Raw genomic sequence first — 60,007 nt, forward strand, 5'->3', positions numbered from 1 at the left:
CTATCTATCTATCTATCTATCTATCTATCTATCTATCTATCTATCTATCTATCTATCTATCTATCTATCTATCTATCTATCTATCTATCACAGTGCAAAAGTAACTCAACTGCACCATCTAGTGAAAACACACACAGTTTGTGCACTACAGAGTATTTACTGTGCTTTTAACGTTACATTAAAAAAAAAAAACCTGCACAGGTCACAGAGAACAAATGAATACATCTGAAACACATTTTAAGATTTTATAACAGTTACCATGCTGAAGTATCAGATGTATTACAAATTAAACCTTGGACGAGAAATTGAAGGGACAGCTCAGCTTCAAACACACATTTTGTTCCTGCTTACTTCAGTGTAATGTGTAGCTTGTAGACTGTGGTCATGATGTCATCCAGAGATACTGAGTGGAGCTGCTCCTGATGTGAACCACAGAAGAGTTACGACACAGTATGACAGCATTCAGGTTGTTTGAAATATCTCAAACAAAAGCTCTCACAGACTAACTTAAATAAATATCAACTGATGGCGGATCATTACATCGAAGACAAGTTTCCTCTCAACATGTTACTCACAGCGTTTTAGAAAAAGGAGAGAACATTGTGAGAAACCTGTGATGTAATGGAAAAGTACGATTTTTTAGGCCTTTATCACTTCTTTCACTCAAAAACATGTTTTGATGCAACAGCTCACGTCAGTCTTTTTGAGTTAGGACAATTTCTAACTCTTTCCCTCTACAATCAAAACTATTTTAATTCATGTTTGGAAGCATAAACACAAAGTCTTAAAGTGGATGAGTGAGTTGGAGAAATTCTGAACTCAAGGTGTACAACAATTAAGTTATGAAGCCTTTTTTTATTTAGTTACCTCAGCTTGAATTTAGCTTTAAATAAATGTTTGATTTTCACAGGTTTGTGCAGTTACCAACATTATTATGTCAACACAACCCAATAAAATTATGTCTGAAATTTGAAAGGTTTATCTAAATCAATTTGAATTTTTATTTTGCAAGCATGGATTTAATTAAGTGGTGGGAACACGTCCCTTTAATTTCGGAGCGTATGCAGTAAATAGAAACCAAAAGTATTGTCCAGTTTAAAGCAATGGATATGTTGTGAAAAAATATGGGATTTTCCTCATAAAATTATTCTTCTTTGCACATTTTCCATGATTGTTAATAAAACAACAGAGACTTCTGTTTGTATCAGAATATTTTTAGACCATTCCTCTCTGGATGTACCTGTACCGGGCCTGTATCTGCTGGTTATAAAAACAAAAAACCTGACGGCATTTCTCTAAGGTTGCCAAGTTTGGCACATTCACCAAAGACGCCTTTGTTTCTGTACTACTATGACTAACGTGTGTAGCTTTGTTGTGTTTCGGTTCTGTTGCATCAGATCTAGTAGAGTTACAGGAGGGGTTTTTCAAACCATACTCTCACTGCTGACAAGGAGACCTATTTTATTTCAAAATGATTATCCCTACTGATTTTTATTCACAGAGCCAAGGGAAGCACATTTTGGCCTCACAGTTTGCCAACTGTTACTGAATAAATCTGTTGATTGTTTACTCAAGAGAAGGTTTGAAAAACTAGCCCAGAGCCTCAGTGATTAATAACTGGACTTAAACATGTGCTGCTAATTGTTGTCTAATGAAAATGCACATAAACTAAATTAAAGACAATACAATCTGAAGATGGACAGCTCAGGAAAACAGGTGACTGATTAGAATCAGTAGAACAAAAGGTTTTTTGTCCTGCAGAAAAACATATTGTCTGGAATATTGCAGTTTTAATCATTTATAAGATGTATTATACATCATTTAATGCTGTTTGTGGGTGAAGGCTGCCCTCTTGAGGTAAATATTCTGCTGAGTAGTCAAACATTTCACCAGCCATCAGGTCGATTTACAGCAGCTGTAGTTGTGGTTGCATCCAGAGGAGGGCATCAGTGGGTCTGAATCACCACAAAGTCCCCTCAGTGTACATTCAGCCCAATGCAGTGATGTAATACAGTAAATAACTGGGAAATGCATGAAAAAAATCATTTCTTTAATTCCTTGAAGTACTTATGAATTAATGAAACAAAGTTTATGGTGGGCAGGAAAAACTTAGGTGCCTCTTAGTACACTTTGTCTCTCAAAAAACCTAAGAACCGCCTGCTCCCTGCACTGTCCATGCAGAAAAACCTAAACTGGTTGACATAATAGAATCTTTATTATTAGAGTTACCAGTATATATCTCACAGAATAAAAATGTGAAGGTTTAGGAAGCCAAATTTGTTTATTTATTCATTTGTGATATCAGTGACTGTGAAAGCTGAGATGTCTTCTCTAATTTTGTTGTGATGCAGCTCTACAGTAAGATCCTGCTGCCAAAAAGTGAGGAAAGCAACTAAATACTTAGAGGATTTCTTAAACCACAGACAGCTGACTGACAGCACTGTGTGCAAATCAGACACTGATTCAGAGGCTGCTGGTTGTCCAGGAGCAGCTCGATTAGACTGTCTCATGAATATTTTGTGGTCAATAAACAGACGCTTCAAAGACTTCCATCAGCATTTATGACTTTTCTGGCGCACAAGAGCACAGCAGAGAGTTCCCCCTAAAGCAGCATTAAGTTGTTACTTCATGGAGTTGATTTTCTTAAACATTTATGTGGTTGAGCTGCAGCTTCAAATCAGCATCAAATAAAGTCACGAAGAAGTAAATTCACTGTGATTTCAGACGACAGCGACGACCGATGTGTCGCAGGCCTCTGTTTGTCTCAGAGGGGGTTGTTGGAGTTTCCTTGTAACCGGAATTAGCTGTGAAGTGCGACCTTGAGGTGTGAACACGGAATACGAAAGGTCCGGCTTGATTCAAGAAAAAGTCTCTCATACTTTGCACCTCGTTTGCAAGTGAATATCTTAACAAATAAATCGGGATTTACGCGTGAAGCGTGGTTGGAGACTGCTGAGTTCCCACAATAACAGTTTCAAAATCCACATTCATGTTAGGGTATTATTGGTTTGATTTGAAAAGATTAAACTTTACATAATGAGAATATACAACGAGTAGCATCATTTTCTATAATTTTTCCGTCATAATATGACCTGTTAATGGCCCCCAAAAAAGTGAGTTTGTGGAACAAGATCTATAGGATAAAACATTTCTGTGCGCCATTACGCACAGGCCTTTTTACTTAGTGCATTTGTGAACGTGTTGCCTCGGTTTATTGCGGGTTCGTGCAGCTTGTGCAGCTGAAAGGCCCTTGGTGTTAATTTATTCATGGGGGGGAGAGAGAACTCATGTTCAGGATAGGCCCACTGTCAGGTGATGACGCGCTACAGGACAGGCGCGAGGGGACAGCTGGGCCGGCAGAGATGGTCACTCTCATTTGGATGCAAATCTCCAAGAGTTGAGGAGTTGGCTGACGTCAGGCAGGCCTTAGTATACCTTTAGTCTCTTGTCAACAGAGCCACATCATGTGAGAGGGGAGACAGACTGGAACTACGTCGTATTTCACTTTGGGAACGCATTTGGACTATAAAAAGCAGAAGGATTGTTTTTAACAGTTTCAGGGCAGCAATGTCGCCTTAAGATAGGCAACATCACCCCTTTGCTGTTTGAACCACATTTAGCTTCTTTTTACAAATCATGTATGTTGGATACCTACTGGATAAAGAAAGCGGCATGTATCACCAAGGGCCAGTAAGAAGATCAAGCATCAATCTGCCTCCACAGAACTTTGTTTCTACACCACAGTACCCCGACTTTACTGGATACCATCATGTGCCAAACATGGATACGCACGGACAGTCTTCGGGGAGTTGGGGACCCTCTTATGGCGCTCCACGAGAGGATTGGGGTGCATATAGTCTGGGACCCCCTAACGCTATTCCCACACCCATGAACAACTCCTCTCCTGGACAGGTTCCTTACTGTTCGACTGAGTACAGTCATATGCATCCTCCGGGATCTGCGGTGCTACAGCCGCCACCGGACAACGTTACTGTCGCACAACTTTCTCCTGAGAGAGAAAGACGTAATTCATACCAGTGGATGAGTAAAACTGCTCAGTCATCGTCCACAGGTGAGATCCTCATCTTTAAAACTGTGCCAATATTATGTAATTCGATAGGTCGAAGGACGAGACAAGATCTTGCCCCCCCAAAAAAGCTAGATTTCTGCGCGCATGTTGGATTTAGGATTTTACGCACACATGGGTATTCCCATCCCATTAAAAAACAAAACAAAACAAAACAAAAATGCTCCGATTGAATTTGCTTAACCGAAACTCTTTACAATGATTTCTGGAAAAAAATAAAATTTAGAAAGTGCACAAAAATTCGACATAAGAGGAAAGAAGAGAAGGAAAGTCTGGTCCTGTGACACTTGCATTATACGGGTGACTTACATTTGGACTAATATAAACACAAAATGTTATAAGACTGAATATATGAATTATCTGTAACTAATTTGACTTCCATGAAATAATAATATTAACAAATTACAGCAGACTCGGAAATAATCAGTCACATGTGTCCATAAATTGTTTCCATACCTCATCATTCTAATAACTAATGTACACTGAGGGCCACTGTAGTCTCTGCTGTGGTTGGACTTTTTTTTTTTAATAAAAGGTGTGAGGAATCGGCGCCAGGCCCAGTTGTGATGTTAATGTCATTATTCTTGGAGATGTGAGGTCGACTTCCCTGTGACATTGTTGTGTTTCGAGTGTTATCCGTCATATCCAGGCAGCGGCCTTTGCTTTCAACACCTCTTCACTTTGATATGCGCCAACCTCCCTTCCTCTCCAAGAGTTATATTGCCGGAATGAGTGACGTTTTTCACAGCTAATATCTCAAACGTGGAGCACTGCGTACTGTAAGACTTTAGTGGCGTGTATTTCAAATCGAATATCGTAATATTTTGGCTTAAAATGATTTTACAATTTATCTCACCATTTAACGTTACAGCGTATTCATGAAAAGACTTTAGCTCATTCTCATTTTTATATGACTTCTTAGTATCACACATTTGTTTTCAAGTGTCCAAACATAAAACTTTGACATGGACTTTTATAACAGGCCTATACATTTGCAACATCCAGCTATTTTAAAACAATGCGCGCGCTGTCTGTAGGTATTTTACGCACAGTAGCCTGCATTGAATACAGTTCTGTCCTTGTCTCCACTGTTGTTTCTTTTTAACTGGTCAGTGGAGGATTTGGCTCGTGGCTGTTTGAAATTCATTGTACTACAACTGTCATCAAAGCGAGATCAAAAAGCTCAATTTGCGTTTCTGTGGAAAAGGCCACCAGATGTGGATTTGAGATGCGGTTTGTAAAGATGTTGGCTGCAGATAGGCCGGTCCTGGCATGCAGCTGCTCTGTGGAAACCTTCCAGTTCAACCACTTGGATGCAAACATGTGATCCTTAGAAGTACAAGTGAAATCCTTATGTCTCGTTGGTTTATTTCTCACCTCCACAGGTAAAACGAGAACGAAGGAGAAATACAGGGTAGTGTACACAGATCACCAGAGACTGGAGCTGGAGAAGGAGTTTCATTTCAACAGATACATCACCATCAGGAGGAAGTCTGAGCTGGCTGTCAACCTCGGTCTGTCTGAAAGACAGGTATGTCTACCCCAGGAATAAATGCTTTTTTATTTTCTGCCATTTCAGTCTTCAATCAGAAAGCGTTACATCCATTTAGAATACATGAATATAGCCTAAAACACAGATGTACATTTGTGCATTATCTGATACCATATAAATAATAAATAGCTCTTAATGGGACTATATGTGTGTGTATAATATAGTTTTGTCTTCATATTTAACCTACAAAATAATGTCAGTATTGTCATGACTGTAAAATGTGGCTGTATTTACATTGGTACAACTGAAATGTATAATCTTATCCAGGGATTTATTGTACTGTTTAAAATATGTATTGTTTGTAGTTTTTTCTTTTTATAAATGGATGGTGCTATTTACATGTGCAGATTTTGAAAGTATTTATTAGCAGTCAACTTGCTGATATTTTAGAAACACAAATGGTATGGTTGTTTAGTTTTCTTACATTTTTAAATATATAAATTAGGACATAAATCAAAAACATGTACTTACATGTGTTTATTAGACTTTACATCCTATACTCATTTGTTTCCAGTTGTTTAATGAATTTTTAAAGTGTTGTTAAGGCCCATGGAAAAATCTGAAACTACGGTAGGGCACTGCTGTCACATGTCAGACATGAAGTATTTCATGTTTCCTTATCAGGCCTTTTTATTTATAGACTTATGTTTTATTGAAAATAATGGAAGTTATTCTTGTCTTCCTGTACTAGGGTCTGCTTATCAGGCAAGCTAGTTTACTGATAAAGCACCTTGTCATACATAGAAGTCGTTCCAAGTGCTTTTCAAGCAAAGGTACTAAATAGACGATCATTTAATCAGTTGAATAAAAATAAAATAGTGCAGACAAGCTGAATAAAGTGCACACAGATATAGAAAAAAAACGTCAAACGTAAGGGTTATATAATATGGATATGTAAAAAGGAGGTAAATGTTGGTTTAACTGCGTTGTTCTGCGCCTTTTTTCAGGTGAAAATCTGGTTCCAGAACCGCCGAGCAAAGGAGCGGAAGATGATCAAGAAGAAGATGGGTCAGTCCGACGGCAGCGGCGGCTCGGTGCACAGCGACCCGGGCTCGGTGAGTCCTCTGCCGGTGCCGGGCTCGCTCAGCCCCACAGACATCCACGGCTCTCTGTACCCTCCTCAGGGGATGAACACGCTGCCGTCCATCAGGAACATACAGCAGGTGACTGTGACTCAGTAGGAGTTCAGCTGTGGACCATCTCTCATAATAACTGAGCACTCCGACACCTGACAGGCAGCCAGAGGATCTGAACTCACGTCCTGAAGCACAAAGCTGCGGATCAACGTTTGATTTATAGCGACGAAATGCTGGAGGCTCTTCAAATATTGCTTTTTTTTAATAGAATAGTTCTAATAACGTGGGGTTTACGAAAGAGAAAAAAAAATCGACGTGTTTCAAACTTAAAAAGCTTTAAATTGTTTGTGAGTTAATAAGATATAAATATCCTGTGTTTGTTTTTGTTTTTATTTTTTGTATGTGATGAAGTGTATGTGTTTGTGAATAAAATGAGATTTCAGGGACATCCAGTGAGGCTTCACACTGGATCTTAAGTAGCTCAGAGTCACTGGACAAATCAGGTTTTTTAGCACAACTTTGTGCAAAGAGCAGGTGTTAATTAAAACCAACAGGAAGGTCGTTTGATGGCAACTTTTAAAATGTAAATAAAATGCTTTTTTTTTTTTGCATTTGCATTGCATTTTATTTTTGCAGGGTGGGGGCATGTTTGGATAAGGTGTTGCAGCATATTTTATATTTCTTACAAGACACTGAACAGCCAGTCAGGCTGTGATCTGCTGCAAGTCACAAATTCAGTTTTCAGAAATGATCCTTCAAAGATAAATGTTGTTTTTATGCACGATAGATTTGAAATAAATACTCCTTTAAAATTCTCAAAAAATGTCCTTTACGCTTATGCTTTTACCTTGACAGTATATAAAGGTCTGGACCTGCCTTCCTAAGCTGACATAAACATGTGTCACTTCAATTTACCTACTTTTAACTTTGATTTACAAAAGGTCTGACAAAAATGGCTTTTTTCCAAAGTAACCACAAAATAACTGAGTTCCCTTTCAGCAGGAGTGGCAAGTTTTAGTGTGCATGCAAGGCTCTGTTTCTTGTCATTTACTGTATCTCTGAACTTGCTCCACTATTCGGGACTTAGATACCAACAAGTATAACAATAGTAGTATACTTTACTTTTTTACTTTTGATTTTGTCACAAGATGCACAAGTCCTTCTTTGTCTTTACTCTTTACTACTGGTAGAAAAATGGTGGTTGAGTTACAGCAGAAAAAGCACAATGCTAGACGAGTAGTAAACCTTTTTTTTTTTTGCAGTTTTGCAGAAATTCAAATATCAGTTTAGGGAACAAAATGTAATTTCAAATTGATAGAAATCCCAAAAGTAAAGTACCTTCACTAAAGCAGAGCATTAAGTGAGATTTGTCCAAAACAGTACTTTACTTCAGCTACAGCTCAAATAGTGTTTTTACAGTGTAATGGTGGAGCTTGTCCCAGTGTTTAGTGTAAACACCCAAAACATGGGCCCACTTTGTTTTAGGGCCTGGAAAATTCAACAGCAACTGACTCTTTGATCTGAAGGTCTGTAGGTGCAGAATAAGAGGTTAAAAGTTTTGAGATTCACAGCAGAACCAGAACATGTACAGACTGAAAAGTAATCATGAGAATCTGAAATTGAAATCTGTAAAGAATCACCAGCCAGAGGTCATTTGTTGTACAAGCATCACCACATAAATATGGGCTGAAATATATGCTTACATGTTTGGGCTTAACAAGAAAAAAATAGCAGTTTGCATCTATCGTTTTCCCTTTAGACAACTTCTAATGACACTATATTCAACCAACAAACTACTTGAAGTTATGAGAATTGCTCAGTTTTAGTTACACCTTACTTTATAGCATAACCTTTAAAAAAAAATAAGTTTTTAAAGTTAGTTACTCAGAAAAATTATGTTGTTCCAAGCAGTATTTCTACATTATTTAAAAGGAGTTTGTAAGTGTTATGTAATTATGAACACAGGTTTTTAAGTTGGTAAAATTAAAAACAAAGCTGTTCCAGTGTTTAGTAGGTAGCAGACATGAAAGATGAAGAAAATATAAATCATCAAACCAATTTTATAGTTATTTCAACTTCACTTTTCAAATGAAATGCAAAAATCTGAGTTTAACTTAAATATATGAGTTGGATACAATTACCTTATGTAAAGTATTTATTATTGCCTTTTTGTATTTACCTTTCAGTTTTTGCACTATACAGGAATGTAAAATAAAATAACATAAAATAAATGATTTAATAGATACATTTGAGTTGAACTTATGTACAATATTACATTGATGCAATTACCAACATTGTTATGTCAACACAAGCCTTCAAATTAATGTTGGCAATTTAAAAGGTTTATCTAAACCAGTAAAGTGAACATTTTTTATTCTTGCAACCATGTATTTACCTAAGTAGTGGGAATAGGTCTTTTTAGAGTGTGTGAGGGTTAACATTTCAATATTTCTTGTTGACATGTTGATTAAAGTTCTACATCTCCATCAGGCGCACTGTGATTTTACACTTTCAGAGACAAATGTTCAACCGTGACATGCTGATTGTGGCTAGACTCTCACTGACTTTGACCTGTGATCCAGTGATCCATGTCTGAGCTGAACGGGTCCATAGATTTCCGCAGATTCTTCCGGTGTCTCGGTGATGTTCCAGAGAGCTGCTCCCCTCCAGCTGAGAGCAGACGCTCCGGCTCTGCGTGCACGCACTCGCTCATGCGTCCGTGCGCGGCCCCGCGGGAAGACGTTATGAGCGTCTTACTACCCAACATGGCGGACTTTGATACCATTTATGAGTTAGAAGACGAAGAGGATGAGCACGTAGTGAGTGAGGAACACCTGCCCAGATACTGTCCGGAGCCCGTGGTGATGCGAGGGGCCGGACACATCACCGTGTAAGCGGAGCCGCGTCTGTCGCTGCTGTCTGTTCGGGCGTCGCTTTGTTGTGCTTAGCCTGTGTAGCTGAAGCTAGCCTGCGAGCTAACTCAAATCACAACAACTAACAGTTAGCCATATGTTTAGTCCGGGGGGTAGTTGGTTTGCACACAAGCCACACTTTACCACGACGTAAACTAATGTTAACTGTTTTATACCTTCATGGCAACTGTAGATGTGATAAAGTAGCCACCGACATTGACGTGGCCAAGTTTACATGTGATATACCGTCAGTAGCTGGAAGTCTGATCACCGAGCAGACTGATGCATCAGCATCCACCATGTGTTTAGAACAGGCTCTCTTACATTTTCTTATAAACGTCATCAGCTTAATCTCAATCTAACACTTGATTATCGTAAGTTTTATCATTGTTTACACGTGATCGTCAGGACATTAGCTGACACAGATATCTCGGTATATATACATACGTTTCCTTGTAATGATTAGATCTAGTTGGTGTCCTGCTCCTCTCATGTTCACAAAATAGTCTTTTAAAACCAGAAATTAGCCCAAATCCTGTATCATATTCCTCTATTTACTCCAACTCAACATTCAATTTCTTTCTACCTGTGGTCTAACAAAGCATTCAGTAAAGACAGAGTGCTTCAGTTATAAAGTGTATTATATAGTGGCCTGAAATATAATTTAAATGGTCTATTTAAATTTTCATGCAGATGTGTTGCATCACAGACATAATAGGTATATGACAGGATTGCACAATAATATACTGTTGGTAGTACAAAGTTCTCTTATAAAATGTGATAAGTGCTAAATTAAAAAAAAAAAAAAAAAAAAACCCTAAAATAGGTGTTTATTGAAAATAATACAAAAGTTTTGTTTTCAGCATCATTCAGAATTAGAGCCTGACCAATACTGGAGCTTTGGGGCTGATGGCTATTTTTAGTCAGTAGAAAGAAAGTCAGTGTTAATATATCAGCTATATTGCATTTAAAAAAACTAGTTACCAGCTTATAGTGAAGACACCTCTGACTCGGCACCATCTTCTGTGATATGTACTCTGCTACATGTGCTGCATCCGGTGCTGATGGTATTCTAAAGAATAGAGTGGACAAACTGTAACCCATGCATCTTTGTCTACGTTATGTTTTGGTGCTCAGCGGACAACATGTATTCCAATTCTGGTCTACCCTACATCTGTCTGTCAGTGATATATCTTTGACGACATGTATGCTGATATTGTCACAGATATATCAGTACTGACATGCATGTTGTTCGTTATATCTCACAGATATTCAGTTTACTGGCATAGAGAAGTAAAGAAACCAGAAAATAGTCACAATAATACTTAATTATTGTAAGTTTTATCATTGTGTTCAGGCGGTCCATAGCTACATTTGATTTAAAGTTGGTGGTTGTTGCACATTTTTAAGATGGACAGCATGAGGCACAGATCACATCAGACTACCAACTTCATTTATAATTGCTTTTATCATTGTCATCATTGTCAGATCCTCCTTTCATCTTAATCTGACTAGTAGATGGCAGCTGTCCTCAACTTAGCATTAGAGCTGCAGCGATTATTCTGTTTTTTGTAGCAGTACAGTTACCTTAAAGACCAGTTTTTGAAAAAGCTACTTTTGTATTTGATGAGCTTTTTGCTAACAATAATTTAGTTATTTCAGACAAATACCAGTAGATCTATTTGACTGTAAACTTTTAGCATTTGTGGCACTTCTGCAGTAGGTGTTGTATGTTGTGTTGTAACAATTATTTGTCAACTAATATATTATTTGCCAACTATTAATGGATTTATTAATAACTTTCCCAGCTTTTTATATTTGGATGTTTTGTGGTTACTTTTAGAGCCTGGTCCATTTATCGATTGGCTCAGATTAGTGACTGATATTGGCCTATCACAGATATGCTGGTAGCACTAGATAGAAATAAACTTTGTTTTACAGAGCATAATACAGAAAAAGATGCTTGGAGTAAGTTAGCAGCAGTGTGTTTTAGACTGCATATTTACAATACTCTCAGCACTGTCTGCATCGCATGCAGCAGAGTACTTGGACAATGGTACGGAGTCAAATTTGTCTGTATGGTGGTTTGTTAAATTCTTTGCTGGAAAGTTAAATGAAAAAAAAAAAAGAGTAAAATTTGCATTGGCAGTCAACATCATGTATAGGCTGTGATGACATGCTGCATATCGTCTGTGATTTAGATAAATCAGAATACAAATACAAGGATATATTTTCATTTATTTAATTACTGGGAGAAATTACTCCATGCCCATGGATGTGATATTGTTGTTTTGGTCTTTGTTCTCTTAACATATAGAACTACAATGTCCATCAAAAGTATGCTCACAGCAGATGAAATTTATGTTTTTGCTGCTTTAGGCAATTAAATTTGAGATCTAGTCACAACAATGGGACAAAGTAGAGACTTGCTTTAGTTTTATTTCATGCTATTTTTGTGCAAATAGTGTAGAAATATGTATTTATTGTTGCAATATTACTTCAATCTGCACACTATGTATGAATTGGATAAAAGATAAAAAAATACATGCAGGGAAGATTGTCAATTATTTAATTCCATGGATTTCACACAGTACCTATATGAATGTTGCATCAAGTCTGCAGTGGCTAATGCAGAGTTATATAGAAACAGAAATGTCTTTATTGTGCAGTCCTCTTAGAAATTCTGATTTATTGTCCACTTCTCATGATTTCAGTTAAACTAACTTAAAAACAGCTGTGCCCTATAAATAGTTTGTGTGTAAGCATCAAATAGCTGTACGTTTTCCTGTCTTAACAGTGTTAAGAATTTAGACATGCTATTATTTCCATGCTCCAATGCTCCATGTTTTGTTTTTTTTCCAGATTTGGACTGAGCAACAGATTTGATACAGAGTTTCCCTCTGTTCTCACGGGAAAGGTACAGTTGCTTTTTTGCTTTTTTTGCACGTCAGTCTTACAGGCTGCTTTCTGTTCAAATCCAAGTGGGAAGAATTGAGCAATTAAAGGCGCAGGGATTCCTTTGTTCTTTTGGGCCTTTAACAGCCCCAACTTCCCCAAACCGCCCCATTCAAACTTCCCAGAGTGGTCTTGATCTGATGGAGATGCATTATAAGCAACGTGCCACACTGCATAGAAAGGAGCCTGAATGTGCTGCTGTCCAGCTCTGTAAATGAGTAAGCCATCTATGGGGCTCAGTTGGCGGGGACCCCAGTGTTTTGGAGGGTCCAGCTCCAGGTGATAAAATAATGAAATGGAGACTCTGCCGTAGACAAGAAAGGAAAGCTTCCTGGGTCGGACGCAGAAACACAAAAAGGCTGCAGGGGTAAGAGCAGGCTGAGGGAAGTGTGGGGCAATAAAAAGTACCTTCAGTATTGTGACCCAGGGTGACATGTGATGGATGAGGTCACAATTATGATGATTGAAGGGTGCAGATCAGGCCCTGCTGGGCTTTATTCTGAGGTCTTTGGCTGTTTGCAAAGAGACCTTTGCATCCTGTCATAAAAGATTACGACCCCCGTTTTATGGCGTACAGACTCAGCGAGGAATGAGCATCCATTCAAGTTGTTTGGCCGGCGCTGCCACAGGCACTGGGCTTATCTCTCCTTTGAGTCCCTCTTTGCCTTGAACAGTCTAGAGGTTGGTTAGCAAGTCAGAGTATTTAGAGATCTGATCTCTGGACAACATCTGCAAATATCTACCTGTTGGTTTTCCAAAGCACTTTGATCTTTGTGCACAGCTTTCTTTTGAGCTAATAGGAATCTTTCACTTCAACACCACCAAGAAACCCTTGATTTGTCTCACTCCCTCTTGCTCTAAGATATTCTCTTGTCTTGTCTGAATATTTCCTCCTCTCCACAGCCCCGCCAAAAACTGTTCATTTTGTTATACATCCTTTCTCTCTGTTTTAGGTAGCACCAGAAGAATTCAAAACCAGCATCAGCAGGGTGAATGCTTGTTTGAAGAAGAACTTGCCTGTGAATGTGAAGTGGCTTCTTTGCGGCTGCCTGTGTTGTTGCTGTACAGTAGGCTGCAGTCTATGGCCTGTTATCTGCCTCAACAAGAGAGTAAGTCTTAAACCTCCCGTGACACGAGATGGACAGTTTAACTCTCCCTTACATCAGCGCTGATTACTCAGGGGCTGTTATAGCAATTCAGCTGCATTGGTCTAAGTGTATAGGGTAATAACAGCTCGTGTTCAATTGGTGGCTCTGTGCAGAAATGATGCATTTGCACAGCTCCTCTCCTTCCCAGCTCAAGGGTGTGTCATTTGAAGGTGGTGTTACTACTCGGAATTACTGACAACAAAGTGGAAATTACTAGCTGGTAAATTGAGAGTTCAGTCCATAAATCCAAACACTGGGGCAGTTTACTGTTACCTGTAAAAGCGTGTAATTGAGTTATGCCTATTTTGCTGCTTGCATTAATGTACATGCATTTGTTTTCTGCTCCAAAAGACAAGACGATCCATTCAGAAGTTGTTAGAGTGGGAAAATAACCGACTATACCACAAGGTAAGAAAGATGCCAGACTGCACATCAGCACCTGTGTGAAAGTGGTTATTTGTCTGTGTTAGTGTGCGGCGCAAGTTGAGAATCAATCGTGATGGATAACGACCATTAATCTGTTTTGTAAACTCTAACCTGCCACATAAGCCCCTCAAAGCTGTTTGAGTCAGAGCTGCTGCACGAGGTCTGAGAGGACTGTGAGGTCAGCAGTAAAAGGCCATGTTAATTTTGTTTTGTCTCGCAGCAACAAATTACAGCTAGTAGCTGTGCAAAGGTATAAAGGAAGCTCTTCAGGGTGTCTGGCCACAGTTTGACCCCAGTGAGACCAGACAGTCCTGCTCCCAGATTCCCCTGACACTGAAGAGGAGATTTCAGACAGATTTTCTTTTGTGTGCATCTGTGTGTGTTTGTGTGTGTGTCTTTGTGTCTGTTCGAGAGTGAGGTGAGAGAAAGGTTCATTCATTGTGTCTGTGTCTTTTCTTCTCTCATCAGCTGGGGCTGCACTGGAAACTCAGCAAAAGAAAATGTGAAAGCAGTAATATGATGGAATATGTAAGTAGGCTGTCGCAACGAAACAATGATATATTTTTGCGTTACGTTATTTCCGTTAGCGACTCTTCTTTTTTTGACTAGCTGATGAATCTTTTGCCTACTAGATTCTAAATAAATGTCCATTGTAGTTTCTGTGCATGTCTTTTGTTTGACCAAGAGTCCAAAACACAAAGATATTGAGTTTATTCTTATAAATGACAAATAAAGGCATATTCTCACATTTGAGATGCTAGAGCCAGTAATCGTTTGGCCTTTTTGCTTAAAAATGAATTCTAAAATAATTGTATATTATTTTTACACGGTTGTTTAGAGGTTAGCTAATATTTTTTATTTACTGTAATATTATAGAGGGTTGTTTAGAAAAGAATGGTGCCAAATTTAGGGGAAACTAAGTTAATAGCAAGCATCAGTTCTTCTGCATAACAGGTCAGCTGGACATTAAAAATGTGAAATTTGTCTGTAGAAAAACCAAAAATGTGTTAAACACTCAAAATCAAAGTCGGAATCGGTTTTATTGCGAAGTAGGTTTTCACATACAAAGAATCTGATTTGGTGTTTTGGTACAAACAGTGAGTTGCCTCTTTATTAGATACACCCAAAACTAATGTAGTCAAATACATACGTTCTGTAATAAATCCTACCTTCATAAAGCCTAATGTTCAGTTTTTGTTGTGTGTTGTGGAAGTGTTGGATGTACTTAGTAATGCAGTACATGTACATGTACATGTACATGTACAGCATTATAAAGAGTCTGTTATTTAGTTAATTTAGATGACGTGGTGTAGCGAGGTGTACCTAATAAAGAAGCAATATGTAAATGAACAATGCATTTTCCAATAATAAATTAATATTTTTTTGAAAGTTTAAGCAAATTCTAATCAAATGACTGGGAAATAAAGAGCTGATCTTCTCTCAGGTGATAAACTCGTGTAGTTTCAGTTATAGTAAACACAGTTATGTTTGAATGTTGTGCAGTTGTCCTGAAAAATAATACGTTTTATCTTTTTGTGTCTGCAGGTGATTCTTATAGAATTCTTACCCAAATATCCTATATTCCGACCGGACTGAGGAGCCTGTTAACAGACTGGATGAGTGGCCCTTGAATCTTATCCTTAGTGCCTTGTATATACAGTATGTTGGAATAAGGGTCTGCACCGGCGTCTGTCGTGACGACTCCGTACATCTCCCAGTACCTTGTACATTAGAATTTGCAACACTGTCACTTTGCTTTAGAGCAGATTTTGCACATTTTCCCGACAGAACTAGACATGTCCCCTTTGTTGCACTCTGATGTGTTTTGTTTTTTTTGTTACATGTGAAAAACAAGTGAAACTCTCGAAAAGTGCATTTACCCCAAAGAACCGTCAACCTGTATCCCATCTATTATATCAGTAATCCCTTGCAAAGAATGTGATGCCTCCACCTTCCGTAACTGTCCTTGCCTTATGTATGATTAAAAAAGAAAAAAAACAACAGAAACAAAAAAAACAAAACTACATCTAACAGGAGGAGGAAGGCTTTGGGTAATTCAACAAATCTGTCCATTCAGATGCTGTTTGTTGGGTTTCCTTTCTTTGAATCCAGTTCTTTGCAGGTAGATGGGATGGTTGAATTGCCTAACGTACAGTGTACGTCATCACCCTGTGTTTCGTCTTTACCTTAACCCTCTGTACATGGGAACTAGCTAGTAAAAGAACTTGACCTGTATATACCATGTTAGAATAAGCTGTACAGTGGTATACCATTGTTTACATAAAGTTACTTAGTTCTTTAGTTTTTTTGCCAATATATTGCTGTACCATAGTTTTGATCAATGAAAGATGTCTACGTACCTTTCTAGTTTATATGGACCTGTTTACCTTGTAAGCCATATAGTGACAATGTACCTGATGCCAGAGTTAGGACTGATTATTGCACTTGAACCCAGAAGAAAGTCAGGATTTCAGACCACAGAACATCCTGAATATTCACCCGGTGACAACAGCAGTGCATGTTACCATGTGGTTTTTGCCAATGAAGACGACGTTCAGTGACTCGTCGTCCGCTAAAGCCGGAGATAGTTGGAAGAATTATCATTTGAACTCTGCACTTCCACTCTTTTTTTTCTTTCTTTTTCTTTTTTTTTCAATTTAGCCCAACTTTGCATTAATTTTGTAGTTTTGTACTTTTCCCCGTGCTGTGTTTTGGTCCTCCTGATGTGTTAGGAAGCACATGCGTCCACAGTACACGATGTATCGAGCAGATGGTTCCTTTGTTTCAGTCTCAAGTGTTACCGTTATTTTCCAGAATCTTAGTCAAGAGATTGCTGCATTGCGTCGTATTAGAGTGCCTCTGGAATAGTTGAAGAACCACAGAGAAGTACAGGTTGAAATCAGTTCTCCTGTACAAAGGAGACTTTAAATCCTCCTTCCAGTATTGTCCCTGTTACAATTCTTGTAAATGTTTGTCATGATGACCTAGTCCCTATGGAGAGAGAAAATAAATTGTTGATTTTGATTTTCTTTCTGCCGCTGCTTCCTTTTTCATTTGAAACCATTTGTGATGTTTAATGTCACTGGAAAATCCGATCATGAGCTCTGCTGAGGCTGTCTGACCACCGCGTGCTGCTCTGCTACTAGAAATGTGTCTGTTTGTCATGTTTAACAAGGTGCTGAATCGTTAACTTTAACAAGACAGCCAGCAATTACTCAACAACACATTTGTAAAACTGAGGAACCATAACATGCTACTTCCTAATGTTACAGACCAGCAGTCAGAGAGGAGAAAATACTACACAGTGTTTCTACTGTATCTCACTACAACCCCCAACTACTGAAATGGAGGGCGTCACTTCAGGGTGGTTGGTTTTTATGGTCCTTTGTTTTTTTGTTTTCACATTCACAGTCTGTCCCTGTTTAGACTGAAGAAGTTTGTCCTGCTGCAGTCGTTTCAAGTCAAGCTGCCACCTCTTCGGTAATTTAGAGTACAATTATTCCTTGTGGTGCAAAATGTTAGGTGCAAAAAGGCTTAGCCACCACATTTGACCAAGCAATTTATTTGAGCTAATTCAGGATAAAATGTTCTCAACTTCTCTTTAAATTCCAATTTTATTTTATTTTTTTAATCCCACAGTAAGAATTTGATTGTAATTTAAGTTGCAACAAATAGTACTTGTAACATACAAATATATTACTCATCATTCTTGTACATCGTGTAAAAGACATTTACACTAAAGCCTTCCTCTACTTGTCACTACTTTTTAGATAGATGCTTTTAAAAGTGCTGAAAAAGAATCAGCTACATTTACTCAACTACTGTGCTTGAGTACAGTTTTTCAACTTTCCCTAATATTTGCAATTTAAGGAGCTTTAAACTTCTACTGCTATATTGTAAGGGAGAAAATGTTGCTGTGTTCTTTTACTCTGCTGGTTGTATTTGACGGCTTAATTTAGTATTTACTTTGATCATTTCGAGTTATATAAAATATAATGTATTATTCTTTATTAAAGGCTCTGAATTGTGTTTTTCGATGTGCAGCACTGCGCCTGCATTTAAATGAGTTCCCAAATAAGAATGACACAAGGGTGCCTCTGAGTTGCTGAAAAATTACTTCTTGTGCACATGAGGTTAAAATACCAGCTTTGAAAACGTTGGTTGCTCCACAGTTTAACACTTTTACATTGTGGAAAGTATCTCAGTATTTCTTCCACCACTGGCTGCTCATACTCCATATCACTCATGTGTTTAGTATCTGTGTGTATGACTTGTATATGAGGTTTTGTATCAAGTCATGCTGGTTGTGATGTGTTATCTGTTGCACAAACACCGTCTCTTGGTGTGTGTGACAGAGCAGTAGAGGTTGTAAACGAGTGGGAAGGTCATAGCTCACCTTATTATCTGCCGTTATTCTAAACTAGCAGTTCTACGTAATCCAAAAGCTTTCCCCATCTTTTATTGTGTTTACATGTCATGCCTTTTGAAGTAAATATATGTCCTCACAAGTGTGCAGCAGTTTAAATCTGCCCAATTCTTTCCTCTTTCTGTCCACTAGGGGTCAGACTGCACAGGCTGGTACACTGCAGTTTGCTGGACAGTAATGAGTGTTCAATTAACTTATGTGATTTCTAATAAATACCTTCTGTCAGAGAATACTGGCCTGCTTCTAATCCCCTCTGACCCACCTGCTCATCATGACGAATTAACAAAGAGCAGTAGCTAAGACCCACTAACGTGTCAGTCGCTGTGTTTCTGCACAATTTCCTCGGCAACTCAGATGTGCAAGATAAACTATTTAAGATGCCATTTTTGTCTCTTGTGCTTCACTACACTCTTTAGATTCCTCTCACGATGCAGTTAGAAGCCAGACAAACAGAAGCACAGTGTGATTTGATATGATTTTATTGAACATAATGTAACAGTGGACGGGCTAATACACACACCACCTGCTGTATATTCATATTTCACAGCCACAGAGTTGTTCAATAAGTCCTGCATCCATTAAGATACAAGCAAGGCCACTGGGAATGTGTTGACACAAATGTATCTGAACAAGGCCATTCTCCTTCCTACAAAATAAACTGTAGATAATGAAAGGAAATAATGAAGGGGGGGAAAACACATTTTTGGTAGGGTGGCAATTTAAGGCAAGTATACATTCTGGTTCGTCCTTCAATGTCTACAAGGCACCCGCTTATTAAAGTCGTTCAGTACGAGCCATTTTATCATTTGAAAATAAATACAGAGCGCCGATATAGGGACATGTACCATTCGATTAATAAATCAAATAAATGTTTCATTCATAACAGCATTTTTGATTAAAACCGAATGTTAATCGCAGAGTTTATTTGCTTATTTAGAGTAGCTCAGATGATCAATATAAGACCAAGTTTGCATCTCATTATAAATTGGACAGGAATTAATTTGTACCCGAGCTATGTGCTACCAATGCAACTCTGATTGAATGATATTCGTAAAATTTACACGCATTTTCTGTTTACTTTATGACAGAACTGGAAGTCAAATATTGCCGACCATCTAAAACGAACATTCCCATTCCCACAAAACCCTCCAGTTAATAGTCTCGCTCTGTAACACACTGTGGCTGGAGCTGATTTTATTCTTACTGTCGACTGGATTCGGTTTAATTGAATTTTCATTAAGGCTTTATCACTGTTGCACGCTTTGAAAGTGAAATAATATTTAAGTTGATTAAATCACACTCGTCAGGTACAGGACAAGAAGATGTTCTGTCTTTGGCATCGGTTTACAGTCAGCGCACGTTCTGTCATTAATAATTCCTCCTTACAACAAATATTCACTGTATTTCATCTTTGTACACGGTTTATGTGAATCATTTATCATGATAATCAAATAATACAATATTGAACTGGTAAATATACACACAGCTTTAAAACAGGATCAAAAATAACAATCCTTCCACTTTGTCCTTAGCATATAACGCACTGATTGTCGTCGTTTTTGCACTCTGATAGTGCAATCAACTGCTCTGTGAGTGCACTGAAACAAACATTATTTCTGTGAAAATCATTGCTATCATACATGAGATGGCTCTTTAAGTTCACACGTGTTCTGTGCAACACAACTGATCAGAAACATTAACGGAGAATGTGACCAAACGAGTTGCATAAGGAGATGACAGTGAGTGTCCCAGTGAAGTATGCAACTAAACAGGAAAACAAGTGTGTGTTCAACGAAAAGGGCGACAAAGAAAAGAGAAAGAGAATGAGAAAGTGTGTTTTGCTACACGAGACTACCCGGCCAAGACACTACAGTCAGTGTGACTTTATTCTTCTGCAGTTTGAGCATGGGGATGAGAGACGAGTTGTTCATTCCCACAGTTGTCGCTCCGTTCACCGCAACAATCTCATCACCGCATCTGGAGAGAAGCACAGACCATTAATGTGGAGTCTGCAGATTAACAATGATGGAAGGATACAGGAGTTGATTAAACCTCTGAACCCCAAAACCTGGCAGTGGGTTTGAAAGGCAAGTTACCTTTAAAGTTATCATTTTTTTAGCCTTTGTGCCTTTATTGATAGTGCCATGAGAGAGAGACAGGAAAGTGGTGAGAAGAATGGGGGGAGGACATGTGGGAAAGGGCCATGAGCGGGATTCGAACTCATGACCTCCACATCGGGACTGTAGCCCTGCACATGGGACGCCAGCTCAAAGCTTAAGTTAAGTGACACTCGGTTTCATCTGTAAAATTCATCAAATCTAACCCTAAAATTATGATATTTTATCAAAATCACTTTATTCTACATATCTCGTTTAAAATTAGAATCAACAAAAACTAAAGTTTGCATTAATCTTAATCTGTAAAAAAATAAATAAATAAATAACTGACAAGCCGCAAGTGACTTGTGTGAGTTTAACACCTACAGGCACGTGGAAAAATGTTGTACATGCTGATGTGTCCCCCCCCCTCGTTTTTGTAAAATAAATAATGAAAAAAATAATAATTTTTGAAACTTTATGGCATTATTACTATGCTATATTGCAGAGAAGACATGTTTGAGTTCTCTCTACTTCTAGCGGTTGTGCTGTTTCCCTTTAAACTGCACTAAACAATGATCCCACAGAGAGGAAACGTGACAGAAGCAAGAAACTCCAAAAAACTGCTGGTGGTTCAGAGGGTTAACTCATATTGGTGTCAGACTGGGTATAACTTACTTGAGGCGTCCATCGAAGTGAGCAGGTGTACCAGGCACAATGGTTTTAATGAAGAAGGGCTGCTGCCCGTGGCTCTCCTCATACCCCCCGACGATGCTGAAACCCCAGCTCTCGTTGTTTGTCTTCTGCAGCACGATGTCCCGACACCAGTGCATGTGACTGAAGGGACAAGTTCAGAGTTAGAGCAAGCACATAAAAACAAACAAAACACATTAGAAGTGGAGGAGCAGACATCAGGTAGTAATGAAGGCGTCTCTACCTTGGTAATCCCAGCCAGCGAGTCCACAGCGGCGTCCAGTTGAGGGCGTCGTCTCGTGGGTCGTCCATAAAGTCGAGTTCGTCCTTGCTGCCAACCTCGGTGTCCTCCTCTGAGTCCTCAGAGAGGGTCTGAATGACACGGAGCACCACCTGGGACTGAGCTGTCTGAGCCTTCAGCACAGAAACTGCCTCATTGTAGGTCAGCTGGGTCAAATCAACTCCGTTGATGCTTAGCAGAACATCACCTGAGTAAACGGACAACGTTGCGAACATCAGGATTAGTGTTTTGTTTTTTTATCTTAATTTTCAATAAGCGGTCGACTCAAGTTGCTGTAAGTTCAGTCATATAGATATAAACTAAGGCAGCTACAGGTCTGAGAGACAGGATCTGCCCTTGAAAAGTCAGTGTCAAGCCTCTGTTTTAGCCCACATCCTCTGTGTTTAATGATGCCTGAGCAACACATTGTATCCCTGAATAGAATCAGCAGAAAAGATAATGGCCCTTTTCCTTTTCCTCCCACTTCCATGTTTTCAAAGAAGAACTGAAAATTGCTTACCATTATTCCAATGTATTAAATTTATTAAGGTTTCAATGAACAGATTAAACAGATTGACAGCCCTCACTCAAATCTCTCACAAGAACTCCTTCCTTTGTGTTTCTATTCAACCACAATTACAGGTGCCAAGACGAGTCCATTAAATGGTTAGTCAACAGATGGAAAACAGCAGCTATTCTGATCTCATTCTTTAAGCAAATGCCAACAGAATTGCTGGTTCCAAATTCTCACAAGTGAGACTTTCTTCATATTTGATAGTTGACAGAGTATCTTTGGATTTTGGGCTTTTGATTGGACAAAGCAAGACATTTGAAGACATCCTATTGGTTTATAGGAAAACATAGTGCACATTTTTGAAAGTTTTGTGATATTTTACAGACACATGATAAACTGAGAAAACAATCTGATGAATATCCATTCGTGCCAGCCTTTGCCAAGACAAGTAACACGACCAGTACATATTCCTAGTTAAAGTGAAAAGCACAGATCATTAGATGCTCTGTACCTCTTTTGATGGTACCATCTCGGTGCAGACAGCCAACGGGCTGCACACTCGTGATGTACACGGGCAGGCGACTGCGACAATCCCTCCCTCCTGCAATGGTGATGCCAAGCGAAAGCCGAGGCTCCTTCTTCAGACTCACAGTCTTCTCCTGACTGGAAAACCCACCTGGAGGATCCTGCACAAAAAATTAGACATATTAATACGAAGTCATCACAAACATGTTGTAACAACACAGTTTTTAACATTATGCTGGCATCATTCAGGATGCTGTTCCACAGATTCTCCACAAGATTTATGGTTTGTCTTATTTCGTTTGCCATAAAATGCATCAAGTCTGTGCTGCCAATTAATCTTAGCCTCACCAGGATCCTTGGACTTAATTGATTCCTTTCAGAAAACCACTTGTAGAAACAAATGTGAAACATTTGAGATGGAGCTGAGAGGTAAGAGTAGAGGGAACGTGTGAGGATCAACACAAAGCTCTCGTAATGTAAAAGATGTGTGGAAAATGACAACTTCAACCGGCCTCCTTGTTGCTCTATGGAGTCTGTAAACCATCAGAAGGGAAGCTCGGGGGAGGTTGGGGTTCTTCCTCCCCACAGCAGGGAACCCATCCCCCCCAGCAAGACGAAAAGGCTCGACTCTGCAGGCGAAAGCTAACTGTTACCAGCTTTGATCCTCTGCCTCCCAAAGAAACAACCAAAAAACAACAAGACAGTGGCCCCGTAGCGGCAGAGCGAGCAGCACCCCGGGCCTTTTGATCAGGACAGAGGGAGGCCCCAGAGAAGGGCTTTCATCTCACCAATGCAGGTGTCTGCTCTCAAATCTCTCACCCCCAAGTGGGGGGGTTGCTGTTCTTCCTACTGACAGTGTATGGTACAGCAGAGTGTGAGCGACACAGGAGCGAGTATCACATTTACACTGTGTAAACAGGAACAAGTAAGATTTGATACTGCCACCGACTTTGTGGTTAGTGGTGTAAAAGGAAGTTAGAATTCCAGCAGCGCACAGTTGGAAAGGCCCCAAAAAAAGCAGATATAAGATGTATCATTAAAAACAAGAGGCCAGGAGCAATATTCCGTGGTTTGATTTTGAACATTGGCTTGTGAGGAAATGTTCCATGTTACCTTCATGTAGGTGGACCGGCGCCTGAAGTACTGCGGCTCTGGCGCCCTCCTGGCTGCTCTGCTGTGTTGTCCCTCTCTGCTGCTTCCACCTTCCTCCTGAGCCTCTGCAGGTCTCATCACCACAAAGTTCACACGCACCTCACTGCCCTAAATACACAGAAATGAGAAGCAAATACATACAAGATCTATGACTGAAGTTTTGGTGTTTTTTTTGGTAGTTTCATGCAAACAATAACACTCATTTTTGTTACTGTCAAACACTTTCACAACAAAACTGAGTTGGTAGGTTGAACGTTGGATTCATAGACATTTTACCATGCTAACTGACTTGCAAGCTTAAAGTTTTCTAAAGATATTTAATCTGTCATATTTATCACACTTAAGACAACTTCATGTTGTATGTACCTTACTTGCAGTTAGGCTTTTGGTAACGTTGTCCCATCTATCACTTTTCATTTAACAAGATTTCTGGAAGCAACTATTCAGAAAGCTGTGACCTTCTGTGTGGATGCTCATGGTCCCCAGAGGATGTTTTTCTTTCACTTTACTGTCACCAGCAGGTCATAAGATCTCATAAAACGCATTTTGTCAATGGCAGACTGCCATTAAATTTGTTGGATAGATTTGTGCTCTTGAGAGTTAAATTTGTATTGAGGCCAAGGCCTTTTCTATTGTGCAGCACTCTGAAAAATAGTCAAAAGACTCGACTCCATGTTTGCTGCTATTAACATGTCATATAATGAACACTGTAGTATTTGTTGTTGTTTGTTTAGTGTTACATCATTGCAAAGCGCATGAATGACATTGAAAGCAGCCTTGAAGCTGCATTTAAGTACTTGAATCTATTGTGATGGTGGGAAACTAATAACTGACTGTTGAACAGCCGCCTTTTTACGATTTAACAAGATAATTCACACTATCCTTTAAACAAAGTCCGTGCTTGCATATAGTTTATTTTCTTCTTTGGTTTCTTGAAAAACATACCTCCAAGTGGAGACATGATTTCATTGCTGTTTGTCTGTTTATGTCTCTGTCTGTCTGCAGGATTACACACAAACTACCAGGCTGAATCGTATGAAACTTATTGGAGAATTGGAGCACAGCCAAAGTAGCAACTATAAATTTTGGCACAGATTTTGATTCCTTTCTAAACAATAATAAAAAAAAGCCAAAAAGGGCATTGGCTTTGGCAGGATAAGCTCTCTGAGTGCCCTTGTAGTTCATTAGTGTGATGTTTTTTGGCAACCATTTCCAAAATCTAGAATGTCTGTAATTCTATAAAAACATCAATAGAGATGAGTTTAAACTAGCCACTGCTCACCCAAAGCGGCCTGGAGATAATAAAATCAATCTTTAAGCCTTTAAAATGGTTTTAAAAAACGGTCAGTGTTAATGTTCAGTGTCTGTAATATGCAGTTAATGTACTAGAGTTAACATAACCATATCTTTGCGGGTTTATACCTGTATGATCTGAGCGGCGCTCTCAGGTGTCCCGTGCCTCAGGTCGTGTCCATTGATGGCCAACACTTTGTCGTTGTTCCTCAGTTTTCCGTCCTTGGCTGCCAAACCACCGGACAGCAGGTCCAGGATGAAAACCCCACTCTCATCAGACTTGCGGATGAGTTTGATGCCAAGCGGCTCTGTGCGCTGACTCTTCATTAGCGTCACCTGCAGGACCGTACCGGGGTTGTGATTGGAGGTAGCATTGCCGTGGGGACTGTGAGAGGGCTGGGAGGCAGTGGAAGTGGCGGGAGTTGACAGGTGATGATCGGACCGTTGATCCCTTAATTTGAAACCTTTCTCCTGCATAACAGTGAGCCTGAGGAGGGAAGGCTGCCGCAGCACCGCGATGGCCCTGGCGTGAGGAACTGAAGCCAAACTGACGTCATTCACCTGGAAACACGACACCAGAGAGAGAAGAAGCAACACAGTGAGTGATGAAGCAGCTGAACACACACAAACACACACACACACACACACACACACACTGCATTACATGCTGTACGTGTGTGTCTACTGCTTCTATGGAAAATTACCTTTTTTATTGTTTCAGAGAAGAGTGAGATCAAATAATTTAACCTTTCCTGCAAGGTAATTTTGCTAACAGCGGTGGAAGTATAACTTGATGTTAAGACAAAAAAGTCGATTCAATTTCTGATATCTGACTTTAACATTATATCTCACTTCCTTCAACCTCTTCCTGAGTTAAAATGATCATGACAAATATCAGTTACAAATTTATTATCAGCTTGCCTCTTCTGAAGATTGAATTTCAAGATCCAAGTGATGTAACCTCCACTCATGGTCACCATATCTCTTTACATCCTTAAACTTTCCACCAAACAAAAAAAAGCCTCCTGCAGCTATTGTTTCACATCCTGAAAATGGGCTGCTGGTTGGCAAGTTTTTGTTTTCATTTCCAGGTTTGGGATTGGTTGGCTTTAGAGGAAAAGCTGTAATTCAGAGGACACACTGAGGCTGAAATAGTCGGTCAGCTCAGTTTACAGCAGTCCCACATAGCAGGACAACCGCAGGGCAGAAACACAAGAAGGAGGACATTGCAGGTATAGTGAGGATAACTACTTATTAAAATCTCCTGTTAGTCATAATCTGTAGTTCCATTCTGTTCTGTGGAAACCAAACTGTTGATGCAAATAAAACAATAAATCAAAATTAGTTCATAAATACATATAATTTACATAGGTTTTGATCTAATATTTTGATAATGATATCGGAAATAATAAGATTATTGCGCCTATTAAACTAACCACACTGTTTCATAATAACTCTGATAATGATCTACAGAACAGAAAAGAACTGACTCAATATTAGCGGTTGCTTCATGCTTGAACACCGATGCTCTCAAAGCGAAAGGCGTCCATCAGTGACAACAACCAGGTAAAGCTGTTTACACTCACTTGACGCACTTGTGCCCAGTCACATTAGCCACGCCTTGTTACCATGGAGCTAAAACTTGTTTATCCTGAATATCTACTTTCCCATTCCCTGCTGAAAAGCGTTGTGTTTGCAGTACTGAGAGAATACAACCACAAGGTGTTTGTGCAAAGATATTTTGAGCTGAACCGTGTCACGCGATGCCACCAGAGTATTTTTGAGCCTGCATGCTGAAGAACAGAAGAATAACTTAACATTATGGGTGACGTAATTACAGCTCTCTCCTCATTTAGTCTCTCTCACCTCTAAAATATGGTCCCCTGGGGCCAGTCTGCCATCACGAGCAGCTAGCGAGTCCCGGACAATCTCCTGGATGACTATGTTTCCCAGCGGTGTGTCTTTCCCCCCCACGATGCGAAGGCCCAGCTCCTCCTCCGGTTCCTCTCTGAACAGCTCCACCACATTGGCCTCGGCCACCAGACTGGACCGCAGGGGGGTGTTGTCTGGAGGAAGGAGAAACAGACAACCAAGCAGAATAAACAAGGCTGTCCCTTCCTGTTTATGAAGCAAAAACTCCCAGTCTTCCACTCTCTTTGGCGGAGCTGTAGCTTGTAAGATCAATGATAAACGTATATGATAATAAAGTTTTAAATACTATTTGCGAGCCAAATATAGTTACTTAAAGGATAATTCTGGTTTTCATTTTAAACAGCAGTTTGAAAATTTTACTCTTTTAGCTGATAAGGTGAATTCTGGAAACACATAAACAGATAACATGCATTTTTAGCTGTCTGGAGTTCAGATTGAATTCTAATAATTATACTTTCTTGTCTATCTTTGTTTAGCATGTTGTAAACTATTCTTACCTCACCTGCATGTCAACTCAGCTTTAAATTTCACTTGTCATTTTCTCAGTTTAGTGAAATACAAAGTTGTCAGGGATCAAAAAGTACATGAAAAATGACACAGGCACTGATAAAAATGTACAAGGAGGTGGGGTTATTAAGAGTGATCCACCACGAGGAGAGTAGATGAGGGACAGGGGCAGATGTATGAAATATTAGACATTTTTGTAAATAGAACACAGTTTTAAAACCCTGCTTAGTGTACAGATTAATGAATAGACAAGCTCTAGAAACTGCTTAGAGGCATGCAGTGAAATTATTATCCAAACTGTCATTTGTAAATGTCCATGGTCGGCTGTTTACAGTTTTTGAGATGTTCTTTCCTCATCTGGTCTCTCGGGAGTGATGCTACATGAACGTTACTTAAAGCATTACAAAGATAGCCAGAAATATAAAGTCTGACCCATCAGTTATCTAGGATTTATGGAATCTTTTTAACAGTGTTACAGAAATACTGCTTTACCTTTAAGAGATGTATACTGCAAACCTCATAGAAAGTTTGGGATTTTTTTCTGTTCTGCTGTTTGTTTTGAAGTTAAACGAAGCTGAGCATATCTTGGAACAATCCTCTTCACGAAATGCAGAGAGTAAGATATGATCTTCTTATCTATATGCCAACAAAAAATCACTAAAATGTTGAAAGTATGTCTTTACCTGCAGAGACATGCTTAAAATCAAACTGCCGCTTTAACCAGTAACTCACAGAGGAGCTTTAGATGATTTTTTGAGCACACAGTGAAGTCTAATGCAAATGGGACACGGCATAAAGCAGAGTGGACCTCAGCTCATAATCGTCACAGTAAGACGGTACAAGTTCCCACAAACTGCACACAGAGTATCTCAACCTTGGAACTGGTCTGTGCGTGCACACAGAGCGTACAAGTATTTACATGCTACAGCTATCTCCTCAGCAGCCCTATTGATCTATTTAGCCCCACGAGCGTTACAAAGGCATGAATTCATCCGACAGCAGAGATGGTGCAACCTGGATGAGTCAATACGCTGACATATTTACACTGAAACAATTATTTAACTATTTAGCTTCACTGTAAATTTAACGACATCTGTGATTCTTTTCTTTGCAGGCTCAAGAGCATTCAGCGACAATTTGTTCAACATAAAGATTATAATGACAAGAATACAAACTCCTCTGTGGACACTGATTACCAGTTGCCTGGCAACCATGCTTTAGCGGACTTTGCTCTATGGTACTGGCTTGCAAGTGGCTTTGAGGGTTTTTCCCATGATAAGACTGTCTGGTTAAAACATCTGTGAGCTGGTACATGTTCTTACGGCTAGGCTGATGATTCACCTGCGACAGACGGAATCAAACCCTTGAGGCTAAAAACAGCAACTCCTGTGTGTGTCTTGACAGTCACTCCAGCAAGTAAACTGTTTCCACTGAGCCTAGAAGTCTCTATTTAAACATTATTCATTGTCGATGCCCCACATGAACCTCTTTCTGGTAAACACTTCCTAAGAACGGGTGATTTTAAGCATCATGTGTAGAAAACAAACTAGTGGGACTGGGTAGCTGTTGATAGAGGCTGTTATGATGATAAAATGACTCCATACCGTCTTCACTTTCCTCGTAGGCAGGATTAATAAGACCAGGCTCAGGCTGATCCCGGCTGTGATTTCGAGACTGTGTTGCTGAATGTTTAGCATCTCCAGACGTCTCCCCATCACCCTTACGTCCCTTTAATTCATTCCATGAGGGCCTCTTCCTCTTCTCTGCCTCCTCTCTGAGTCTTCTAAAAACAGGACATCTAAGGAGAGACAGGAACAAGGCGGAAGAGATAAGGAGCAGTAATTGACCAGTCATTATATTCGTCAAAAGGATGCAAAAGTCAGTTCATGTTCTTAAATGTTCCATGTTACTAGGAGTTTTATGAATGAATACACAAACTGAGAGAACAAAATTAAATGGTAAATATGTTTTGAGGAGGCAAAGGGAAGGGAAAAGAAGCACTATGCAGATGAGTGAACAATTTCACTGCATTGCAGGGTGTCTGGTGAGACAGTTTGAGTCTGATTAAGTCAGTCAGAGTGCTGGGACTGCTGCTCGTCCCTCATGCCTGAACTTTGCCTCCTCATTGTTTGCACAGAGAGGCTGCAGCAGGACAATCCGCCTCCCACAGCGGACTGCGTCATGGCTGGCCACCAGGACGGTAAGCACCACACTGGCCATGCGAAAAACAAGACGACTGACCTGCGCCTCGTCTTGAACTCAATAATTACAAGTCCGTGTGTTCGCAGAGGAACTGTGTCACCACTAGTAAACGGTACAGCTTCAAAGAGCTGAAGCACATTCCTTCAGGGGACACGAAGAAGGGAAACAATTTGGTGATCGCTGTTTTGCAGCAATGTAGTTAGAATTCTTTTGTCCTGACTGAAACTTTACATCTTGTCTACTTTCAAGTGTTGATATTTTTGAGAAATACAGAAGCAGTCAGTTAGCTTAGCACATAGACTGAAAAATGGAAATAGCTAGATTTCCAGAGATTAAAAAGAAAATCTGCCTTTCAGCACATCAGTAGGTCATCAGCATATTATATCTCATTCAAGATGAAGTGCAACAACGACTAAGTGCAACGTTCACAGTGATGACAGCTATAAAGGAAATGGTGTATTTGCTCTACAGTTTCTTGTTATTGCTTGCTATGAAACTATCCTATGATTGCTCTCCAGTGGGAGTGACTGCAATGTATAAATATGAGTCTACAAACTTTAAATCCTATTACAATCACAGGAGAAAATAAAGACAGCTGTTCTTCGTGGATCCATTTTATTACAGCATTTCTGAGACAGAAGAATCCAGTAAATTACTATTTAATCTGCTCCCACAATACTGTAATTTGTCATTTGTATTTCTGCAAAGAAAAAACAAACAAGACAACATATTCAATGGTGAGCTTTAGCATTGCTAGTACGTGGATTATGGTACAAAGGCAAGCTAAAGTTTAATTCATGCTCTCTGCATCCGTGACCTTATAGGTGCATCAATTTTTTTCTTTCATCCAAATCTGCGAGGGTATGTGGGTGCCCTACATTTCTGACTGTGCTGACTGCAAGAGCAACGACTATGCATGTGCAAGGAAAATATATGGTGCTAAAAACAAATGCCATGCTTGTGTAGAGAACTGTACACTTTTAAAGTTCATCATTAAAAGAGTTGTAATTAAAGTAGTCACTGCATTTTGGAGGAGTTTATTTGTACATGCTTTCCATCAAAGGAGCCCAAACACAGTGGGAATTTCTAAATTGTCCAGAAATCCTGCACTTTGTCCATTCAGTGTCTTGAGCACTGCAGGTGGGCACAGCATTGGATTTCTAGAGAATTTTAAAACTGCCCTGTGTGTTTTTATGTGTTTAGTATGAGTTGCAACATGAACATCCACACAGGCGGACTCAGACCTAGTCTGGAAGTTTGGCAGAAAGCATGATTTGGCCCTAACGGTTTCCCTATTCTTCAAGTCTTTATGCTAACGAAGCTAACTGGACACTAGCTTAACGTCATATTGAAAGGTATTGCAAGTAATTGTTTCCTAAAACTATTCCATTGATGACTGCATGACCGGTGAGTGGGATTTCAGTTACCTCTGCTGATTTACTACCAGAGGTGACTGAAGGTTAAAAAAGTTGGTGAACATATTGTGCATGATTGTTTTCCATAGTATGGCTTTTTCATTAAATACTTGGGGGTGTCTACAAGGAAAAGATGTTTGTGCAATCCCAACTAAAATAACACGCGGAAAATAATGAGGTGAATAAAGAACAATATCCACTGAAATCGCTGTCATCCACTCTCAGCATTCCACCCAAAGTCTTACCTGTTATGCAGATGAGGCTGCAGTTCACAGCGCTGCATCTGCTGCTGGCACTCTGCATTGTGGGGACACATGACAGTCAGCTTGTCCAGCAGGTTCCTGACCAGCAGGCTGGAGGGACGGCATTGATGGAGCTGCAGCCGCTGGCGGTCCACAGGGCAGAAGTCCTGCTCCTTCAAGAAGTTGCTCAGACAGTGAAAACAATAAGTGTGGCCACATGGTGTATCCATAGGTCTGAGCAGGGGCTGCAGACAAATGTGGCAAACCAGTTCATCATCCACCTCATCCTGGTACTCGTACAGGTGGCTGTCCAGGCCGTCGTGCTGCTGGCCACACTCTTTACAGACACGTGCCCACGACAGACCAGCAGTGCTGCCGCTGCCGGCAACCTTGGTTTCTGTTGTAGCCATTATCTGAGGAAGCTCAGTCCAAGCTCCTGTGTCTTATAAAGACTGGCGTTCTCTTATCTCCTCACAACCTATCAGAGATATTTCACAAGTCTATGTGTGCATGTCCGAAGCTGAATCCACTCAAACGAAGAAACAACAATCCAGAGTCAACAATGTTATCTCCGTGTCTTCATCTTGATTTTCTGTAGAGAGAGAAACACAGTTAAAAGTTGGACTATTCCTCCTCGTACTGGCCAGCTACACAGGAAATGACAAATCCACAAAGCAGCAGCAATATGGCAACAAGCTACAGCTGCTTCCTCCCAGCAAGTTTCCTGAGGGACGAAAGGAATTCTCATCTCAGCTAAAAGTCACCGTGCTTCTCGCTGAAAGCGCTAAACTCTGTGAAATGAGGCAGAAGGAAAACGGACTAAAGTCAAAGCGCCACTAATGGGAAGGAACAAAGGCATGGCACAACGCGAGAGTAAGAATTCTGAATGAACGGGGCAGAAATGCAATCCCCTTCACTAATGACCCCTTGCACCCAATCGGCAGTGGTCTCCATCCCTTTGTGCAGCTCCTAATCTCTTTTTAATTCCTCCTCATAAGGAAAGCACTGATTGGGAACGCATTCTTTGGAAAGACTGTTGGACGTCTCCTATATGAACAAATTTACCAATTAAAGTAATAAATCTGCCTTGTAAGATAAATTTCATACACTACAATGTTACGTATGGGGACTGAAGTAGGACTAGTGGACTTTCAACTGCAAATTTTAAGTGAGAAGTAATGTAAACAGTGAACATTTATCAAGTGCTATTCATATTCAGGACTGAGAAGGGTCATGGAGATGCAGAGCAGGAATTTTAGAAACCTTTGTGTTGTCTCAGGAACTAAGGAACGCACAAAACACCACCTTAAGATACATGACTTTGTCCCAACTACATCAAGGCTCTCTCTCTTGCACATGGCCTCATATGAAAAAGATCAAATAAGCTACCACAGTGAAGTCACTACCTTTAGCATCTTTGTTTTTGTGACTCCTGTCCAGATCCCAGGCACAAAAAGACTGCTTTATCTTCAGTGTTATTGAAACGACTCACCCAAGATGATATCTTTGTTGTCAAGCGCCCAGTAGCCATTGCACGCAAACACAAGACTCTAGCGGTTGCCTGAAGCCTGAATGAAACCAGAGCTCTGCCTCCCCAGCAGCAGACCGTCAGAATAATGCCTGTGTGTCCGCGTACGTGTGTGTGCACATATTTTGTGTGCATCAGTGTGGATGTGTATGAGCTTCGACTGCACCGGTGTGAGGAATGCAGAGGGGAATTGGTATAACTAGGCAGTGTGAGAGGAAAGGAAAAATGTTCCTTCTGCCTCTGTCATCAGTGCCAGTGAATGTATGTGTGTGTTTTGTGTGTGTGTGTGTGTGTGTGTGTGTGTGTGTGTGTGTTTGGGGGTTGGGGGCTCAGACTGCTGATGTTGCACTACCACAGGTAAAGTACTCTCACAAGCTGAATGACTGATTGCAAACACAAAAGCCTGGTTACAAATATGTGTGCACACATGCATGCACCCAGGCCTTCTCTCTTCCTTTGTTTTTACTTTGTACAGCCGATACGTTTTCCTGTAATGGATAGGGGTCACGGATCCTGTAGCACAGACGGAGAAGCACAGTAGAAACCAGGCTATGCTCCATTTATATTGGAACCACATGACCTGGTGCAAGAATGTGAAATAAGAGAGAAACAACACAGCACACTTTCAAATACACTATGGTGCCTGACTGCAAAGGTTCTCTTATCAAGAGTACATTCGCAGGTTCACTCCTACCAAATTCTTTCCTTATTACTATATATCTAAGGTGTATTATTTGATTTGTGATATACTTACATGCATGAACAGGTCACACAGAGCATCATGGCAGACATTTATTGTGTTTCTGAAGGTGGCTGGCTTTGAAGCCATCAGATCAAATAGCTATCAGTGATCAACATTTCCAAACCATTCACTGTGTTTCACTTTGTTTCTCAAGGCGTCACCTCAGACTTTAATAACCTGTGACTTATAGTATACGCCCACAGAATCCATCATTTCTATATTTCCCATTCATCATTGGTGTAAGCAGCCAAAAAGTGCATTCTAGTAGCGTTTGAAAGACAGGGCACCTCGTTACCAACTTCTCATTTGCATGAAGTTGAGGTCAAGGCTACTTTATGTAAATCAGGGGCATCCAGTCACCACTCGACTCCAGAACTCTGGAAAAACTTTTTAACTACCCGTTGCTGATGTGAAATGAGGACAGATTCAGCAGCTGCAATGCCTTTTTCTTTCCTCAAATGTTTTTGTAATATAAGTGAAAATGTAGCAGCAAGCAGCCTATGATTCTGACTAAATTGTTAAATAAGAAATATTTTTTAAAAAACAATAAGGAAAAGTGTATTTGAGAAATTTTTAACCTAAATCACAAAACAAAGCTTTATTCTAATCTTACACTAGCGATATAATGTTGTTAGGAAAAGCAAACTTAAAGAAACGTCTTAAAGAAAATGATCACAGTAATAACTTTTTTTTTTTGCAGTAGAGGTGGTAAAATATGGTTTACAGGTTTAGAGCCAACCAATGCATACACAGCTCAATACAAACAGACGGAAAAAGGGAAACGCCTTATCCATATCAAATGCCTTATAATCATGTGATGGTGTAAGCTCTCCAGGGAAACCTCTGTGGCCCGACAGTGTCCTCCGGTCTCCCATGGGATTACCCAAGGTGGAGTTTTTTTTTCAAAGCAGGGCCAAATCACCTGCTTTGATAGTGGATACAAATGAGTCACATGTTCTGCCACACCCTCGCTGTGCACAGGTGAGGTCGTGTTAGATAATAATTTGTCCCGTCCATGAGACAGGAGGTGTGTAATGTCTACTTCTATCTTAACCAATGTCTGGTATTACTAATAGAAATAACACGTAAGCAGAACTGCACATGAAGAGGAAAAATTGCAAAATCACTACCCAGAGGTGAATAACTCTTAATCATCAATGTCTGAGGAACTCAAGTGTAAAGCTTTAACATGTGCATGAGATTAAAACGTGTCCTTGCTTAAAGCTTGAAAATGCACTGAAACTAGTAGTCTATGCATAAAGATACTGTCCGCCTTGTGTTGCCTCAGTACAGAGAATGGATTGTTCCTGTGCTCAAGGTAACCTTAGATAAGCCAAGGCTGCACCCTGGGAAACTGAGGAGATGTAGAGCAGCAATGTCTTACTGTGCACAGCTAAAGTTTGACAAATTATTATGACTTGGGTGTGTGTTACTTGTGGAAGTGTACAAAAGCATACTTGTAACTTGCATCTATGAAAGACACAGTGGGCTGCTGATGAAATTTTGCCTCTCCTGCTTGCATGTGTAATAAAAAATCTATTCTTTGTGGTAAGAAGCAGTTTGATTGAGTGTCTCCAGCTGTTTGTTAATGGTATTCATTCTTTCCCCCATAATAAAATGAAATGGCATCTATTTTGAGAACAGCCTGAATATTACATAAGTGCTATCGCAACAACATGCAAAGTCTCTTGCAACAATGACCAATATTTGCATTGCACTTTTATATACAGGACAAAAAAAAATCAACTTCAACTACCATCTGGGGGACGTTAAAGTCATCGTTCCAGTCCATCATTCCACAGTTTTCCACTCCAGCTTCTCCATAGTTCATACATTCATACAACCGAACCTGCTTCCAAGACTCACATGTGGTGCCACTGCCTTGCACACAAATCATATCTGGAGGTTAAGCTTATATTCACAGAGCACGTGAGGCTCCACCTGTACAGCAGCCAGCCTGCACGTACCAAACAAACACCACCCTTGGCTTTAACTTAAGTTGTCACCATTGTTATTAGCATAAAGGGCAGGTGAGAATTGGGATCCCAAAAGACAAACCCGTCCTGTAGAAATTACATGCATGGCATCAGTCTGCTGATGACTGGCTTTACTTGGGAAAAGATACAGATCACTGATGTGGAATTTCCAAACCAAACTTATTTGCTGACCTTTACTTTGTTCACATTTGCAGTCTTGAACAATTCAACTCTAAACGCTCCTGTACTGTTTTGTGGATACTTACAACTAGGGCTGCAAATAATGATTATTTAATAGTTGATTGATTTGTCAATTGTTTTCTTGATTAATTGCTTGGTCTGTAAAATGTCAGAAAATTAAAAATAAATAAATAAATGTCATTCTGTGCTTACTCAAGTCAAAGATGACAAAAGTCTTGCTTTATCCACAAACTAAAGAAATCCAGTTTACCTACAGAGGAGAGAATAAAACCTGAAAATAGCTACATTTTCTGGAAAAATTAATTTAAACCGATTAACTGACTATTATTATCATAACAAACAACTAATTGATTAATCAAATATATATTGTTGTTTATTGCAACAGGACTACTTGCAACAAATAAATGCACCTGCATTTGACTGAAATAGGTGAACTTAATTCACAGAAAGGTCCTAAAGTACAGACGCAGCCTTTTTAAAGAATTTTCTCTGAGGAAACTGCAATGTTGCACAAAATCCCACTAAAATTTAGTATTTCTGATGGGCGGATAAGCACTCAAATCCTCCATAGTACTGCTTTGAATACATCCGTTCCAGTAAAATGCAAGTATTTGGATTATATTATTGGTACGCAAAATCTTCATGAAAATTACTGATATATCTGCCGATACTCCTCATATAAATGGACATTAAATACACATTAAATGACTTAGCACCATACTGTAAAGACATCACTTGATATGTACTTGATATGCTAGGAGTATTTTAAAGAATGGATTCAGAAGCCACACTTCTGGACAAACCTATGACAGTATTTCAAGCATTTCTTCTGCATTATTCTTTCATATTGGTTCACTGGAGGAAAGGATACCTGTGCTAATTTCTAGTTTTTTAGTCTAAAGCCATTCTGTAGCCAGCAGAATGCTTCACTGTCCAATTTAACAGCACATGAAGGGAAATGTTACAGTTATTATTGTAATAATTATTATTACGCTGCTTTTTTATGTAAATTTTGTCTTTCGGGTTTGCCTTATTTTGACTTTACAATATCGACATTTGATGGCACTTTTTACTTTAAAAAAATGTCACACTTTCCTTGTCGGTGTCTGTATACAAGGACATTATGTGTGCTAATACCGACATATCTGTGACAGGACTAGTGTTGTCATGTCTCAGATTTTATATTAACTGTACATATTTACAGACTGCTAGCAGTACAAAGCACAATATGTCCTCTTTGGCATGTAATCAGAGTTGAATTATAGAGTCGAAGTGGACTCAAAACTAACCAAAAAGTGTGAAGCGTTACTCGAAATTGCATATTCTAGCACATGCAAACTTTTATAGAGTAAAAACTTTAAATACTGACATATCTGCCAATACATGTAAAATTGTACAGCAATGCATTTCCCAGACTAGCAGGCAGCTTCCAGTGAAGACACCACGTGACTCCGCACCTCCTCTGACTCTGCTACATGTGCTGCTGCCACCAGACATATCATATCTCATTACTAGTGTTTATCAAAGCGCTGTTAATTATGTTTTTCTCCACTAAAGCTGATGTGTTTGGAATGAAAAAGCCACTCATCGCCAGCAACGAGGGCATCCGCCGTCAGTTCCCAGCCTGGATGTGTGTCGCTGTCACCATAAATAACTCACTGTCCCCCCGGTGACAAGCCACGTCTGCTGGTGTGGTCCTCATCACTTCACCGCTGTGACACATCCAGCTGACAGAGGAGGCCATAAAAGTACAGGTGGCCAGGTATGAGCGTTTCTAAGCGGGCAGGTAAAGTGAGAGCAGGACGACATGTCTTCACCTTCAGCTAACCTGCTCGCGCCGCGCTAATGGCTACACACCTTGAGCTCGCGCACAAACTCTACTTTTCGGTCCGCCGGTGAATACCTGCCCTATAAACGACCACATATCCCCCGTTAACGGAGGGTCTGTCTCCTCCCCTCCGTGAAAGTCCCCCCACAGCTCACAGTCACGTTAGTTAGCAGGAATTTGCTCACCGAAACTCGTCTTACCTGTGCGAAGGTTGTTGTTTTTTTTGTTTTGTTTTTTTTCTTTTTCCGGAAGCGGCTAACGCGTCGCTAGCTAAAACAAAGACACAGCCGTGAAGGATCGAAAAGAGCCCAAAGTGTGGTCCAGCCCGCCGAGGACTCCTTCTTCGCCCCGGATCATTTCTACCGCAGAGCCGACTTATCGCAGCCTGCCGTCCCAGGTGGAGCTCAGGCTGCAGGCGAGGAGGACTGGGCGACTTTCCCAGTTTCGAGCGAAAATACTTGGAGAGGTTGAGCTCAGGAGGAGGTCCATGCAGGTGTACACACAGTCACACACTGAGCTCCTGCACTGGTGTGTAGCTGGCCAGCATCGGCTACACAACTACCACACACACTCTGTCATGTGGACAAAATAGTCGAGAAATCCGCCCAGATCCATGAAGCATGTTTCTCTGTTTATTAGCCCAGTGAGTTTCTTTAGGTCTAACAAAGTAATAAGACAAAATGTTCAGATTGAAAACGACTTGTCTGTTGCAACCTGAAATATCATTTATTATTAGTATTATTATTTTCAGAAATATAAATAAGCAGTGCAACGTCATATTGGTGGCATTTTGTAGCCTAAAGTCTTATTTCAATGGTCCACATGGTGTCTAACCTATCTAATTGTCCTGCACATTTCTTACATCTCACTTGTTCTGTGTTTTGTATCAAGTCCAACATTTAATTTTCCACTTCCCAAGTCATATTGCTCAGAGGTGTGTAAAATCACTAGTATCCTGCACATGATTAGATTTAGGGAGCTCCCCTGCTCTTCAAATGTTGACAAAATACTTGTTTAAAACAGGAAATCCACCCAAATCCCAAAGCATATTTCTCTATTTAGCCCATTTAATTTCTTGCAGTCTAACAAAGCAGTCAGACAAAATGTTCAGATCGAAAACAAGTCTTCTATTGTAGCCTGAAATTGAATTTAAATGTATGTGTTTTGTAGAAGTACAAGCAATTTTCCACCTGACAGGTGATCTCGCTTATAGATGTGTGAAATCATTCTAAGTGTGCACTAGGATCCTGGTTATGATCAGACTCTATTCAGCCCAAACGTACATTTACATTTCTGATTGAAATCACTTAGCTATGACAAGATAGGAAAGAAAACATCCTGCAAACACTAAAGAACAGTCATATTTTGTCTGAGTCAGAATCCATTTTATTGTCATTATACAACGTATGAAGAAATTGCACATGACTTCTCTACTTGTATACAAATCACAGTGATATGTACAGAAATATTACAATTTAAATATAGATATTTTCAGAAATATAAATAAGTAGTGCAAAGTGATATTGGTGGACTGGCGACCTGTCCAGGGTGTCCCCTGCCTTCGCCCTAGGTCGGCTGGGATAGACTCCAGCCCCCCCGCGACCCTAGTGAGGATTAAGCGGTGTATAGATAATGGATGGAAAGTGATATTGATGGCATTTTGTAGCCTAAATTCTTATTTCAATGGTCCACATGGTGTCTAACTTATCTGATTGTCCTGCACATTTCTTACATCTCACTTATTCTGTGTTTTGTATCAAGTCCAACATTTAATTGTCCATTTTTCACTTCATATTCCTTATAGGTGTGTAAAATCACTAGTATCCTGCACATGATTAGATTTAGGGTGCTACCCTGTTCTTCCAATGTTGACAAAATACTTGTTTAAAACAGGAAGTCCACCCAAATCCCAAAGCATTTTTCTCTATTTAGCCCATTTAATTTCTTGTGGTCCAACAAAATAATCAGCTCAGACAAAATGTTCAGATTGAAAAAGAGTCCTCTATTGTAGCCTGAAATATCATTAAAATGAGCCAAATTGTCATGCAAATGTAATACATTCACAACATACACATGTATGTGTTTTGTGTAAGTACATTTCATTTTCCATCTGACAGGTGATATTGCTTCTAGATGTGTGAAACCATGTGAATGTGGTCATGTGTGCACTAGCATCCTGGTTATGATCACGCTCTGTTTAGCCCAAACTCAACATTACGTTTACATTTCTGATTGAAAGCATTTAGCTATGACAGGATAGGAAAGAAAAAATCCTGCACACACTAAAAAAAAAATATTCATTTTTTTAGCCTAAAGCATAATTTAAATGATACACATGGTGTCTGGCCCATTCCTCCTGACATCACTGGTGTAACTGAGTCAAGTTTGTTGACTGTCTTGCTCCACATGCCTTTTTAGCTCTGCCCACAAATTTTCTACAGGATTGAGATCAGGGCTTTGTGATGGGCACTCCAACAACAACATGGACTTTGTTGTCCTGAAACCACTTTGTAGCTAATTCGGCGGGATGTTTAGGGTCATTGTCTATTTGAAGACCCATTTACGCCCAGGCTGTAACTTCCTGGCTGATGTCTTGAGATGTTGCTTAAATATTTCAATATCATTTTCTTTCCTCATGATGCCATCTATTTTGTGAAGTGCACCAGTCCCTCCTGCAGCAAAACACCCCACAACATGATGCTGCGACCCCTGTACTTCACAGCTGGGATGGTGTTCTCAGGCTTGCAAGCTTCCCTCTTTTTACTCCAAATGTAACGATGGTCATTATGGCCAAACAGTTCAATTTTAGTTTCATCAGACCACAGGACATGTCTCCAAAAATGAAGGTCTTTGTTCCTGTGTGCATTTGCAAACTGTGTGGCTTTTTTATGATGCTTTTGGAGTGATGTCTTCTTCCTGTCTGAGTAGCCTTTCAGCCCATGTCGGTACAGGACTGGTTTCACTGTGGATAATGACACTCTCTGACCAGCTTCAGCAGCATCTTCACAAGGTCTTTTGCTTTTGTTCTGGGGTTGATACGTACATTTCACAACAAAACACTTCATCACTGGGACGATGGCTGGACATTCCCATTGTGTTCATACTTGTGTATAATTGTTTTAACAGATGAATGTGAAACCTTCAGGCATCTGGAAAAAGTACCCAAGGATGAACCAGACTTGTGGAGGTCCACAATTCTCTTCCTGATATCTTGGCTGTTTTCTTGAGATTGTCCCATGTTGTAATAAAAGGAAGCAATGTGTTTGAGGTGTGCCTTAAAATACATCCACAGGTGTGCCTCCAATTAACTCAAATGTTGTCAATTAACCTATTAAAAGGTTCCAAAGCCATGACATCATCATCTCAGCTTTCCCAAATAATTGAAAGGCATAGTAATCTTAGTGTATGTAAACTTCTGACTTTAAACATCCATCCATCCATTATCTATACACCGCTTAATCCTCACGAGGGTCGTGGGGGGCTGGAGCCTATCCCAGCTGACTCAGGGCGAAGGCAGGGGACACCCTGGACAGGTTGCCAGTTGACTTTAAACAAAGTAGTAGAAAATTCTCTCTCTCATTATTCTGGCCTTTAGCAAATAGAAATAATTTTAGTAATCCCAACTGACCTGAAACAGAAAAAGTTTAGTCTGATTTAATGGCAGACATTGAGTCTTTTTTCTTTTTATACAGTGTATGTAAACTTCTGGTTTCAACTGTAAATGTGTGAAATCATGTCAGTGAAAAGTTTATCCTGTTCACATCGTATAGACAAAATAATATTTCCAAACAAGAAATCAGTCCAAATCCTGTAGCACATTTCTCATTTGAAACCAAACTCAACATTGAGTTTCCAACTGTGGTCCAACAAAGCGTTCAGCCATGACAAAATAGGATCAGAATTTTAGTCATACTGAACAATAGTCCTATATTGCAGCCTGGAATATAACTCAAATGATCAACATAGTGTCTGACGAATGTCATTGTTATGCAAATTTCACTCATCCCGCATGTGCATGCGTGTTGTATAGAGTGCAACATTTATTTTTGTAGTTGATGAATCTTATTGCTTCTGCATGCGTGACATCATTTAAGTGTGTTTGTGTGTGCAATAGTGTCCTGGTTGTGTTAAAGAAGAGTCCTATATTGGAGCGTTCTAATGTAGACAAATTAGTATTTAAAGGAGGGGGAAAATAAGCACAAATCCTGCTGCACATTTCTCTATGCTCCCCAGATTCATCATTTAGCAAGTAATTAGCTATGGCTCATAGTCAAAAAGAGTCCTATATTGTAGCCTAAAATATAATCTGAATAATCCAACAAAAATAATTGCCATGTAAATTCCATACATCACACTTTTGTCCTGGTTATGATTAGATACTGTATTTAAGTCAAACTTGCCATTAAATTGCTTTTTAATTGTGGTGTAACAAAGCATTCAGCTGTGACAAATATGGTAGAAAAAAAAAAAGCTATGGTAAAAAAAAAAATCCTATTAAAGAAGAGCCTGATATTGTAGCATAGAATGTAATTGAAATGATTCACATCATCTCTAATTGTCATACAAATGTCATACATCCCACATATTATTTGTTTTAAATAGAGCGCAACACTTAATTTTGCATCTGAAAAGTCATGTTGTTCACAAATGTGTGAAATGATGTGAGTGTGCTTAGTATCCTGGTTCTGATTATACTTTCTATTTAAATATACTTTAATATACTAAGTGCAGCCTTTTATTTTCCATCTGACAGGATGTGTGAACTCATGTGTGTGTGTTTACATGTGTACTAGTATCTTTGTTATGATTAGACTCTATTTATGCCCAACTCAACATTAAATTTCCTTCTGATGTTGTCAAACAAAATATTCAGCGATGACAAAATGGGAACAAATTCTGCTCATATTATAGAAGAGACCTATATTATAGGTTAAAATCTAATTGCAATGATTCACATAATGTCTATTTAATCTTATTGTCGTGCAAATGTCATACATCACACTTATTCTGTATTTTGCATACAACACAACACTTAATTTTGCATCTGACAAGTCATATTGCTAATAGATGTTTGATTATATCCTAAATGTGGTCTCACAAAGAGAGAGAAAAAATTCCACTCTAACTAAAGAAGAGCCTGGTTCCATCCATTAGCTCAGGCTGGAGCCTATCCCAGCTGACATAGGGTGAAAGGCTGATGTAATGTGTCTTTGTGGTTTGGTTGGATTGATGTTGTTTGGGTTTGATTTTCTGAGACCCTTTTGCCCTTTTTTGTATTGTCTGCTGGTGTGCACATGACTTGGCTGGTACTAGTCTCGCTTTGACCGTCCATGCTGTAGAATTTAATAGGCTGACATAAATAAATCAGTATAATCTGAAAGTCGTGGAAAAACCCTGAAAACTTCTTTTAGAGTTGGTAGCAACCTTACTTTTCAAGTCAGTTGCAGATATAACTGATATGGAACAATCCCTACTCTGTAAAAGCTTCTCTTTTTATGTCATGAGCCTGACTTTGTAGGTTAACTTATCAATTAACTGATCCACAGAGGGGCTAACTAATGTGATTGTCATGCAATGCCACTTAATCATGTATTTTGTATACAGTGAAATGTTTAATTTTCCATCTGACAAGTCATATTGCTTACAGATATGTGAAATCATTTGAGTATATTCACATGTACGCTAGTATCCTGGAAATGATTTGATTTAGGATGTATCCTGCTCTTCCCATGTAGACAAAATTGTCTTTCAAAACAAGAAATTACCCCCAGATACATGTAGATACAATATAGATTTTAACTGTCACAAATAACTGTAGTAAATTCTTCTTTTAATTAACAAAGCCTCTAGCTATGAAAAATAGGTTTATAAATATTCTCTGTGTTAAGAGTAGTCCTACACTGTAGCCTAAAATATTATTTATGTGATGCACAAAATGTCTAACTATTCTATTTGTCATGAAGATTCTATACATTCCTCTTAATAGTGTACTTATATATAGTACCACATTTATTTTAACATCTGACAAGTCATATTTACGTGTTGCAAAGTGATACAGTTAGTAGCACTGTTGCCTCACAGCAAGAAGGTCGCCGGTTCACTTTTGCATGTTCTCCCCGTGCAGCATGGGTTCTCTCCGGGTTCTCCAGCTTCCTCCCACACAGTCCAAAAACATGTTGAGGTTAATTGGTGATTCTAAATTGTCCGTAGGTGTGAATGTGAGTGTGCTTGGTTGTCTGTCTCTAAGTGTAGCCCTGTGATAGACTGGCGACCTGTCCAGGGTGTCCCCTGCCTTCGCCTTAAGTCAGCTGGGATAGACTCCAGCCCCCCACGACCCCAGTGAGGATTAAGCGATGTAAAGATAATGGATGGATAGAAGTCATATTTACGATGGATGTATGAAATCATGTAAAACTAAACACTGAATGTGTTTACATGTGCACTCGTCTGAATATTACATAAGTGCTATAGCAGCAGCATGTAAGGTCTGCTGCTGTAAATACAGTCATCAATATTTGCATTGCATGTCTGTCTGCAGGAAATAATCAACTTTAACAACCATCTGAGGGACATTCAAGCCATCATTCACCACAGTGTTTTTCCACGTCCCCGGGGCTTGTACATTTATCGAATCGAACCCCCCAGCCCCACAGCAGACTCACACGCAATGTGATGCCACTGTCTCACACACACAAATCATAAGGTCAAGCTGACATTCACAGCAACCAGCTTTCACATACAGAACACCACCTATAGTTTTAAATGAAATTGTCATCATTTTATTCAGCATTAATGGTGGATGGGAATTGTAATTTATGAGCAAAAAGCCTACATGCAGAAACAACACCACTTACAGGAGTTAATGGTATTACTCAGCAGATGACCGACTTTACTTAGAAAAACACGAAAGATCCGGAGTATCTAAACCGTGCAAAACTTGTTGGCTCGTCTTTGATTTGTCAACATTTGTCTTTTTCATTGTAACAATTCAACTTTAAAAACTCTTAATCCTAAAACCTGCAGAATTGATGCAAACATGAGACAATTACAGTGACATAGATGCACTAACATTTGGTGAATACAGGTTACATTTGCAGAAAGCTTCTCAAGTACAAAATGGAGTAAAAAGAATTTGGTCATATTGACAATGAGTCCGATATTGTAGCTTAAAATATAATTGAAATGATCCACGTATTGTCTAACTAATCTAATTGTCATGTACATTTCATACATCCAACTTAATATGTGTTTTATGTACAGTGCAACATTTAATTTAGTATCTGACAAGTCTTATTTCTTTTAGGTGCATGAAGTTAAACAAAACCCAATAATGTGTGTTGCACATGTAAACATCTTATTCTGGTAATAGAAACCTGTATAAGGTCTGATTTTGAGAAACCTGGATATGCTGTCTGGAGTATTCTACACCTAATCCAGGGTTTCTGACGATTTACTAATAAAGAACTCAATGAAAATGAAGACATGACTCATCACACACCTGTATACTAGAATGATCATGTGCAGTGATATGAATGATCACATTCCTCAGGTTGTATGTAAACATTATATACTAAATACAATCATAAACATAACAAGATCCAAACCAGGGAGCATATGAAGTGCTTATAGAATCAGATTTCTTATATTCTAATAATATAAAATTAAACAACCCCATAAGTAAACAATCCGTTATTTTTCACGCAAAATGACCCAAATTTGTTACCTGTTTCAGGCTTCTCAAATTTTGCTAATTTTCCTTTTAGCTATTCTGCTAGTTTTAACTTCTAAGAATTTTGAGGTTTGGATGATGTGGCTTTGTGCTCTGGATAACTTTGACAACATTTACCTTCTCTGAATTTTTAAAAACAAAACAAATCAATTAATTGTGAAAATAATCAGCAGACTGGCCCATATGAAAACTGTAATTAGTTGCAGTCCTGAACCGAAATGTTAAAAAATTTGGTCCACCTCTGCTTACTACAATACTTCAAATGCTGATTTCTGCGTATTTTTACTTTAAGTGCATTTGCCTAATTATACTTCAGTGCTTTTACTTATGTAACATTTTCATTGCAGGACTTTTACTTGTAGTAAAGTAGTTTCGCTGTGTGCTATGAGTACTTTTACTTAAGTAAAATATCCGAATACAGTGTAGGATATATTCCGCCAGTATCCCTTTATTTTCCTGTGTATGGTTGTGTGATGATAACTATCAATGTTGTCAGTGCTTATTGGACACTGTACCTAAAATCTGAATATAAATGAAGATATTACATCCCTGGTGGCTTAATTATGTAACAGAGATAAGTATAAAGTGTGATGGCTGTTTGGAATCTGGATGTCATTACCTTGCCTAAAAATATTTTAGAGAACTGCATGTTGTCTCAGTGTGCATTTCTGCAATTACAGTTGGCTTAAAAGCTGTTGTGGAGGTTGTCAAATGTCAATTTTAATACTTAACTGTCAGATTAACTCTCCACTTAGGTACAAAAATAGCCACTTTGAAGACAAGTCTTTGCAATAAATGAGAAAATGTGGTATCTTGACCAGTGTTTCCAACTTTTTCACCATCTCCAGGCATTTCATTTAGTATTTTACACTAAATAGACCACATAGATTGGCATGTATACATAATATACATTTAAATATTACATTTAGAAATCAGTTTAATTTTCTTTCTCCCTTCTTTCACTTTCTCCTTCTTTTCTCCTCTCACCATCGTGCTTGTATGCTAAGTATGAATGCATTGTGCATGTAAAAAAAAAAAAAACACACATACATTTTTCTTGATTGTTGCATTCCATACAGTTTATTTGTTATTTGTTTGTTGCAGATGTGCACATCGCAATGACAGTGAAAACGCAATACATCACCGCTAATTGCAAAATAAAAACATATTCCGTTTATAGTGAGTTTACAGTGCACTAGATGGTTATATATGAGAGGCTGGAACCATTTTTTTTATTGATAATTTACACAAGTAGTTAATAGATTATCAAAACCTTTCAGTGTTCCATTCTGAACTGTAGCTTACAATACCAAAAGCCAAATGAAGTGTCTGTCAACAGATGCTGGATAGACAAATACTCTGAATTTTGGGACTGTACCAGTTAAAAGGGCTGTGACACATGAACGGTGTAAAGCAGAATACCCCCTGCAGAATGGAAGGGAAGTCTCTGTGCCATAAAACCTCTCTGTGAAAGCCTGTTTCCCCCACGATTTATAGCGGTGGTAGAAAACCTCAATACAAAGTGACATTTGCTGATACAAGCCCACAGAATGAGACACTCCATGGAGGCAACACAGATGTCAATTGGTGTGTATTTCATAAGACGGCCAGGAAGTGAGGCCGCTTATCTTTTAAGTCCTGCGTAAATTTTAGGGGTTAATTGGGAAGTGTCATCATTTCTTTCTTGGAAAAGGTGGTTTAACCCACATTTTTGCCTTGCTGGTCGTCTAAAATAAAAGGTAGTGGACATATTTATTAGCAGTTGCCTAAAAACGGGATACATTTAAAGATTTGAAACAAGATAAGAAATGTCCATTTTTTTTCACCAAGTTCTTAAATCCATATGTAAAATGCATACAGCACCCCTGATTTGGGTATGTGCATCATTTTATTGTTCCTAACTTAACAATTTTAAACCAAAAAAATGTTTTACTTTAACCTCAGAACTGTAGCTTTTTATCACTTAAAGCAGTTTTACTTCATGTTGACACTTGTTGCTGTCAGAGTTACATGTATTGTACCGAAAACATTGTTTATAACAGGATGACAGCAGGATAGTATGTGATAAATGTTAATTGGGTAAGAAACAGTTGGAGGTTAGAGGTTTGAGGGCCTTTTCCAACCTCAGAAGATATAGATGAGAAAGAGTGACACCATGTGTTGACATGAGGTATCATAGGTCAGTTTCTTTGAGTCCTAATTGTATACATAGAAATATACATCGTTCCCAGTTTAATGATGGTTTTGATGTTGCTTGACTACACGTGGCACAACAAATTTGTCTAATGTAACCTACTTTGCACCATCACAATCACAAACTTCAACCACAATATGCAGGTTTAAGCTATTTTATATGTTGCACAAATCTGTTTTATGTAGCTGCCAAAAGACATATCTTTCTGGGTTTTTTGGTGGGTTTTTTTTTAGCATTTAGGAGTTAATAATTCTTTTCACAGCATTGAATTTGGTCAGGAAACTTGGAAGTGGGTTAAAAAGACAGAGACAAGATAAACAACGGTCCAACAATACAATATATCCTGAAGCTCGGTCTCGCTCGCTCTCTCACGCGCTCTGAATAGATCCACAACTCCATGTTTGAGCTGCAGTACCTGCAAACAAGAAACAGGCTGTTTGTCTTTCCTGGGATCAGTAAACATCCTCAACACAAACAAGTTCCTCCGGAGTGAGAGAGGAGAAACTCACACCGTCAGGGCAGCTGCACTCTCACTCCATGCCAGCCTTTGATGTCCTTCAGAGAGAGCTGATAATGAAGGCTCCTAACATCTTAATTCTTTTAATTGGAGCTGGGATGTAACAGGTTGATGATACCTTGCTGTCATTCTCTTGGCTCGATATTGGCTAAGGACAAATTTAAAGGAAATTATAATTCTCATTTTTCAAGGTGTGAGGAGAAAGTAGGTTGTCTAAATAAAGAATAAAGAAGTGGAATGGCTATATAAAGAATAGAGGATGTTGCTCAAAAGACAAATATAGAGCTCTGTGACTTTGTTGTGGTGTCATCTGATTATCTGACTACAAAATGTGATTAAAGGCTGAGGATGACAGTGTTCTATTTTTGTTCGTGTCAAAAAATCTCATGGAAAGACTGAAACTGGAGAACATTTGTTTTTGCATAAGATGGAAGTCTTTAAAAACAGGTCATAAATTTACACTTTAAAAAAAAGTAGTTTTAGCAAACATGACTCATACTGGAGTAAAAAGTATATTTGATTAGGACTTTATCTTTAGATTGATACTTATTTGGTTTTCCAGTGAGTATTTACAGCTGGACAGGATGATGTATGTGTGTTCACCTTGCAATATACTAAGAACATGTCTGTCAGGGTGATGGCACGACTCATTTGTGTGTATTTTAATGAGGTTTTGGTCATCGATGTATATCTTCTGCATAGAGGAATAAGCTTTAAACAACACTAGCTACACAACAAAGCTTGTTAGATTTGATGGAAGAAAACTACATAGAATATCTTCAAATACTTTACTTCTAAGTGTATTACATCTCATGGGGCCTTGGATTGCAAAAGAGAAACAGCAAGCTTACATGCGTGTCTGCTCTTTTGTTTTTAACTGTTGCTAAGGGGAAACCAAGGACACTTCAGTTCAGCAGCAGCTTGCAACCTCCCCCCTCCAGCCACTCCAGGCAAAATAAAAGCCCTCCTCCATCTCGCCCTGGGCGAGACAGCGAGGCATTTGGTTCAGGCCACAGCTTGCACTGCAGCCCCAGGTCCTGTCTGGCCTCCACATGACAGCTTTTAATCAGTGACTTATGAGACGAAACCCACCGGACTACACTGGGACACTTTGTGACAAATTTCTTTCCTGATTATTGTATAAAGAGTTGCTGCACTGTACAACCGATTTGCCTTTTTTATTTATGTTAGTGGCCGGGCATCAGCTGATCATTTAAGTTTTTCAGTAAATGAAGCACAAGTTGTGCTTTCTGGTTTGTAAAGTCATAGCTAAACATACTAAGAATGCTATTACAGCATGACACCGTGAACAAGCTTGTATGTTTGTCTGTGAGAGACAGAAGTCGTCCTTGTGTAAATATGCTTCAGCTCCAGATGATCTTCAAGGACTTGCTTGTTTGTACCTGCTGTGTCATTCTGCTCGTCCACTCAGCATGACACCCTGTAGCCCAGGATCAGCCCCTCTGAGATCAAAAGACTCGTGTGATTCTTATCAGATAATATTCTTGTTCGCCTTCCCTCCCCTTTGAGTCCAGTCTCCTCACAGTGTTGACCTGGACGGTGCACAGTGTTCGTTGTGGCCCCTTGGCCTTTCCTCTTCTTATCACGGTGATGACCAGGCCGTGATAAGGACGGTCGGGCCTTAGGACACAGGGAGGGAGTTGTCCACTCTTTTAAACAGTTGCATAACTTCAAGGCAGTAAAGTGGTTATCTCAGCTGTGTGTGCTTTACACTCTCGCAAAAGGCACACGTGACGTATCCCTCACCGTGTACAATATACTGATCATCGTAAAATTACACAGACTTGCACAGCACAGATTAATATTGTCCATACAGACAAAAGAACCATGCCCATTTTCAGTGTGTTGACTTCAGGCTGATATGGATTTAATCCAGGATTACACCTGATCCATTCAAAAAAGCTGAAACCTGCTGCATTTTAACCCCGACACGCGACCACCGCACATCTGTCTCAGCGCTACATACATTTATGAGTATGCCGACCAGGCAGACAGACAGGGAAGACTGGTGTCCAAAGTCACGACCCTGCCCTGACCTGAATGAAGGAAATGCTCATGCTGCTCGAGACAAAGCAGGGCAAAGGAGAGTCTGAGGGGCTGGCTGGTCAGCCTCTAACAATAGGTCCGTGCTCTAAGACCGCGGGCCACACAAAGGCCACAGAAACCCCCTCCTTCCCACTCCCACATTGCAATAGAGCTGGCATTTCACACTGGCCTGTGAACAGCCATTCAATCAAACTACTGTTTAACCTGACCCCTGGCCTGCACAGAAATCAAGATGAGTCTGGCGGGATGTATTTAGGTAACTGACCTTACCGACCTTACTTCAACTACCCAGCAGCTAGTTACCCCACAAACCACCCTGTCTTCTGTTATAATACTACATTCGCTTCAGTCTCAAAATGCAGGATGCGTCCTATTTTGTCATTCCTGCTCTGGATTCCTCAGACTATTCCTTAAAAGCATGTAATCAATAGGGCACCCAATAAATAATGTGTCTAGTGATGGGTGTAAGAAGCAATAGCTCCCTAGGGAACAAGAGACACCACCAGACCCTTCGTCTGGGTCAACTACCCTCGAGCCAGGGCTGAGAGAGGCAACCACATGACCCTCTGTCTCCTCAATGGACTGCTCCTCCCTTCTACCTGTACAAGGCTCGGATCAAGGTGTGGGGGCTGCATATCAAACAGACCGAGGCCTTTGATGTGGATGGAAACACAAACACTGATTTGAGCAGAGTCGTAACAGCTTATTTGTTCCCTTTAGTCATTCATTGAGCTGCTTGTTGAATGTGTATGTCTTCAAAGGACTGCAGCATGTACCTTAGGTACAGTAGCCGAGGAGGCCTTGAGAGCGCCCTGGCCTGGAGAGGTTACGAGAAGGCCATCTGGCTTCCTGTTCCTTAGATTTGATATTGATTTATTGACTGTACATGGGATGATAAGGGGGACAACAGCTGCCAAAAGTTGTCCTCTGCATCCTCACTGACAATGGGCCTCCTGGTCATCTGCATCCTGACTGAATAGATTTAGCATCATTCATTGTTTTCACAAAGAAAATAGAAATCATAAAGGAAAAAATTATCACAATTTGATATTTTTGTACTAGTTTCAGTTCAAACCATCCTTACAAATAACTTTAGAAAAAAAAGGCAACAACAAATGCAAAAATCCACTAACAATGTAACAATGTAATTACATAATATCATTGCCAATATTTTTTTGGATCAGTGCTTTTACAATTACTGCACAAATTAACTCCTGAGGGCTACAGATTTATAGCTGATTTTCCACTTTATAGACCATGTCTAGGCACATTTACTGCTATGCAGAGCTGAGATAACAGCAGTTTCAGTGTTTGTTGTAATAAAGACTGTTCCCAGTAATGAGGTGCAAAACTGCATTTACTATTCCTAACAAACCCTGATAACCTTTTCACAGTTTACACCATCACACAAACCATTAATTCAAAATTAGGCTCCTATGCATAACAAGTCTCCCATTCCTGTTAAGTGAGCCAGGAGCAGTTTGGCCTGAGCCCTTGTCGGTGGAGGTGTGAACACACTGAATTGTACTTATGCCTCATTTTTCTCACCAGTGCAACCCCCGCCTTTAGAAACAGAAGAGGGACACACTCACATACAGACAGACTCTAGTGTCAGCTAACCAAGCCTGTTCCTCTTGCCCACCCCCAAACTTTCTTCCCTTTCCCCTCCCCTGCCAACACAAGCCTGTGATGTGACTGTCTGAAATAATGAGGTGAGAATTTTATTGCAGCAGTCTGTGGGCCTGGCACCAGTCTGCGAGGATGACAGCCGCCGCGGCCCTCCGAGCGAGGCTCTCTGGTGTTGGTGCGCCCTCTGTTGATTGCTTGCGCTGCATACACAGGCCGAGGCAGGCTGCAACAATGCACTTCAAAGTGGGAGATCAAGGGTTGACTTGCGCATGACATCCAGAGAATGACAAAGCTTCAGCCAGCCTACAACTACTGCAAGGTGCCAGTCCCCGAGACACAAAGGCAGGCAGGCAGCTCCCGCACCAGCTCTCTTCATGGAGGAAGTACTCATTCAGGAGCCAGATATACATACAGGAAGAAGGCAGTGCTCTATCTGTATTCTATACAAACACTGGTGGGCAGAGGCTGCGAGAGAGGGCCAGAGGAAGGACAGCAGAGGAGACAGACTGGCAACACATTCTTGTTAGTGTCCTGTTTGATTGCTGAAGCATTAATTGATAAGATACAACATGAGTCACACCACTTATCTTTAAAGAAAGATACCCCATTATCTCGTGGACTACAAGACACACGTATATGACAGGGAGATCAAAGAATTTTTCAAAGCGGGCTTTTTTTTGGCTACTTTGATATTTCTCAGTTGGAGCACAGATATGAAGTTAATGACTCCTTTCACCAGCCTGTGATCCTGCAGCTCACAATTGCATTGATTTGCTGGTAACACAACTGAAAAAGTAACCCAGTTGTTGCATGAAATTACAACTTCAGTTAATCTAACCATTACTGCAATGACCTCCATTGCATCAAAACTGGTTTTTCAGTTTGCAGCAGTGAAAGCTACTATCCCGTTCACACACACATGGACACACCCTTTTCTCCCCCCAGCAGTAGGCAGCTCGAGGGGGGAGTCGGGGGGAAGCCTCTTGTGATCAGCCTGTCATTTCCTCTGGTTGGCTCTGTTATTCCAGAGAGCCTTTGTGAAGGAGCCAAGTGGCCCAGGCACAGACAGAAGGTGGGCTCCTCACATGCATCTGAGGTTGTCCGCCCGGCAGGGGAGGGAGGTGCTCCTGGCAGGCCGGGACAAGGACAAAACAAACATGGAGCTGAAACAAGACAGTGACATCAAATCCCTGCTGATGAATACACTTAGACTGTGAGTCAGAGCTGATTTGCATTGTTGGTGCAATAACTAAATGAAGGATTAACCTGGATGACGCTGACATGTGTTGACAGCGTCGCTGCAGATGTTGTGATAAAATTGAAGGCTATTATAGGCATCAGAATCTAATAATGCAATTTTGACAAAGATGTGCGTGAAAAGGCGTGTCTCCCAAAAGGCCATCAGAAAAAATAAATCAAACAATGAAAGTACTACAGAACATAAAAACATATTTTAACTGTTCCAAAGCCTCCAAAAACATAGCTAATAACACAAATTTAACTTTGCTTGATTAGGATATTCTGATTGCCATAATTGCCATAATAAACACAAACCAAAAAAGCTGCAACACCTGTAGAGACAAGAAGTCACCCCACGAATCCTAAAAATATGTGCTTCCTCCGGAGGGCAGCTCAAAATATGAGAAACTTTCTCTGTTCCTTCTTTATTGAAAGTAAGTTATGACAAAAACTCACTGCACTGACCACAAGTTTCACTTCCTCCTCTGTTATCACTGTACACAGAAAAATGTTTGCACTTGTGACTTCAAAGCAAATTGTACTCAGTGTTTTTCTATCAACTCCATGTTGTGCTGACGAAGTCATCAGACTATATCAGAGTAAAAAGTGCAATATTTCATTGAAGTTTTGCTTTTAAAATGCTGTATTTAAAAAAAAAAAACTACAACAACACAACATTGCTAAAACAAAATTACGTTTCACTGACAAACTCGTATAAACCTACAAAAAAAAGACAAGTTTGAGACACGTTCATCGACTTCAATAGGATCAGTTTTGCTCCAGGTTCGTACCAGATGAATGTACAGGAAAAACACATGTCAGAATATACAATTGCAAGTTACAATGACATTTTATACATGCATGTACCAGCAACTCTTCTTCCTTAGAATCTGTTCATCATTCTGCACTATGATTTATTACTGGCAATAGTTCAAATAGTCATTATTATAAGCTGTAAGCTAAGGTTGGGTGGCTCTGTCTCTCTGTAAAGTGTGTGTGTGTTTTGTTCTTTTTTAAAGCTCTTGCTCATTTTTTAATCCCTTATAGAACTTCATTGCTGTCTCTTAATATTAGTCTTTACCGAACACACTCAAATGGCTAGATCATGTTGAAGGTAGCTGCTGTTTTTACTGAACTTGAAAAGTCTAGTTTTACAAACTGTGCACTGTTTAAGCCTCCACTTTGGTCTTATTTTACCTCCAGCTTTTCTTGCTTTAGTTCATTAATTTGCTTTAAATTTTAATTCATTTTTCCTGATGGTTTTATTATTTCACAAATGTTGCCTTTTTTTTTTAACATATATATATTTTATTATAAGGATACCATCATCTTTTATTTATTTCCTTACTCAGCTATATTGCAAATGAGACCTCAATAAGTCAGTCCATTCCAAGTTTAGATAAAGATTGAATGAATGAATGAATGAATGAATGAAAATTGATGTTAAGTTGTACACAAGGAATACTTTTTTCCTCTTCAAATTTCTGTGCTTATGTAGGTTACAAGTTGGGTTTATTTATACCCACTACCAGAAAGTAACTAAGTACATTTACTTAAGTACAATGCTTCAGTGTGGTTTGAGGTTATTGTATTTTCCATTTTATGCCATTACCTAATTTTACTGCACCAAGTTTAAGAGTTTAATATTGATCTTTTGACTGCACTTTATTTGGTTAACAGGTCATTCTTGTTCATCTGACATCCCTATCATTGAAGTCCTGATATAGTGTCAAAAATGTTGGGGCATTATTTTACTGTCAGTGAAAGTCTGATCTTTTCAAAACATGTTTCTATTGAGTGTTTCACTACACAGATTTTTTTTTTCAGCTTCACAGTCTGATCTTTAGCAGGGACATTATTGTGTGTTTGGATGCTTCTCATCACTACGTTTAGAATCCAACCTCTGGAATCATTAAAGCAACAACAGTAATATGGCAACAGACAGCCAAGTGGCAATGAAAACATATGTTAATATTTTTATTGTAAATGCTGTAGTTAGATAAGTTATTATTACACTGTGGACAGTTTTTCAGTGTTTCTGTCAGTGATACAGACAGGAGATTTGTTCTGATTATTGTTAGTTATTTTTGGGTGATGTTGTGGTATGAGACATTATGGGTGAACTTTTTCCCTCAGCAGCACCTGCATCTCTTCTCCTGGACTGTTTAAAAGAGGTGGTCAACCAAAATTACTATTAAATTAAAATAATGAAAACAAGTATTTCTTTGGTACACTTGTAATTATAGCCTGATAACACATATAAGTAAGACATACATTCTGAGAACAGCTGCTCTATCCTGCACTCACTGTAGTGTTAATGTGGACTGAGCACAAAAAGGCAGTAGGATGACCTGACTTTGCCAGGAGCAGTGTCTCACTTTTTATTTTAATTTAACCCTGAGATAACTTGACATTGATCCTGTTTTGGGTTAAAATCTAAAAACTGCAGGACTGGGCTAAGCCCTCATTGTTTTAGATCCACACCAGTGGGTCACCTGTGAAATTTTATGCACCAACACTAAATCCTTTTTTTGCATCAATTTATGGTGGAGATGGTTTTTTTTTTTGTTTGTTTGTTTGTTTGTTTTTTTACCTGTTCTGTAAAGCAGCTTGGGCAAATAGTGTGATAGTTCTAGATGTCCAATCAGCAGATTTGCTCTGTGAAGGAGAAATCTGAGATACTTGTCCTGTAGCATGAATATATATTTTATTTCTTATTTTGTGAGATGACTGGACCAGAAAAGGAGGGTAAAGAACAAAGATAAAGAAGAACAGCACAAGAGGGATGTGGGGACAAGAGAAAGGACCAGGCAAGGGGAGAACATGACAACAACAACTACATGGAGAACACTACATCATCAGTAAACAACTACTGGAGTTACAAGCTGTGAGACAAACGGATATAATTATTAATACAACAATAGTAATGGGACTTGTTTGGTTTTTTAAAAAAATGCAACTTACTTGGCCAATCGATGCACAACTGTGAATTACAACATCACTGATAATAGTAATGATTCTAGTTTTAGAAAGTTAGTGTATCAAAGTTATATCAAATACACGTGTGTGTGTGTGTGTGTGTGTGTGTGTGTGCATGTGCGTGCGCCTGTGTTTGACCCTGGAGCCCAGTTTTAGTGGGAGTCTACCGTGGAGATATTTTTTTTGTGTGTGTGTATCAAGGCAAACACCATGAGTAAATGTTATCATGGTTTTTCATGATTTTATTCAGTGGGACAAATCAAAATAAGAATCAATTTAATTGTTAGTCTGGTTTTCACATAAAAGCAAATTTGGTGTTTTGGTGCCTAATAGTAAACACTGACATGTAGACATGCTTTAAAGAATAGGATGAAATATATATTTTTAAACGCACGTATTGCAAGTCAATCAAATGATAGGAGTTGTTTTTTTTTAAGTAGTAGAAGTATTTATAGTGTGCAGGAATATAAAAATGATTCTCCCAGAATTTGCAACAAATGCACATGCTTTAAATGCTGAGGGGCACATACAGTCATCCTCAAATGTATTCATCCCCTCCCATTAAAGAAGGAAAAATACAGCTGCCACTGAAACAAGGTGAAATTGACAAAAGTAATAATAAATTTTAAAAAATTAATGAAAATCACGACTGCTTTTGAATTCACATGATCAACAGAAATGTATAAACAACAACAGCAAAAAACAACAACAGTAAACAAGCATGATGGGACCCGTAACCTAACATTTGTTGATCAACCCTTTGATCAATCAATCGCTGCAATCAAGTGTTTTCTGTAACTCTCTATCAGACTTCTGCACTTGTAGACAGGTATTTTTGCCCACTGCTCATCAGCAAAGTGCTCTAATTTGTCCAGGACAGTTTTATTTTATTTATTTTTTATTTTTAAAATTATTCTTTTCAACCACAATTCAAAAGCAATGCCTTATGTCTCTAAATTATAATTTTGCAACTTTTATTTATTATTACTTTTTTCATTTTATACTTATTTGAGTGACTATTGTGAATTTTGCCTTTTCTTTAATGGAAGTGTATGAATACATTTGACTGTGTCCCTCTGGTATCTGCACTTGTGCACATCTGTATGCAGCGGTGGATCTGAGTGTTGAAGCAGGTCCACAGCGTCCTCTAGCGGCCGCTGCTCGACCACAGTCCAGCTCACAATGACGTGACTGTCACATAACACCGCTGCTCGGGGACAGGAGACGGACACCTCCTCGCTGTCTATAATTAGATGTCTAACCTGCACAAACAAATCCTCCGCTGTGCCTCGCAGAAAACTGAAATCATCGCAGGGGGGAGGACGGTCAGCTCTCAGGGATGGCCTCGGTGAAGAAGGACAACAGGCTGACGAGCTCCCAGAGCTTCCTGTGCGTCGGTTTCTCCGGGGTTTTCAGCAAAACTGTCACCTCACCTCTGGAGGTAGTTAAAATTAAAAGCCAGGTGGGCACTTTTCACTGCAAGAAAGGTTTCTGGCAGAGTTTCCTCATCATCTACCAGAATGAGGGACTTCGAGGGTTTTGGAAAGGAAACCTCGCTTCTTGTCTGCGGCTGTTTCCTTACACCGCTGTTCATCTCACAACATACAAAAAGTAAGTGAAGCTTCAGGCTTATTGTACTTTCTGTCTCATTATATACACCGAGCAGCACCTTCTGTGGCAGTTTTAACCCACATTTGTTCTAAATTAGCTTGTTAGCCAACTTGGTCAGCTGACTTAGCAAGTTTGTGTGATGAACAGTTTGAAAAACGGATTAAACAAATTAACTTCTGTAGCAGAACGAGTTTGGTATTTACGTTATTGTTTAATGTATGACAAGATTAAACAACAAAATGATTCTTTTAGTTTGTTTATTTTCATTCCTGCAGCTATAGATCCACTTCCTGTTTTACCACACGACGCGTAGCTTCAATTTTTTAGCCAATCAGAAGGCTGCATCCGCTCAGTCGATACACAGCGTGTTTTTAAAGTGACGGAGGTAACTGAGCCCTGACGCTTGTCTTACAGGTAGTCTGAGCTAGACTCATTAGTCCTGAGGTGCAAAACTCATGAAACACGACAATTAACACAACATTCAAGTCACTTCAGTGTTAAATTCTATTAATCATGTTTTGTTTTACTGCGTTTTGTACCTCAGCACCTGCTTGCAAGAAGATGAAACGATTAGTTGCTTAATCAATTGAGAGAAAAATGATCTGTTTTCAGTTTCAGTCATTCAGTCTTTATTGAGAACATTGAGGTACGAAGGCCTCATTCACAATGTAGCCGAGTGAGAAAATAAAAGATGTAGGCACACAAATAAGGAACCCAGACAACAATAACAATGTTTAAAGACAAAGTTAGTAAAGTACTAAAAACCATTTCTAATTAGATTATTTAACTATTAAAAAATAATAATAATAATAATGATTTCACTAAGACAAGAACAGTTGGATATATAATAAGAACCTATATTGCCCAAAGGATGAATTTATTTCCAGCTTTAGATTCTTCTGCAGCTTATTCCAGGCTTACACGGTGCGTAACACTGAACTGTCCCAACTCGGTAAAAACTGCTGGAACCTGCAGGTGTATTCCAGTCGCTTGAATGTGTTCTGTATGGGCCCACAATAACAGTTTTGATTAGGCTAGAACTTAGCATGTTTGTTTCATACTAGTTAATGTGCTGATTATTTTTCTTAAAATAATTATAATAGCATTCTCAGGAAATTGTTAGTCAACAATCAAAGTTTTGGCCCAAAACATTAACATATTCCCTTTCCTGTCTACATTTAAAACACAGTTCAGAAGCTAAAACTCAGAAATATTTGGTGTTAAAATAGCATGATCTGTTATCAAAGTGGATCCACAGATGTTGATTGACTTAATGATTATCTGACTAAAGATTTTAATAAATTCGATAGATATTGTGTAAACAATAGAATAATAACTGATTTTAAAGACCAGAGAATGATTTCTCTATTCCGCCCCATTCATATGAATAGTTGTTGTTCATATTTGTGAATCTGTGACAGCAAAATGAGTATCTTTGGGTTTGTTATGGTCATAGTATGACAATATAATCAATTGTTTTTTCTTTTTCTTTTTGCAAATGATTGATATCAAATTTTAAAGAATTAATTGCTGACGAAAGACAAGCACAACTGTAATTTAAACATATAAACAGTATGTTACTGTTTCCACTGATAGCAGTTAAGACGTTGGTTTCGTTTTGACAGTCATAGGGGACATAAACAAGTCATTCAGTGTCAGAGGAACTTGCGCCTGTGAGGCAGAACTCAGGGCACAGACCTTCCTTCAAATCCCTCAGGTTACTACCGGACAAAACGTGCTGCAGTGCTGACAGCATGGCAGATCATTAAATAAACATTCTGGGAAGTGAGTAGTAGTAAAGACAACAGCAATTCAGTATACAGTCATAAAGTCGCTATCTGGGGTCAGTGAACTTTAACGAAACTAACAGAGGGGAGGCTCCTCTCAGGCCTGAAGACACGTGTGTGACTGTAAACACCACATCCTGACTGAGCACTGTCCTGTTCAGTACACTGTGTTCCAGGAAAAGAAAGCTCCTCTCTGTCTTAGTCACACGCATGGCTTTAGTTATTCATGTGCTCCCCTGTAGCAGACTTCCTTTTAATGTCCTGTAAAATAATTACTTCCTCATGATGGATGTCTGCAGAGAGATTCTTATTACTCACTTAAATAATAGGACCTGCCCAAATGCCCTGAGCGCAGTTAATATTATTTGCACGTACACAGCAAAAACACTACATGGAAACACTGGTGTGACGCATTAATAAACAAGGCACCTTTCGATATATTGAACAGGGCCTGCAACTAAATTAGTTTCTTTACTTATTAATGCATTAGTCTATAAATCAAAATGCATGAATGAAACTGGAAATAAATCTCCATCATACTTTCCTA

General features: G+C 39.3%; 4 protein-coding genes across 4 annotated transcripts in view; 3 read left to right on the top strand and 1 right to left on the bottom strand.

Moving 5' to 3' along the window:
- The first annotated feature begins 3,636 nt into the window (after positions 1–3,636).
- Positions 3,637–6,820, top strand: cdx4 (caudal type homeobox 4). The gene is made up of 3 exons (XM_008303818.1): positions 3,637–4,072; positions 5,473–5,618; positions 6,587–6,820. Exons 1-3 carry the CDS (start codon positions 3,637–3,639, stop codon positions 6,818–6,820), a joined length of 816 nt encoding a protein of 271 aa, XP_008302040.1.
- A 2,631-nt stretch (positions 6,821–9,451) lies between these two features.
- Positions 9,452–17,185, top strand: chic1 (cysteine-rich hydrophobic domain 1). Its single transcript, XM_008303828.1, has 6 exons — positions 9,452–9,605; positions 12,490–12,544; positions 13,536–13,691; positions 14,082–14,138; positions 14,625–14,684; positions 15,702–17,185. The coding sequence occupies exons 1-6, from the start codon at positions 9,460–9,462 to the stop codon at positions 15,750–15,752; spliced, it is 525 nt and encodes a 174-aa protein (XP_008302050.1). The 5' UTR covers positions 9,452–9,459; the 3' UTR covers positions 15,753–17,185.
- A 1,858-nt stretch (positions 17,186–19,043) lies between these two features.
- lnx2b (ligand of numb-protein X 2b) lies at positions 19,044–38,196 on the bottom strand. Its single transcript, XM_008303838.1, has 10 exons — positions 37,909–38,196; positions 31,437–32,025; positions 29,179–29,372; positions 27,002–27,201; positions 25,265–25,696; positions 23,804–23,950; positions 22,677–22,851; positions 21,616–21,859; positions 21,357–21,515; positions 19,044–20,559 (listed from the first exon to the last, which is right to left on the bottom strand). Exons 2-10 carry the CDS (start codon positions 31,841–31,843, stop codon positions 20,424–20,426), a joined length of 2,094 nt encoding a protein of 697 aa, XP_008302060.1. The 5' UTR covers positions 31,844–32,025; positions 37,909–38,196; the 3' UTR covers positions 19,044–20,423.
- A 19,040-nt stretch (positions 38,197–57,236) lies between these two features.
- slc25a43 (solute carrier family 25 member 43) overlaps positions 57,237–60,007 on the top strand; it is an 8,151-nt gene continuing 5,380 nt past the window's right edge. The window contains exon 1 of the mRNA XM_008303858.1: positions 57,237–57,673. Within this exon, the coding sequence (XP_008302080.1) occupies positions 57,402–57,673 (272 nt within the window). The 5' untranslated portion in view covers positions 57,237–57,401. The remainder of the gene's footprint in view (positions 57,674–60,007) is intronic.

The sequence above is a fragment of the Stegastes partitus genome, unplaced genomic scaffold, assembly GCF_000690725.1.
Source record: "Stegastes partitus isolate 25-593 unplaced genomic scaffold, Stegastes_partitus-1.0.2 Scaffold39, whole genome shotgun sequence".
Taxonomy (NCBI): Eukaryota; Metazoa; Chordata; class Actinopteri; family Pomacentridae; genus Stegastes; species Stegastes partitus.

Bases quoted from the DNA above. Each gene is read 5' to 3' on its own strand.
- cdx4 (XM_008303818.1), top strand. From the start codon at position 3,637: ATGTATGTTGGATACCTACTGGATAAAGAAAGCGGCATGTATCACCAA. The intron at 4,073-5,472 runs GTGAGATCCTCA...TCACCTCCACAG, and splicing joins TGCTCAGTCATCGTCCACAG to GTAAAACGAGAACGAAGGAG. The intron at 5,619-6,586 runs GTATGTCTACCC...GCCTTTTTTCAG, and splicing joins TCGGTCTGTCTGAAAGACAG to GTGAAAATCTGGTTCCAGAA.
- chic1 (XM_008303828.1), top strand. From the start codon at position 9,460: ATGAGCGTCTTACTACCCAACATGGCGGACTTTGATACCATTTATGAG. The intron at 12,545-13,535 runs GTACAGTTGCTT...TCTCTGTTTTAG, and splicing joins CCTCTGTTCTCACGGGAAAG to GTAGCACCAGAAGAATTCAA. The intron at 14,139-14,624 runs GTAAGAAAGATG...TTCTCTCATCAG, and splicing joins ATAACCGACTATACCACAAG to CTGGGGCTGCACTGGAAACT.
- lnx2b (XM_008303838.1), bottom strand. From the start codon at position 31,843: ATGGCTACAACAGAAACCAAGGTTGCCGGCAGCGGCAGCACTGCTGGT. The intron at 29,373-31,436 runs GTAAGACTTTGG...GTCTCTCCTTAG, and splicing joins CAGCCTCATCTGCATAACAG to ATGTCCTGTTTTTAGAAGAC. The intron at 23,951-25,264 runs GTATAAACCCGC...CTGTGTATTTAG, and splicing joins GCGCCGCTCAGATCATACAG to GGCAGTGAGGTGCGTGTGAA.